The sequence below is a fragment of the Manihot esculenta genome, chromosome 11, assembly GCF_001659605.2.
Source record: "Manihot esculenta cultivar AM560-2 chromosome 11, M.esculenta_v8, whole genome shotgun sequence".
NCBI lineage: Eukaryota > Viridiplantae > Streptophyta > Magnoliopsida > Malpighiales > Euphorbiaceae > Manihot > Manihot esculenta.
Window position 1 is genome coordinate 1,819,537 of NC_035171.2, and position 72,089 is coordinate 1,891,625.

The 72,089-nt window shown below is 33.2% G+C and overlaps 4 protein-coding genes and 2 long non-coding RNA genes across 14 annotated transcripts; 4 read left to right on the top strand and 2 right to left on the bottom strand.

The window, feature by feature from the left end:
* The first annotated feature begins 6,341 nt into the window (after positions 1-6,341).
* Positions 6,342-12,287, top strand: LOC110625729. 4 transcript variants are annotated; one of them, XM_043961534.1, is made up of 4 exons: positions 6,342-6,719; positions 11,402-11,551; positions 11,753-11,939; positions 12,101-12,287. In XM_043961534.1, the coding sequence occupies exons 1-4, from the start codon at positions 6,399-6,401 to the stop codon at positions 12,115-12,117; spliced, it is 675 nt and encodes a 224-aa protein (XP_043817469.1). In that variant the 5' UTR covers positions 6,342-6,398; the 3' UTR covers positions 12,118-12,287. The 4 variants fall into 4 exon arrangements, with proteins under 4 accessions (XP_043817469.1, XP_043817468.1, XP_043817471.1 ...); XM_043961533.1 differs by lacking the exon at positions 11,402-11,551 and adding an exon at positions 6,798-6,947 and having other exon boundaries at positions 6,345-6,719; positions 12,101-12,284; XM_043961536.1 differs by lacking the exons at positions 11,402-11,551; positions 11,753-11,939 and adding exons at positions 6,798-6,947; positions 7,149-7,332 and having other exon boundaries at positions 6,347-6,719; positions 12,101-12,282.
* Positions 12,288-14,341: 2,054 nt separating this feature from the next.
* On the top strand, positions 14,342-15,556 carry LOC110625728. 2 transcript variants are annotated; one of them, XM_021771357.2, is made up of 4 exons: positions 14,342-14,721; positions 14,801-14,950; positions 15,152-15,335; positions 15,525-15,556. In XM_021771357.2, exons 1-4 carry the CDS (start codon positions 14,401-14,403, stop codon positions 15,539-15,541), a joined length of 672 nt encoding a protein of 223 aa, XP_021627049.1. In that variant the 5' UTR covers positions 14,342-14,400; the 3' UTR covers positions 15,542-15,556. The 2 variants fall into 2 exon arrangements, with proteins under 2 accessions (XP_021627049.1, XP_021627047.1); XM_021771355.2 differs by lacking the exon at positions 15,525-15,556 and having other exon boundaries at positions 15,152-15,512.
* A 4,744-nt stretch (positions 15,557-20,300) lies between these two features.
* On the top strand, positions 20,301-24,959 carry LOC110625730. 4 transcript variants are annotated; one of them, XR_006352419.1, is made up of 4 exons: positions 20,301-20,731; positions 20,808-20,956; positions 21,110-21,298; positions 21,445-22,203. It is a non-coding gene; the product is annotated as an uncharacterized LOC110625730 (long non-coding RNA). The 4 variants fall into 4 exon arrangements; XR_002489596.2 differs by lacking the exon at positions 21,445-22,203 and adding an exon at positions 23,161-24,959 and having other exon boundaries at positions 20,302-20,731; XR_006352418.1 differs by lacking the exon at positions 21,445-22,203 and adding an exon at positions 23,176-24,959 and having other exon boundaries at positions 20,302-20,731.
* A 15,854-nt stretch (positions 24,960-40,813) lies between these two features.
* LOC122725083 (G-patch and R3H domain-containing protein C30B4.02c-like) lies at positions 40,814-42,071 on the bottom strand. 2 transcript variants are annotated; one of them, XM_043961657.1, is made up of 3 exons: positions 42,001-42,071; positions 41,104-41,930; positions 40,814-40,997 (listed from the first exon to the last, which is right to left on the bottom strand). In XM_043961657.1, exons 1-2 carry the CDS (start codon positions 42,037-42,039, stop codon positions 41,115-41,117), a joined length of 855 nt encoding a protein of 284 aa, XP_043817592.1. In that variant the 5' UTR covers positions 42,040-42,071; the 3' UTR covers positions 40,814-40,997; positions 41,104-41,114. The 2 variants fall into 2 exon arrangements, with proteins under 2 accessions (XP_043817592.1, XP_043817591.1); XM_043961656.1 differs by having other exon boundaries at positions 40,823-40,997; positions 41,109-41,930.
* A 105-nt stretch (positions 42,072-42,176) lies between these two features.
* On the bottom strand, positions 42,177-46,342 carry LOC122725128. The gene is made up of 4 exons (XM_043961859.1): positions 46,339-46,342; positions 45,629-45,879; positions 42,516-44,821; positions 42,177-42,429 (listed from the first exon to the last, which is right to left on the bottom strand). Exons 1-4 carry the CDS (start codon positions 46,340-46,342, stop codon positions 42,177-42,179), a joined length of 2,814 nt encoding a protein of 937 aa, XP_043817794.1.
* Positions 46,343-59,901: 13,559 nt separating this feature from the next.
* LOC122725121 lies at positions 59,902-60,764 on the top strand. The gene is made up of 3 exons (XR_006352556.1): positions 59,902-60,080; positions 60,166-60,315; positions 60,517-60,764. It is a non-coding gene; the product is annotated as an uncharacterized LOC122725121 (long non-coding RNA).
* Positions 60,765-72,089: the final 11,325 nt, after the last annotated feature.

Here is a 72,089-nt window from a genome sequence, read left to right on the forward strand (position 1 = left end):
TACCAATTATGATGACCGATTTAAAGCATGCAAAATTGTTTAGGCTGATTAATTCAGTATTTTGGAATCTGATTCAAACATGTGGGGCAAGTCAGGTCATCCACAAGTCTAAATTTAGCGGAAAGAAATTTAGTCCTAATGATGTGACGTAAAAAAAAATAGTAGGTCCAGTTATTCTGGAGCCCTATTCATAGGAAATTAAATAACTCAATTCATGGAGAATTAAATAGCCCCTAATGTGAAATCTAATATAATTATTTATATGGGTCTGAGTGACAGGGACATATAGGACTATAAAGGTAAAAAGAAAGAATATGGTTTTTTCCATCTAAACTCATATCCATACCGTAAAACGGAATATCAAATTGAATTTTCTTTTTTTTTTTCTTAATTATTAATCTACCAAACATGGGTTTATCAATCAGTCTCTTTGGGTGCAAATATACCTAATGTTTTGTTTTATTCGCGATTTGCATTTGTCGATAATCATGCTTAATATTAATATAATAGGTCACATGATTTTTTATTGTCTGCTTCTAAGAGTAATTAATCGTTTAGAATGAGTTAATTAAGACCAACTAATTGCAATTATTAATGCCAACTGGGATGAATAATTAATACTTAAATTAGATGTTGAAACTATTTTATTTTAGGCTATATATAATAATCCTATGTCTTATCATGCAATGGCTTGTAGATAATGATTTGGCAACTCACTATACTCTCAATTATATTATATATTTTTAGGGAAGTTTATTCACACAATTACTAATGTAAAATATTTCATGAAATATAAGTATCAATAAATTTTAATCTAATGAATATTTATTTTTCGAAATTTTAAAAAATTTATCATATAAAAAACTCATTAATGTTAATACACTTTAAATCATTAATATTTAAGTTCGTTCTTAAAATTAAAAAATTTAAAATTTAAACAAAAACTGTTAAGTGTGTGAACATATTAAAGAGGTTTCTATCTGTGACTTAATTTTTTATTTTTTTTACATAAATAAAAGAATGCATATTGTATCTAAAATAAAAAGTATATAAACAAAAAAGAATAAATTAAACTAAAACAGTCTAACATTCTATTTTGTCTCTAACCCTTAATTTGTTTAACAGTTTTTAAATTTTGTAATACATGGAGGGGAGATGAAAAGTGAAATTACTCAAATTTATGACTTTGCCGATCCATTTAGCCCCATTTTATTAATTTATTTGATATAAAATTAAACAAAAACTTATTAGACTAGGAAATTGTCTTTAATTCTTTAATTCTCTACTCTCCAATTGTTGCTTATAGTTAGATGCTTGTGGTAGATACATGTCAATTATCTTTCCTGCTTCTACTTCAGAATCAATTTTATTTTCAGTTTGAATATTCTCATTCCGAATACTATTCCTGTCAACTAACTGTTATTTAGATTACTAAGGAAATTTTGTAAATGGCAAAACATATGATGCTTGAGCAATGTTTCGAGCTGTTAGATCCTCCCAAACAGTCTGTGTTATCGCATTGCCAGAAACAATTACAGGATCTCCTAACCTGCTGCTTGACTCTTTGGTATTCTATCTATACAAACTTTTTTCCTATGGATTCTACTACTAGATGTTACAATATCTTCTTTTAGGCATCTGTCTCAATCTTTTTCTCCGCAAGCCACACAGACCCAAATTGAGCTGCAATTGATTCTCAAAAGAGTTGAGAAACAAAATCTAATTTCTCGAGCCAACAACAGTTGAGTATGGGAGTTGCATCATTACAAAGCCTGTGCAATTTGGGAGTAGGGTCTAGAAAAAGTTGTTGGTTCCTAGGCTTTCAATGTCCAGGATTCCACTTTCTACATTGATAAAACAATCAATTTCCAAGGAAGATATTTGATAAATGACACAAACCATCAAATCACCATAAGCCCAGGAATCATCTGAGATTAATGGGATAGACTTTACTATATTCTCCAAATGGAATATTAGTCTTTTGCAAAAAAATACACTTCCAATAATCTCGAACCTGTAAGAATTTTCGACGTTGGCAAATTTAAAAATCTTTACACATATATCAGCTTCATTGACTTCTACCGACCAAGCATATACATCTCCATATAAATGCTTGCTTCATGTAACGTAATTACTCATGGACTTCACACTTATAAGTTATTTATTCAAGATAATCTGCATCAGGCTAACATTTTGTGGAAAAGGAAAAAAATTGAGCGAAATTGATACATAGTTAAGAAATATCACAATTAGATGCAACCAATTAAAAGCATACTACAAAGATCAGTGAAATTCATGGAAGTTCTCAATTCATGAACAAATGCTCTTGGTGCATCACAATTGATTAGAGAAGCATGAAAATGAGAAAAAGGTCCTGATCCCACAACATAATCAGCTGCAGGACAAAAATATTCTAAGAACACAACAAAATCTGTAATACTCATTATATATAAGATTAAGACAAATGGGGCAATTCCAGGATTTTGCATCAACTGCAAATATATATATATATATATATATATATAGAGAGAGAGAGAGAGAGAGAGAGAACATACATACCTCCCAGTCTGTGCAATGGAAGCATGTGTTCAAGATCATTGCACTGCATATACAGCAACTTCATCCACCATTTTGTTCTGCAATTTTCTTCGAGACGAGGAGACGAGCACAAAATGGTCAACTCTGAGAAATTAATTGAACTATTTGTGTAAAAATGAAAGATAACACCACAAACTTGCAACATATTATTCTATTAAGGTAAAGAATTCATGAATCTCTACTGGGGTAAAAGTTCTGGTGAAAAAAGAACAAAAAATCACTATGTTCACAAAAAGAAAAGGTGCATTTAGGAAATTCTCAGTGAAGAAATTTGGATAAATTAAAAATTCCGCGTGGAATAAATGTAGTAATGAAAAAAGAATCTTATGCGTTGGGAAAAGAAATTGGTGTAGAACATGCTAGATCTGAGCGTAAGATGCAGGAAAGCGTTCTGAGTTCTGATCTCCTCCATTGAACCTAACCTCTGCTGCACAATGGGAAGCCCATTTCCAAAGACGCCATTGGTGACCAATGCCACTCTCCAACTCAATGGCTTGCAGGGTTCTATTCTTCCCATTCTTCACCAGCGCTTCGATTCAACAGAAGGAGCTAGGCCCAACCCCCCAAAAGGACATAAAGATGCAGCTCTCCAAGGCTGCCAACAAGCATATGTGTTAGGGTCCCGAACCTGATATCGAGTTAGGGATCTTTTGTAGAGGGAAGTGGAAGGTGTTCCTGAGGGTGAGGACGTGGTGTTTCGTTTTGCGACCTATTTTGAAGAATTAGAAGACTGAGGGAATCAGGGAATCTCAAATCTCTGAGTTAAAGTACTTAAAATTGTAATGATTTTCAAGCTGATCTCTTCATTGATAATTATTAAATATTTATACAAGATATAAAATATCTTTTGCTACATCAATGGAATCATGACTTCATCATGGAGTTACAACCTCTTAAGATAATAGAAATAACTATTTCTTAAGATAATGCAAATAATTTAAAGTGGAGATACTCTCGTATATTGCGGAAACACTAACAAATGCTTAAAGAAAAAGTCAACAACTAAAAATAAAAACTAAACTGGTCAATTAAACAAACTAAACTGGTCAACTTTCAATCCTTACTGCTTCCCCAATTTCAGTAGGCTATACACAGCGGGTGTAAAATGTATACACTTGTAATGGCTTTGTATCAATATGCATACAAAGAATGGCTAAGATAAAACATACAGTGAAATATTTCATAACCTTAAACCTTTAATTTTGAATACATGTCCAGCAGACCAGCAAAGGTCGCATGCCTCGTCCAGTCTTCCTGCCCTTAAAAGAGTCCAGACATCTTGGAGAAGAGAATTCATCTTGTTTCTGCACAGGTAAAATGCAAAAAATAATTTTATGATTTAGGTATGTCAGAGCATACATTACACCCAAAATGGAGCAGCAAAATCCAAATAAATGTTACCAGTTATTTTTTTTTCTTTTTGAAGGCATGTTACCAGTTCTTATTTTAAATTTGACATAAAATGATAAAAAATAGCATCTATACAGAAACTCAAGTAAAAGATATTGTACTAGGAGTTAAAAATACATAATTACAACAGAATAATATATATAATAATTAAATAAGCAAGCATACGAGTTGGAGCATCAAAATCCAAGTGCTGAACAGTATTTGTACCGGAGGAACCTTTCTTCAAAAGACGTTGATTATGGTGCCAAATTCCAGAGTTGGGAAGATAGTTACCAGCATGAGACCCCCTCCCAAGTACATGTCAAAAATAACTCAACAATTGTGAGATATGGTGATACTTTAATACAAATCCCAGATTGCTCAGCAAAGGGGATCTATTGCTTCAAGACCTAATTCCACCAATAACGTCCACAAAAACATGAATGTTCAATAGAAGGAAAAAGGGAATCCAGGCTATCTTTCCATATCTTAGTCCTTTCAAAGGAGTTCAAAATTGCAGTTACTAAATATCTAAATATGTAAGTTCAAACACAAATCTACAGAGCTTTTTCAAACACCAATTTACGGAGCTTTTATAATGTCGTAAAAGCTAAGCTTGCTGGGGCACACAGAACTAGGATGATCTGCAAGCAGAATTTTATCTCTCTTTTTCTTTGGTGGGTGTTGATAGGGATGTTGTGAAGAATGCTGGATTATGGCAAAGCAATCGAATGTAATAGAAAGTGATGAATTTCCAGGAGTATACACATGCATTATCACATATCCTGCATACATTTACATGAAATCAAGCACATCTATCATATAGCAAGGCTAAGAATGTTTATTTGCAAAAGGTTGCACATGCTGATGTTGATGATTCTACATCCACAGTTCATGGCAAAGAAAATTTAGGTAGAGCACTCTATTTTTTTTTTAAAAAAAAAAACATATATTTTCGCTACAAAAAATCCAAGAGAGACAATCATGAAAGTGATGTAATAAGTAATGTAAGCCCTTCCTTACAATTGCGGGAGCACTCTTACTTTTGGCATAACCTACAGAACCAATTTTCCAGCCTTGAAAACCCTAATATCTCAGATAGAAATTTTAATGTGAAAAATTGTAATTGATAAATTATAAAAAATAATATAGTTTAAATAAAAAATAAAATAAAAATTCGATCAACTGTTATCAAATACTTAGTTTAACTGTTTGCATGTCTAACCCCTATATCCTGACAAAACGCCAAGGATTCTCACCTTGTGAATGGTTGCCCCACTACTCCTTTCTTTCCATCCAGAGGGTTGAGACAGGGTGAATCTTTGTCACCATACTTGTTCCTCTACATAACTCAAGTTCTGTCTTGCATCCTGGCAAAGGAGACTGCTGCAGGACATCTTTCTGGCTTTAAGATTACAAGGGGGTGCACCAAATATAACAAACATGTCCTTTGCTGATGACGCTCTCCTGTTTGGGAAAGCATCAAGGGAAGAAGCAGTAGCCATCAATGAAGTCCTCCACAAATACACTGAAGCAACTGGTCAGAGAATAAACATCCACAATTCAAACATCCATTTTAGCAGTAAAATTCCTTTTAGTTTGAGGAAGGATTTGTTAACTATCCTCACAATGAAGAATTGGATATCTCTGATAAATATTTAGGTCTCCCTGCTGTATAGGGAGATTTGATTAATCAGAAACCAGTTAACTGCCCTCCAAAAGTCAATCTAGTAGCAGATTTGATTAGTCACAACACTTTGTAGTGGAAATACGATCTGGTTAGTGCATTGTTCAATAGACCAGTTGCCATGAAAATTTTTTCTATTCCTATCGGTCCAGTGGGTTGTGAAGAGGAACTAATATGACATTATGAGAATTTGGGCTCTTATACAGTAAAATCAAGATACACTCTATCTAAAGGTTTTCGACAGGAGAAGACTCAGTCACCATCATCTTCAAACTCCATATCTGCAAAAATTTGGAAGACTATATGTGAGATATCGATAGTCAACCAAAGGTGAAGGTGTTCTTATGGAGAGTTATGTTGAATGCAATTATTGTTCAAAGAATTTGGCCGAAAGAAAAATGCGGATAGATCCTATGTGTCCTATATGCAATGCATTGGCTCATCATCTAGCGAAACTGGTTTGTGCTAATTCTCTGCCTTTTAATTGGATTTCTTGTATGCTTAGGAAGCTGAACGATATTTGTTCTTTGGAAACTGCTTAATGCAATATCATCTCTAAAAGAAAAAAATAGAGGGATCAAATAAAAAATTGATAATATTTGAGGGATTAAATACAAATTTGGTTATTATATTTGGATTCCTATGCTATAAATCCCAGTGGGAATAAGCAATTCCCAATATTTCCTTCCTAGGGTTTACGAAGGTTGTCTTCTGGATCCTAACGATGCACGTCTCCAAAAAGAAAAAAGGATTGACGGATCTAGATGGTCTACCCAAGCAATGCGAAGAAGGAGTTGCCGATAAAACCACCGGTGAAGAGGATGAAGATGCCGATAGCACCATCGGTGAAGAGGCTGAAGATAGCTCCGACGGTGAGGAAAGTGAGGAGGGCTCCCCGTTCGATCCTTACAAACTCGGTTCCGAAGTAATAGTTTTCGACCCATCCGAGGGTAACAGAGATGGTTATGGATCCGATGACACCGATTACGAGGGCGAGCAGAGGGATGTATATCTTAAATACAGACGTCAGTACAGGGAAAGCGAGGTAATTATATATCACTATTGTCTTTGTATTTTTTTTTTATAATTACCTTTTTTTAATGGATTTGAGTTCCTACTTTAGGGATTTGATTTTGATGATTATCCCAAGCCAATTAAGGGAGAAATGTTCTTTGGTGTTGCTCGTCATGTCAATTTGGAAGATGAAGATGGCTTTTATACCAAAGGCTGCAGAGAGGCACTTGCATATGCTGTCCAGGAACAGAATAAGAAGGTGGACACCTCTGTTATAGATGCTAAATATTGTAAATTTTATCCAAATTTACATGCATATTTTGAATAATTTGATTGTATTGAAAGAATTCCTCACGGATGAGACACAAATATCGATAGTTTCGTATATTCTTAATTGCTTTTGCATTATTTCTATACACCTCCAGATTATTAATTTCACACACATTTCATGTTTGTGTAGGGTGCAAATCTGAGACATCTTGAGATTATCAAGGCAAATGTTGAATCAATCGGATTGTATCACATAACTTTCAAAGCTGAAGATACGAAACTAGGGGAAACCAAAGTTTATCAAACTAAGGTCTTCTATAGTTTGGTTCCTGATCGTCACCAGGATCAAGTCTTTATTTTCAGGTTAAAGGAAGGTAATTTAAAAAATTAAAAAAAAAAAAGAATTTATATCTGTGCACTACTCATGTTTAAATTAATTTGTTTTATTTTATATGATTTTTTATTTATTTTTATGATTTTTTTTTTCCAATGATCTATGTTAATTGATGCTTATTGTCTATTTATTGTAGATGACAAAGCTAATTGAAATATGAGGAGAATACTGGAAGATACTTTCTATAAAAACCAAGACATGTCTAGGGAGTGATTTTAGAGCTTTTTTTAATTGAGAATTTGTAGTTCATGCTATGTTACAGTGATGATCGTTTATTAGACTTGCCCGTACTTTATGAACAGGTTATGATTTTTCTTTTTTTAATCTTGAAATAAAGTTATTTAGCCTACAGAAAAGAGCATATATTTTAATTATAACTGCTTTGAGATATTCATTTCAAAGAAAAATACTAAAAGTAACATCACTAGGGCTTCCAAGTATGTTAGCATTTTGTTTTAAATAAATAAGAAAGATGCTACCAAGGGAAAAATACATATAATTGAAAGAATCGAATGGCATTGCAGGTGGAAGCAACTTTCTCCACTGTGCAGGAAGACATGTACACTTTAATTTGGCAAATCAATTCCTTTATTATTATTATTATTTTATATATACTATCACTAGAAACTTACTCCTGCGATGCCGTAGAAAAAATATTTACAGCACATATGCATAAATGCTCAATGCAAAACATATCAAATATTGCAATCACTCTAATTTTCTCTTCTTAAATTTTTCGGCCGATATAGCAAGCAGTAGATATATGTAAGAGCAAACATAAACAAATACTAATAATAATAAAAAAAAGAAATATATGAACTCTAATCATGCTTTCTTAATAGGATATTTCATGATATTAGTTAAAATTAAAATATGAGAGTGACGAAGATAGAAAAAAAATCAATTAGTTAAATCAAATTTGAAATTTAAAGTTCTCCATTAAAGAGTATGAGGTGTTAAAGAGCTCTCCCTATCAAAAGGTCTTTTCTATTAATCTTCTGATAAAACATACCAAGAATGGCTAAGATAAAACAAAAACCTTTAATTTTGAATACATGTCCAGCAGACCAACAAAGGTCGCATGCCTCGTCCCGTCTTCCTGCCCTTAATAGAGTCCAGACATCTTGGAGAAGAGAATTCATCTTGTTTCTGCACAGGTAAAATGCAAAAAAGAATATTATGATTTAGGTATGTCAGAGCATACATTACACCCAAAATGGAGCAGCAAAATCCAAATAAATGTTAACAGTTATTTTTTTTTTTCTTTTTGAAGGCAGGTTACCAGTTATTTAATTCTTTGACATTTCATTTTAAATTTGACATAAAATGACAAAAAAATACCATCTATACAGAAACTCAAGTAAAAGATATTGTGCTAGCAGTTAAAAAATACATAACTAAAACAGAATAATATATATATTAGTTAAATAAGCAAGCATACTTTCTCATCCGATAGCTGATGAGCATGTTCACGAGTTGGAGCATCAAAATCCAAGTGCTGAACAGTATTTGTACCGGAGGAACCTTTCTTCAAAAGACGTTGATTATGGTGCCAAATTCCAGAGTTGGGAAGATAGTTACCAGCATGAGACCCCCTCCCAAGTACATGTCAAAAATAACTGAAGAATTGTCAGATATGGTGATGCTTTAATACAAATCCCAGATTGCTCAGCAAGGGGATCTATTGCTTCAAGACCTAGTTCCACCAATAACGTCCACAAAAACATGAATGTTCAGTAGAAGGAAAAAGGGAATCCAGGCTATCTTTCCATATCTTAGTCCTTTCAAAGGAGTTCAAAATTGCAGTTACTAAATATATAAATATGTAAGTTCAAATACAAATCTACAGAGCTTTTTCAAACACAAATTTACAGAGCTTTTATAATGTTGTAAAAGCTAAGCTTGCTGGGGCACACAGAACTAGGATGATCTGCAAGCAGAGTTTTATCTCTCTCTTTTTCTTTGGTGGGTGTTGATAGGGATGTTGCGAAGAATGCTGGATTATGGCAAAGCAATCCAATGTAATAGAAAGTGATGAATTTCCAAGAGTATACACATGCATTATCACATATCCTACATACATTTACATGAAATCAAGCACATCTATCATATAGCAAGGCTAAGAATGTTTATTTGCAGAAGGTTGCACATGCTGATGTTGATGATTCTACATCCACAGTTCATGGCAAAGAAAAGATAGGTAGAGCACTCTTTTTTTTTTTTTAAAAAAAATAACATATATTTTCGCTACAAGCAATCCAAAAGAGACAATCATGAAAGTGATGTAATGAGTAATGCAAGTCCTTCCTTACAATCGCGGTAGCACTCTTACATTTGGCATAACCTACAGAACCAATTTTCCAGGCTTGAAAACCCTAATATCTCATATAGAAATTTTAATGTGAAAAATTGTAATTAATAAATTATAAAAAATAATATAGTTTAAATAAAAAATGAAATGAAAATTTTATCAACCGTTATCAAATACTTAGTTTAACTGTTTGTACCCTGACAAAACGCCGAGGATTCTCAACTTATGAATGGTTGCGCCACTACTCCTTTCTTCCCATCCAGAGGGTTGAGACAGGGTGACTCTTTGTCACCATACTTGATCCTCTACACAACTCAAGCTCTGTCTTGCATTCTGACAAAGGAGACTGTTGCAGGACATCTTTCTGGCTTTAAGATTACAAGGGGTGCACCAACTATAACAAACATGTCCTTTGCTGATGGCACTCTCCTGTTTGGGAAAGCATCAAAGGAAGAAGCAGTAGCAATAAATGAAGTCCTCCACAAATACACTGAAGCAACTGGTCAGAGAATAAACTTCCACAAGTCAAACATCAATTTTAGCAGTAAAATTCCTTTTAGTTTGAGGAAGGATTTGTTAACTATCCTCACAATGAAGAAATGGATATCTCTGACAAATATTTAGGTCTCCCTGCTATATAGGGAGATTTGATTAATCAGAAACCTATTCAGAAAGCAGTTAACTGCCCTCCAAAAATCAATCTATTAGCAGATTTGATTAGTCACAACACTTTGGAGTGGAAGTATGATCTGGTTAGTGTTTTGTTCAATAGACCCGTTGCCATGAAATTTTTTTCTATTCCTATCGGCCCAGTGGGATGTGAAGAGGAACTAATATGGCATTACGAGAATTCAGGCTCTTATTCAGTAAAATTAGGGTACACTCTTCTATCTAAAGGTTTTCGACAGGAGAAGATTCGGTCACCATCATCTTCAAACTCCATATCTGCAGAAATTTGGAACACTATATGTGAGATATAGATATTCAACCAAAGGTGAGATGTTCTTATGGAGCGCTATGTTGAATGCAATTGTTGTTAAAAAGAATTTGGCTGAAAGAAAAATGCCGGTAGATCCTACGTGTCCTATATGCGATGCATTGGCGCATCGTCTGGCGAGACTGGTTTGTGCTAATTCTCTGCCTTTTAATTGGATTTCTTGTATGTCTAGGAAGCTGAACGATATTTGTTCTTTGGAAACTGCTTAATGTAATATCTATTTTCGCTCGCTAAAAAATAAAAAATAGAGGGACCAAATATATGCTATAAATCCCAGTGGGAATAAGCAATTCCAAATATTTCCTTCCTAGGGTTTACGGAGGTTGTCTTCTGGATCCTAACGATGCACGTCTCCAAAAAGAAAAAAGGATTGACGGATCTAGATGGTCTACCCAAGCAATGCGAAGGAGTTGTCGATAAAACAACCGGTGAAGAGGATGAAGATGCCGATAGCACCATCGGTGAAGAGGCTGAAGATAGCTCCGACGGTGAGTAAAGTGAGGAGGGCTCCCCGTTCGATCTTTCCAAACTGGGTTCCGAAGTAATAGTGTACCGTGGTTCCGGTGTCGGTAACAGAGATGGTTATGGATCGGATGACACCGATTACGAGGGCGAGCAGAGGGATGTATATCTTAAATAGAGACGTCAGTACAGGGAAAGCGAGGTAATTATATATCACTATTGTCTTTGTATTTTTTTTTATAATTACCTTTTTTTAATGGATTTGAGTTCCTACTTCAGGGATTTGATTTTGATGATTATCCCAAGCAAACTGAGGGAGAACTTTTCCTTGGTGTTGCTCGTCATGTCGATTTCGAAGATGAAGATGGCTTTTATACCAAAGGCTGCAGAGAGGCACTTGCGTATGCTGTCCAGGAACAGAATAAGAAGGTGGACATCTCTGTTATAGATGCTAAATATTGTAAATTTTATCCAAATTTACATGCATATTTTGAATAATTTGATTGTATCGAATGAATTCCTCACGGATGAGACACAAATATGGATAATTTCGTATATTCTTAATTGCTCTTGCCTTATTTCTGTACACCTCCAGATTATTAACTTCACACATATTTCATGTTTGTGTAGGGTGGAAATCTGAGACCTCTTGAGATTATCAAGGCAAATGGTGAATCAATCGGATTGTATCACATAACTTTCAGAGCTGAAGATACGAAACGACTAGGGGAAATCAAAGTTTATCAAACTAGGGTCTTCTATAGTTTGGTTCCTGATTGTGACCACAATGAAGTCTTTATTTTCAGGTTAAAGGAAGGTAATTTTAAAAATTAAAAAAAAAAAGAATTTATATCTGTGCTCTGCTCATTTTTAAATTAATTTGTGTTGCTTATTTTATTTTATATGATTTTTTTATTTATTTTTATGATTTTTTTTTCCAATGATCTAAGTTACTTGATGCTTATTAATATATTGTAGATGACAAAGCTAATTGAAATATGAGGAGAATACTGGAAGATACTTTCTATAAAAACCAAGACATGTCTATGGAGTGATTTTAGAGCTTTTTTCAATTGAGAATTTGTAGTTCATGGTATGTTACGGTGATGATCGTGTATTAGACTTATTAGACTTGCCCGTACTTTATGAACAGATAATGATTTTTTTTTTTTAATCTTGAAATTAAGTTCTTTTAGACTACAGAAAAGAGCATATATTTTAACCGCCAGCCTTACATGGTATTTGGCGTTATTTCTTAAACTGATTAATTTGCTCTCCTTCTCTTTCGCTATTATTTATTTCCGCTTATTAATGATACACGCATAGGATGAACATGTTGCTCCATCATTTTCCAAGTTTTATGGATAGGGAAGTTGTTCCTTAGCTTCTTCTTTCAAACGAATATCACCATTTGCAGCTTTTACACTTATAGTGTGGGATATTAGGCTCAACATTTGCATCAGCATGATGATTTTTTATCTTTCCCCAAAATTGTGTGAAGCCAGTAGTCAGACAAACATTTCGTGTAACAGAACTTGGAGGTTCCAAAAAGATCCGTGTTTGAACTTGCAATTGAAGTTAAACCTTTTCATTTGGAATTTCTATATCCTAAAATGTTCCTCGAACCATTTACTTGCATCCAACGTCCACCAGATGGTACTTGCATCCAACGTCCACCAGAGAATGATCAAACTCAAAACAATACCCAAAGCCACCGGTGCATAGTTCAATGTGTCCGAAGAAATTGGGTAATAAGTTGGCAAAAGAAAAACAGAATCAGTTGTAACAAATCCACAGGAAGGGCAATAAAGCATAAAATGGCCCAGCGTTGAAATTCTTCTCAGCCATTGCCATTCTAGTGAAAATTGGAACAGTATTGTCACCAATCCATCCAATTGTGTTTATGGAAGTTATGGCAGTGAAGACGACAATGACTTTTTAAGTGGGTAGTCCTAGCAAAATGCAAATGGCTGCATAGAGCCAACCATACTCTATTTGACGAAACTAGAGTAAGCGGAAATAATATAGAGAGGTTCACCGTACTCCATTTGATGTAACTAGAATAAGCGGAAAGAGGTGCTTGAGGAAGGAGAGTAAGGAGTGAAGGGTAATTATGAAATTAAAATTAATTGGTTGACAGCTAAATTTGACTGTTTCTTTTTGGTTAACACAAATAAATTATAAAGATATTTTAATTTAATTTATAAAATATGGGAATAATTTAATATGTGAAATTAATTATTTTTATTTTTACACCACAAATTACATAATTTTAGTAATCGAATTAAATTAATTTAAAAATTAATTAAATTAAATTGATTTATTTTTATTTAATTCAATTATAAATTATTCAAATTTCATACCTTACAATTAATTTCCATTTTTAACCAAAATATAATACAATTACGTAATGGAAAAATATAACACAATTATGCAATGGAAAACATAATACATCTTTCTAACCTTTAAAAAATATAAAATCATTTCAACAATCAAATTTAAAGCCACAAAATATGAAATTATGTACTTCAACAAAAAACTTGCAATTCTTGTAATTAGTTTTTTATAAGAAATCTAGTTATTAGGAATTTGAAGAAGACTAGATACTGAGATGGATGAAAACCCAATAAGATCATTTTTAATGAATGGTGTGAATCATAAAATTTGAGATTGAAATTGATGAAAACTGAAAACCATGAATGTTAATGAGATTTTAGACGGTCTATGAAATGTGAATATGAAAGAAGACTGTAGGATGAAATCCAATTCTTTTGTGCATGTGCAAAAATAAATATAAATCTTTGAAGATGATTCAGATGATATTATTGGAAGACAAATTAGAGGAAACAAGAACAATGACATGGCTTTCCTTGAAATGACAATGGAAGAGAAACTAGATATTATTTAGTTTCTAGCTTGCGGGTGAGATAACGAGAACCGGAAAAAATAATAAAATATGAAAGTGAAGATTTTACACAACGATGCAAATGAGTTTCGTATGTAAAACTTAAAACTGTAGTGTATTATTTACTATTGATAGTTGCATGCCTAGGAAGCCGAACGATATTTGTTCTTTGAAAGCTCTTAATGCAATATCTTTTTCGCTCGATAAAAAATAAAAAATAGAGGGACCAAATAAAAAATTGATAATATTTGAGGGATTAAATACAAATTTGGTTATTATATTTGGATTCCTATGCTATAAATCCCAGTGGGAATAAGCAATTCCGAATATTTCCTTCCTAGGGTTTACGGAAGGTTTCTTCTGGATCCTAACGATGCACGTCTCCAAAAAGAGAAAAGGATTGACGGATCTAGATGGTCTACCCAAGCAATGCGAAGAAGGAGTTGTCGATAAAACCACCGGTGAAGAGGATGAAGATGCCGATAGCACCATCGGTGAAGAGGCTGAAGATAGCTCCGACGGTGAGGAAAGTGAGGAGGGCTCCCCGATCGATCCTTACAAACTCGGTTCCGAAGTAATAGTTTTCGATGGTTCCGAGGGTAACAGAGATGGTTATGGATCTGATGACACCGATTACGAGGACGAGCAGAGGGATGTATATCTTAAATACAGACGTCAGTACAGGGAAAGCGAGGTAATTATATATCACTATTGTCTTTGTATTTTTTTTTTTATAATTACCTTTTTTTAATGGATTTGAGTTCCTACTTTAGGGATTTGATTTTGATGATTATCCCAAGCCAATTAAGGGAGAAATGTTCTTTGGTGTTGCTCGTCATGTCAATTTGGAAGATGAAGATGGCTTTTATACCAAAGGCTGCAGAGAGGCACTTGCATATGCTGTCCAGGAACAGAATAAGAAGGTGGACATCTCTGTTATAGATGCTAAATATTGTAAATTTTATCCAAATTTACATGCATATTTTGAATAATTTGATTGTATTGAAAGAATTCCTCACGGATGAGACACAAATATTGATGGTTTCGTATATTCTTAATTGCTTTTGCCTTATTTCTATACACCTCCAGATTATTAATTTCACACACATTTCATGTTTGTGTAGGGTGCAAATCTGAGACCTCTTGAGATTATCAAGGCAAATGCTGAATCAATCGGATTGTATCACATAACTTTCAAAGCTGAAGATATGAAACTAGGGGAAATCAAAGTTTATCAAACTAGGGTCTTCTATAGTTTGGTTCCTGATTGTGACCAGAATCAAGTCTTTATTTTCAGGTTAAAGGAAGGTAATTTAAAAAATTTTTTTTAAAAAAAAGAATTTATATCTGTGCACTACTCATGTTTAAATTAATTTGTGTTGCTTATTTTATTTTATTTTATTTATTGTAGATGATCAAACTAATTGAATTATGATTGTTTTTTTTTATTTATTTCAATGAACAAGTGAATTGATGTTTATTGTCTGTTTACTGTAGATAACAAAGCTAATTGAAATATGAGGAGAATACTGGAAGATGCTTTCTGCAAAAACCAAGACATATCTATGTAGTGATTTTAGAACTTTATAGCTTTATGGATGGGGAAGTTTTCTTGACAAAAAAATAAAAAAGTTGGCAAAAGAAAAACAGAACAATTATAACAAATCCACAGCTTTGAAATTCTTCTCAGCCATTGACGTTGTAGTGAAAATTGGAACTGCATTGCCACCTATCCATCCGATTGTCCTTGTGGAAGTTATGGCAGTGAAGACGACAATGACTTTCAAGGTGGATAGTCCTAGCAAAAATGGTGATGGCTGCATAAAGTCAACCATACTGTGTTTGACGAAACTAGAATAAGCGGACATAATAATAATATATAGAGGTGATCAAGGAAGGAAAGTGAAGGAAGGAGAGGTAATTATGGAATAAAAAAATTTTAATTGACTAACGGCTAACTTGCATAGTCTTTTTGAATAATAAAAGTAAATTATAAAAATATTTTAATGTAATTTATAAAATCTCAATTTGCATAATTTCAGCAACCGAACTGATTTACAAGATTGAACATTTATCTCAATTTGATTTGATTATGAGATATTCTAATTTCATATCGGACAACTTAACTTCCATTTTCAACTAAAATATAACACATTTAAGCAATGGAAAAGATGTAAGCTGATAGTGATATAATACTTATAAATAATGTCTTTTTCTTCCAAAATGGTAATTAAAATAGTTTCTAAATAATCTTATCATCAAAAGATTAAACAAGAAAATATAAATAGACAAATTCCACCAATTGAATTTCTTAATTATTAATCTACCAAACATGGCTTTATCAATCAGCCTCTTGGGGTGCAAATCATGCTTGCCAACTGGGATGAATAATTATTGCGTGAAACCTACCGATTAAAACTATTTTATCGATCTGATTGATCAGCTTGATTTGATTAATTGATTTGATTTAAACAAACAATTTAATCTGATCGATCAGTATGAATTGAGAGAATAATTCAATTTAATTTAAGTAAATATTCTGATTTGATTGATCATTTAGATTTGATATGATATATAATCAATGTTTAATATAATCAATCGATCCGATCAATTAATTTGATTCAATTGAGATGATATGATATAAATTAATATCCATAGTTTTTTCCAATTTAATCTAATGTAAAAAAAATTAATTGTATAAAAAAAAAGAAATTGATAATAATTTTTTTTAAAACTTATAATATCTAATATATAAGAGAGAATTTCAATTATACATATTGATTTAGTATAAATTTAACTTGTGAAATTATACATATATCTCAATTAATCCACGTTAATATAAATCCACTTCATCCCTCAAGTTTTTCCATATACTAATCCTATGTCTTGTCATGCAATTGCCGGTAGAGAATGATTTGGCAACACATTATATAATAATTTCTCGATTATATTAAATGTTTTTAGGGAAGTTTATTTACCCAATTAGTAATATAAAATCATAATTTTGTAGTTTCCTGAAATAAATATCATTACTTATTAATAAATTTTAATCTAATGGGTAAGTGTATTTGAATAAATGTGAGAGATCTCATATTTTATTTTTTTAATTTTCAAATTTTATTTAAAAAAAACTATTAATGCAGTTTAAATCATTAGTATTTAAGTCATTCTTAAAATTAAAAGAAATTTCAGATTTAAATTCATAATCAAAATCAATTGTATAAAAAAAATTTGATTAGCCACGTTTATTAGCCACTGTTTAAGTGTGTGAACATGTTAGAGAGGTTTTTATTGGCTAAATACATCATACTTGTACTATTGACTTTTTGCCTAATACACCCTTTACTAAAATCTTAATCTATTGAGCATCTAAACTCTTGAAAAATATAATAATTAAGCACAAAATTACACAGTCAGCATAAAGCGTGTTATCACGCGAGAAGTAGCCAGTGGATGACTTTTCTATTACTTATGTGGCACTCTCTATTATTTTAATTATTAAATTTAATCAAAATTAAAAAGAATTGTATTAAAAGTGGAAAGGAATGTGACCTGAAAGCATTTCTTGGTCTGAAAGTGGTAGGGCTCTAAACGAGTCCGACTATTTCTCTGGCTAGCTTTACACGAAAAGCTGCTCATAAAAGTTGAATGAGCTCAACTTCACCTCAATGCAGCAGATTAAGTTGGAAGGTGCTATTGTCGTGTCTACATGGAGTGCTTTTAATTCCCCAATGGTTAAGACCCAAGACTGGCTTGGTAATAATCTGCGTAGTAATAATGTGAACCATCATGGAGAAAGGAATAATCTCAGGACAGGTCAAAAGAAGCACATGCAGCAGCTTATACCTATCGGTGCAACAGACCAAGGAGTATGTTTCTCAAGTTGTTTATGTCAATTGTCTTTCAAAATTGAGATAAGGTAGCTACCAAAGTTGAATGAAAAAAATGAGTAGAAGGGCACTGTGAAAATCAATATGGATGGCTTGCCTTATTAATCCATATCAGAATATCTCTTTCAAGCATGTGTACAAAAAGACCAACAGATGCACCAATGGGCTAGCTAAGATGACATCTAACTTTTCTAATGGTGTGCATGTTCTTGATTTGCCCACGTTAGACCTTGTTCAAAGGTTGGTTCATGATGATGATGATTATAGTTTATGATTTTATGCCTTATAGAAGTTTTAATAAGTTCCTTTATCAATTACTCAATTACATACTCAATGGGCATTGCTTATCTTAGGTTTAATTTTACATACATTGATGTTAAATATAGTTTGTGCAATAATCTCCACATGTTGTAGATAATTATATTAAGGACGCTATAAATCTCATTGCAACAAAAAAACATAGTGATATTGTTTCTGCCTTGAACCTTCTAGATGTGGCCTGGCTCTCTCTCCTCACTTTGAAGTTGCTCTGGAATTGAAAGCTAAATCTTTACTCCATTTTAGGCAATTCAAGGACGTGACTGATATGCTTCAAGACTACATTTCCAGTCTTAAAATAGAAAAAAAGAATCTTAGAAAATGGTTGCAATAGCTTTTGAAAGAACAAGTCAAGCTTTTGCCTTCTACTAACCGATCCTTAGGGATAGCAAAAAGAAATTTAAGTTTCAATTGTTTCCCTATCTTAGACTTGAAGAAAAATGATGGCAGAATTTTGTGAAGACTGCGAGAAAGGGATATAAGAAGTGGTTTACATATTAAAAAAGAAGAAATCACGAGAGATAATGAAGTGAATCCCTTTTTTAATTTTAATATATGCCCACTTCATATTATATTTAATATAAATATAAATTATTATAAATATTGAATTTTTTTTTTCAAATACTCCCTATTTAATTTTGAGTAAAGGTAAGTATCAAGTATTGAATTTAGTTGAACTCTCTCTTAAAGTTGAACACATATTCTATGCTCTGACAAGGAGAGGGAAGGTGCTGTGGTTGAGGCAAAGCAATATCATATTAAATGAATGATCAATGTCATGAAGAAGATATGCAACCATACATTTTCTTACATGATCCATATATTATATGACATTATTCTAACATCCTATTCTGTCTCTAGTACTTAATTTGTTTGACATTTTATTTTTAATTATTTTTTTAATAGATAAAGGGCAAAATAAAAGTGGAATCCAGTTCGGCTACTCACACTATATGGCTTTACGGTTCATATTAGCTCGGTACAGAGACTGTCTGAGCCAGCAGCAGTTGAGTGCATCTTCCTGGCTCCTGACATCCCAGATATGCCTGTCTGAGGATCCCCTAGCACACCTTCTCTGCTCTGTACCATCCTTGATTTGAGCAGAGATTGCCTGAGTCATTTGTCCAGCTACTTATTGCACTGGAAAATTAGAAGTTTGACCCAGATTCAATGGATTTTGGCCCACATTATCCATAACGGTTACAGGTGCCATTGGTCCTGAGATTCCAGGTCCTATTCCCATTGCACATCCCCCAACCCTAACTGACCAAAAAATTGGAATTTACAAACTTAAGAAAATAAACTGAGTAAACATTTACTATAGGGCAGGCAAGTTTTATGCATTCTTATGGTGTTATAAATCTGAAACATTTACTATAGTACTTGTTATGCTGATCATTGATGGGTGAATTGATTTGTCCTCGTTTTAATAAAAGCTAGAATTTGAACCAGAATATAATATAAGAAACTTGATAACAGTGCAATCGTTTATGATTTAACATGCGGTAATTACTTTTGAAATGGGAAAGTGACTTCGATTTTCAACTACCTGCCCAATTAAATCATTATGTATTTAACATGAAAACGGCGTGAAGGGTTGGAGAATCCTCTGCAGTTAAAGTGAGAATCCTCTGCGTTTTGTCAGAGTGAAGGGTTGAATTGAATGCAGCTCATAACATGCACATGCAAACAGAAGTTTGTTAAGCTTTTCAATTTCCGCTGATATTGCATGTCAAACCTGCTTTAAAATTAAATTATTTTAATATTTTATAATTTATTAAAATTAAAATTCTTCAAATTATTCAAAATTTGTAATATATAATATACAAATTAAAAATAACATAAATAATAATTGATTTAACTATATTATTCTATTATTATATAATAAAAATTATATATATATATATATATATATATAATAATTATATTTTAAAATTTTACATATCAACAATATCAATAGTTAGAGTGATCAAATAAAAAATTGATAATATTTGAGGGGTTAAATACAAATTTGTTTATTATATTTGGATTCCTATTCTATAAATAAGACGAGCAATTCCCCATTTTTCCTGCCTAGCGTTTGCAGAGGTTGTCTTCCTATCCTATAAATAATAGACCGATCTACTCAAGCTATGCGAACGAGTTGCGGATAAAGCCACCGGTGAAGAGGATAAAGTTGCGGACAAAGCCACCGGTGAAGAGGATAAAGTTGCGGACAAAGCCACCGGTGAAGAGGATAAAGTTGCGGATAAAGCCACCGGTGAAGAGCATAAATTCACCGATAACACCATCGGTGAAGAGGCTGAAGATAGCTCCGATGGTGAAGAGGAAGAGGAGAGCTCCCCGTTCGATCCTTCCAAACTCGGTTCCGTAAGAATAGTGTTCAATGCTTCCAATGTCGGTGACGGAGATGATTATGACTCCGATGACACTGATTTGGAGGGCAAGAAGCGGGATGTCTATCTTGAATACAGACGTCAGTACAAGGAAAGAGAGGTAATTATATACGACTATTTTCTTTGTATTTTTTTTAATAATTAACTTCTTGAATGGATTTGAGTTCCTACTTCAGGGATTCGATTTTGATGATTATCCCAAGCCAGCTAAGGGAGAATTTTTCTTTGGTGTTGCTCTTCATGTCAATCTCGAAGATGAAGATAGCCTTTTACCAAAGCCTGCAGAGAGGCACTTGAGTATGCTGTGCAGGAACAGAATAAAAAGGTGGGCATCTCTGTTATAGATGCTAAATATTGTAAATTTTATCCAAATCACATGCAAATTTTTGAAGAAATTGATTCTATTGAATGATTCTATTTGCTTATTTCTATATACCTTTCAGATTATTAATTATAAATAGATTTTATGTTTGCATAGGTTGCAAATCTGAATCCTCTTGAAATTATCAGAGCAAAGGTTGAATCAATTGGGTTGTATCACATAACTTTCAATGCTGAAGATATGACTCTGGGAGGCACCAAACTTTATCAAACTAGGGTCTTCCATAGTTTAATTCGTGGTAGCAAGCAGAAGTCTGAAGGTTTTCAGATTAAAGGAACCAAAAAGGTGAGTTAATTTAAAAATTTTTAAAAAGTATCAATTATATCTGTTTGACTTTCATTGTTTATTTTTGGTTTTCTATTATAGTGTTATTTTTCAAATGAACAAGTTAATTGTTGCTTATTTTATTTATTTATTTATTTATATTTCAGATGACCATGCTAATTGAAATATGAGAATGCTGCTATTGCTATATGCAAAAACTCCCAAACAATTATCATTTTGTGGTATTTTTTGAATGTATATGCAGTTCCTTGACAAGTTTTTTTGGTGAAAGAATTTATGGTGGTATGTTATGTGGTATTGACATGGATAATTGTTTGCTGAGGTTTATTTTTTTATTTTTGTTTTATGGTTGAGTAATTAGCAATTAGGTATGAAACTTTTGTCTTGGTATACAAGTTGTTTTAGCCTATACTGCAATGCAAGTCTTCAAGGAAAAATTTATTTGCAAGTATGTGATAAGCCATTATTTTTCAAGCTAACTAATTTGCCCATATGAAAACGAATTTGTGTGTCTTGAATTGCTTTTAAGTCTACAAGAACCGACAAGGAAATGTTTTTCTTTAAAAGATCAATGATGTCCGTACGATTTCCATCTTTTATTTGTGATTGAGAATTAGACTTACCAATATTTGATGAATAGACAATGACATTTTGATCTTGGTATACAAGTGTTTTTTAGCCTTTAGTATAAATTCTAAAGATGTACATATATTTTATCCACTAGTCTTACATGTGAATAGGCATTGTTTCTTAATTTGATTAATTTGCTGTAAGAAGATTATAGTTTTAACCTCAAATTGCATAATTTCAGCAACTGAACCAATTTGATTTAAGGGATTAATGGATTGAATCGAATAGAATTGATTTATTTTCTCTATATATAATCGAATAGAATTGATTTATTTTCTCTATATATATAGAATTTATTTATTTTTCACTCTATTTTAATTTTAAAATTTTGATTTCAAACAAAAAAATAATTATAGAAAAGGAAATAATAAAATTGAATTCTTACTTTTTTTTTTTTATTCCAAACTCGGAAGTATAAGATTAAGAGTCAATTTTAAAACTAAGTTCTTCATCCATTATTATTGTTATTATTTATTAATATCTCATTATATATTTATCTGATCAAGCACTTTTTATTGTACTTCTATAAAATCTCTCTCCCTTTATCAAGTTTAACACTAAATTTGTTTTTGTTAGTTCTTATCTACGTGTGAAAGTTGTAAAACTTTTAATCTTAAATTTCCAATATATATGTTAGGCTTGACGCCCCTTTTTAATGGTTAATGTCTTCCCTAATATCTGGGCTCCTCCATGAGGCGTGAGAAGGTGGAGAGTGACTCCTTGTGAATGTTGTAATCAGCTAGATTGTTGTGACTCCTTGTGAATGTTGTAATCAGCTAGATTCTGGCGAACACTTCCCTATGAAGATCAACCTCTGTTGGTCTAATGGATACCTTTTCGGCATGATTTTTTTTTTCCCTTAATATTATTATTATCAATGGTGTTGCTACCCTCCCACCTTGAGAGTAATAGTTTTCTAGACCTATGGCTTGTTTAGCACAGAAACATTGAAGTGGAATTTGAAACCCACTCCAATAACTTGAACATCCAGAATCATCTTATGTGGGTTTCATCTTAAGATGATCAAAAAAATTGAATGAAATTTCTGACTTTTGGACTCCATATTTTGACGAAAATAGATTTTTTCAATTGTCTAATTATTTTACCATATCCTCTATCGCACCAGTTTTCTCCGTATGAATTTCTAATTTTCCAGAATTTAGTTTCATCATTGTGGACACTAAATCCAGTAATGACTACTGCATGCAATTCTTTTGTTTTTAATAGTCCAGGTCCTCTGTATGCAGGGGCGGAGGGAGGGTACGGCAAGGGGGGCACGTGCCGTACCGGCGGCCGGAAAATGCTTTAAAGGGGATGAAGGTGCTGCAGTGGCGCAGCTGGTGGTGCCGCAGCAGTGCAGTTGCAGTGCCCTACCAAAAGGAAGCTCCTGGCTCCACCACTGTCCGTATGTATATGTAAGTGATTATTTTTTCTTAAATAAAATTAAAAGTAGTAAAAATATTTAACATTAAAAATTACAGTTACCTCCTTTTCAAGTTTTTAAAATTACTTGAAGCCCAAATGACACCCACAACAGGCCCTTCTGTAACTAGCTTCATCAATTTAACTTCATCTATTTTATCTTCAATCAGTTTTGCTCCGGAAATAGTAGCTACCGAGTCCTTCCGTATCTGATAAATGCAACACATTTTGATTGATATTATATAATTTAATTTGAATTAAAGAAATACTACACTTAATTACCTCCATGATATATTGAGGCTTCTGTCCTATAAAAGGACATAGGTCTTCCAAACATAACTCCTGATTAACTAAAATTTCTTCAACATACTTAAAGTGGGATATTGCATAATGGCCTACGATGTTTATCAGCATCTAGACATGAAAACCCACGAGTCCCTATTGTTTTTAGTAAGAATTAACTGATTTTTATCACGGTGCTACGACCCAACATATATCTTTATTTAAAAAGAAAAAAAAAGAAAATCAATAATGAATATACAATGGTACACATATATCAATAATGAATATACATTACTACACATTAACTGATTTATGATCAATAATGAATATGCATAGATGCAACTGATTTCATTTTAATTTATAAGCTTACTCTATAGAAAAAGAAAATCATTTTTATGTGTAGTAATGTATATTCATTATTGATTTTCTTCTTTTTTTCTTTTTAAATAAAGATATATGTTGGGCCGTAGCAATAGTTGTCGTGATTGAAGCTCGATGGAATATAATTCTTACTAAGAACAATAGGGATTCGTGGGTTTCCATGTCCAGATGCTGATAAACATCGTAGGCCATTATGCAATATCCCACTTTAAGTATGTTGAAGAAATATTAGTTAATCAGGAGTTATGTTCGAAAGACCTATGTCCTTTTATAGGACGGAAGCCTCAATATATCAGGGAGGTAATTAAGTGTAGTGTTTCTTTAATTCAAATTAAATTATATAATATCAATCAAAATGTGTTGCATTTATCAGATACGGAAGGACTCGGTAGCTACTATTTCCGGAGCAAAACTAATTGAAGATAAAATAGATGAAGTTAAATTGATGAAGCTGATTGCAGAAGGGCCTGTTGTGGGTGTCATTTGGGCTTCAAGTAATTTTAAAAACTTGAAAAGGAGGTAACTGTAATTTTTAATGTTAAATATTTTTATTGCCTTTAATTTTATTTAAGAAAAAATAATCACTTATATATACATACGGAGGACCTGGACCATTAAAAATAAAAGAATTGCATGCAGTAATCATTACTGAATTTTGCATGCAATAATCATTATTGAATTTAGTGTCCATAATGATGAAACTAAATACTGAAAAATTAAAAATTCATATGGAGAAAACTGGTGCGATAGAGGATATGGTAAAATAATTAGACAATCGAAAAAATCTATTTTCGTCAAAATATGGTGCCCTAACGTCAGAAGTTTCATTCAATTTTTTTGATAACTTCAATCATTTTATACCATTACTATATTTATTATTTAATTTTATGTTTAGTGATTTTGATTAGTTATATTTTTAATATATTGAAGGATGTGAAGTTGGTGACCTAGATGGAATATTAAACAAACACCTTGAAAGTTGAAGCTTCTCCTTACTTTGGCCACATCCATTAATGTATGACATTATTGGAGAATATAATTGCATCTACTTTGTTTTTCTTTTAACTGCATACGGAAGTTTTACCCATCCAAGCACCATTTTGCTATTAATAATTATTTATTGACAATTTATACATGACCACCAAATGCATATATATATGTATAATTTTTTTTTAAATTGCTATATTTCATATTTTAATATTTAACGTTGTTTCTACATGCATCATGATGAAACAATTAAATAAAGTTTAGACTTGCATTTATGTTTCATTAGTTCTCTCCAACCTAGTAACAAATAAGACAAACCATTTGAAAGCCTATTATAACCACTACAAGAAATTTCATAATTACCAACGGACAATTCCGTTGGTAATTACTGAAATTCCGTTGGTGAAACCGATCACCAACGGATCTGTGATGGACTAAGTCCGTCGGGAAAATCCTCGTTGGTAATTTTAATTACCAACGGAAATTTATACCCGTGAGTGACAGTGACGGATCACCAACGGAATTTTCCGTTGGTGACAGTGACGGATCACCAACGGAAATTCCGTTGGTGACAGTGACGGATCACCAACGGAATTTCCGTTGGTGACAGTGACGGATCACCAACGGAAATTCTGTTGGTGACAGTGACGGATCACCAACGGATAATTCCGTTGGTGACAGTGACGGATCACCAACGGAATTTTTCATTGGTGACAGTGACGGATGTTTGGTTACTAATCCGTTAGTGAATAAAAATACAGAATTACACATCCCTACCCCTACCCCTACCCTGTAACTGTACATATACATCCATCTGCACCCTGTATATTCATATACATCCACATCCACAATCATATACATCCACATCCATCTATATCCTGTACACTCATATACATGCATCTGTACCTGTACCCTGTACATTCATATACATCCATTTGTATATTCATATAATAAAAATACTATAAACAGACAAAACTAAATTACTCATTAAAATATATAAAAAACGTAATGATTTTGTACTACAATTATATGTTGCAAAAAAATTATAAACTGGTCATAACAAAATGTACATACTAAACTAAACTAGCTAGCTCATCATCTGTATCATCATCACTATCTGTATGATGATCACCAATGACAGGAGCATCATCACGCCGCTGCTGTGGAGACGGAGCTGGAGGTGCCGTAGGACCAGATGTCTGAGTGGATGTCCCAATACCCTGTTGTGCCATCATCCTATGCATAAACGTCTGCAACTCGTCCAGCCTTGTGGTGATTCGACTATTCTCTGTCTCTAGCCGATCAATTTTATTCTGCATCCTGTTCATTGTTTCAATTGTAGGAGGATCCACTGGGGGTGCAGACGTGTATGATGCAGAACAATGAGCTGGCTCATGAAAATATGTTGAGGCCTGGGACCCTAACCCATAAACTCGACTCTTTTTCTGTCCACCAACCGCTTCGTAGTACAGTTGGGCCTCATTTATGGGCGTTGGTTCATTGCTTCCCTCCTGTTGATGTGTAGCAGCCTCCTTCAGCTCTACGTATTTATCCTGCATTATAATTTTAAAGTAACATATAAGTAAAACAATTTACGTCAATCAAAATTGTTAATAACTACATTTAAGATGAACTTACATAAATAGCTTTTGATCTGCCATCAACAAACTCCTCCGTCCCCTTTCTCTTATGTGTGGCCTCAAAAAACTCATGCGGATGTGGTTCTCTGCCTAGTCTTTCCCTCTGTTACCAATTATAAGAATTGTAGCATTTGTCATCGAACCAAAATATTTATAAGAAGATAATTATAAAATAAAAGTTATAAGAAATACCATCCTCCGCTGGTGGGTGTACTGTGAAACAGAACCTCATGCGTGCCTGGAAATGCCAGATCCTGAACCTCCAGCCTCACTGCGCCTATTGGCAGAAAACTTCTCACACTTCTCTTTGTATTCAGAAGTGTTCCAAGTTTCCTGCCACTTCCTCAAAACATAATCAGGGGTTGCAAGATTCTTCGCCTTTCCTTTCCGGATTTCCCACATAAAGCCCCTGTATCGCTCAGCGGCTTTTTTCTGCCAGGCAATTTTAACCAAGCTCTCAATTGCTTGGTCCCATAGAAAGTATTTCTGCAAAAAGATTACATTTTATGATTAGATAGTAATTAAACAGTTCAAAAATAGATGATAAACTGATAAAATAAATATGCTTCACCTTGAATTCCTGCCAATAAAACTCCTTGGTTTCATTGGGCACAGTCTTCCAACAGTGGCCTTCCTCGACCAATCTTTCTTTCACTATCAGAGTTATCTTGCGGCTACACATCTCCGACGGATGCAAACTACATGAACAAGATAATTTTAGAGTAAGTAAATGGTAACATTTAAAATATTGTAAATTAATAAACAATTAATTATTACTTGTTGTTAATGAGTGAAATAGTCTGTCTGAAAGACTGTGTTCCGCCTACAGCAGTGGTCGATGCAGCTGATGCTGGAGCAGATGCAGGAGCAGATGATGGAGTAGATGCTGATGCAGATCCTGTCCCTCTAGCGGATGCAGTACCAGAAGGGGATGCAGAATGAGGTGAATGTGTATGTGATACCGGTGGTCGTGGAGCTGCAGGAGGGTGGTGAGGATGTAAACTGTGACGGTGAGGTGGTGGAAGGGGACGGGGAAGCTGTGCATCGGCAGATGGTGCAACTGGTGTATATGATCGATCTATATGAGATGGCTGTACACTGGATGCAAGTGGAACCCATATCTGAAGTTCCGTATCCCCAAGTCCCGTCGGTGCCCGTGGTATATGCGCCTCATGCTCATGTCCGTCATCTGTATTCGCGTCCTCTTGACTTGCACTTGCAGGAAGTTGAACCCGTCCTCTGGCCTTGCTAACCCTTCCACGTCCCCTCATCTGTGAATAAACAAAAAATGTCATAGTCAAAAATAATATAAAGTTCATAAACATTATATTAAATATATACAAATGTATTAAGGTACTCACTGAGTAATAAAAGAAATATACAACTCCAAACTTCTTTAGTATATAGATGAATTTACTCTGATTCATATGAATTGTACTCATTATCACCGTCTGCATCTGCATCAGAATCAGGGTCACTAAGGAATTCGTCTTCATCTGTCGAAACGTCATCATGAATCTCAGTCATTCCTCCGCTAGGATCATTGAGGCAGTGTTGTTGATTAATATCATCGATATTTACTTCAGCATATTCTATGTCATCTTCTTGAAAAGGTTCATATGTCTTTGAAGACGTTTGAGATAGTTCAACAACGGGTCTACCTTTAACTTTCATCACAGCCCACCAATCATTTTTGTCACGACGCTTGCTCGGGTATGAAGCATAAACGACTTGTGTTGCCTGAGAGGCCAATACAAATGGCTCGTACTTACTGTATCTACGCTTATTGTTAATATCAACAATTCTATACTGTCGGTGCACCTTGGTGCCCGTATTTGGTGTTGGATCAAACCAGTCACATTTGAAAAGTACAGTCCGCTTAATTGGTAGCCCTGGATACTCCAATCGCAACACCTCGACCAACTGTCCATAGTAGTCACTTTCTTCAGAACTGTAATTACTCCCTTTTATACATACACCAAAATTCATTGAGTTACTACTTGAATTTCCATTGATTGTGTTGAATTTACATCCATTAACACAATACCCATTAAAAGTGGTGACACTTCTGAGTGGTCCCTTCGCCACATCTTGCATAAGCTGATTTTGTACATTGTTTGGCGATTCATGGGCATACTTGTAAAACCATTTGACAAAGTCCGTCTCTAGTTTTTCATCAACAGCTGCATCTGTGATATTTGGTTGTGTCGACTTTACTCGCTCCACATAAATACTATACATACAGAGAAACAAGTAATGTTTAACAATAATGTACAATATAAGAGGTATTTGACTATTAGTATAACTACCAATACTTACTCAATATATGTTTTCACCTCTGGACAATTTAATAGAATATATGTTTGAGCGGTTTGGATTTCATCTTCAGTCATATATCTGGATTTTCCTTTTCCGATAGTTCTACCTGTGCATTTGAATATGCTTAATTTACCTGGTATGTCATCATCAGATACAAATTCATGCAAGTTGCGTGGAACCTTTCGATGTCTGGTCATTACATGTGCTTCAAAGTAGTGAGCAGAAAATGCACTTGCTTCTTCTACCAAGTAAGCATTGCATATTGAACCTTCAACCCTTGCTTTATTTTTAACATTGTTCTTTAACTTTCTCAAGTACCTAGTGTGTGGAAACAAAAATTATATATGTTTACTAAGTAATTCATCATGGTAAGGAGTGCGAGTAAATATGAAGTACGTGTACCTCTCAAATGGGTACATCCACCGATATTGTACTGGTCCTGCAATTAATGCCTCATATGCAAGGTGTACTGGTAAATGTTCCATTGAATCAAACAGACTTGGAGGAAAAACTCGTTCAAGCTTACAAAGGATCACAGGAATTTGTTCATGTAACCGTTGCATGTCCCCATTAGTAAGTGTAGTTGAGGTGAGTTCTCTAAAGAAATTGCTAAGCTCTGTTATTGGTTGCCAAACATTATTTGGTAAGAACTCTCTGAGAGCTATAGGAAGAATTCGTTGCATGAAAACATGACAGTCGTGGCTTTTCATACCAAAAAGTCTAAGCTTCCGACTATCAACACATCTCCCTAGATTGGAAACAAATCCGTCAGGGAATTTGAGTGTTTTAAGCCAATCACAAAGTATCACCTTCGATTGGTTATCCAAACAATAACATGCTTTTGGATATTTCCCGCTAATTGGATCTTTCTTCAATTCTGGTCTCCTGCATATTTCATTTAAATCTTCCCTTGATTTGATATTGTCTTTTGTCTTCCCCTCCACATTCATAACTGTATTAAAAATATTTTCAAATACATTCTTTTCAATGTGCATGACATCAAGATTGTGGCGAATCAAATTTGAAGACCAATATGGCAAATCCCATAATATGCTCCGCTTACGCCAACCAGTTATCTTTGAAAGCCGACAATTTATTTCATGACTGTCAATGTCTATAACCCGCCTCAACCCAATTTGCTCAATTTCTTTTAGCAACTATTCCCCAGTTCTAATTGGCGGTGGTGACTTCGATACACATTTGTTTTTAATAAAAGATGTCTTGTTTCGACGGAAAGGGTGGTCGTCAGGCAAGAACTTCCGATGACTGTCAAACCATGTTTGTTTACCCCCCTTTCGTAATGTAAATGCATCTGTGTTTTCCATACAGTAGGGACATGCAGTGCGTCCTGCAGTGCTCCACCCTGAGAGCATTGAATAAGCAGGGAAGTCACTTATAGTCCAAATTAATGCAGCACGCATAGTAAAATTGTTCTGTTGGAAAACATCGTAAGTATTAACACCAGTTGCCCAAAGTTCTTTCAATTCTTGCACTAATGGCTGCATGTACACATCAAGCTTCTCTTTCGGATTCTTGGGACCAGGTATTATAATTGTCAGGAACATGTACTCATCTTTCATACACATACCTGGTGGCAAATTGTATGGAGTTAGTATTACTGGCCATGAAGAATATTGTTGCCCAGATTGACCGAATGGTTGAAATCCATCAGTGCAAAGGCCAAGTCTGACATTTCGGGCCTCCAGTGCAAAGGTTGGATGAGTTTGGTTGAAATGCTTCCAAGCAAGAGCATCTGAACAGTGGCGCATCACCCCATTCTCAGTTGCATGGTCATTGTGCCAAGTCATATACTTAGCTGTAACACATGACGCATAAAGTCTTTGCAAACGTGGTGTAATGGGGAAGTAATACATCTTTTTGTATGGTATTTGACTCTTCCCTTTCCCCAAGTTGTGCTTCAGGCGTTTGAACCTTTCATGGTCACAAAATTTGCATCGTGTAAGTTCTTTATCATTTTCCCAAAAAATCATACAACCATTCGCACAACAGTGTATCTTTTGTACAGGAAGCCCCAATCCTCGGACTAGTCTCTTTGTTGAGTAAAAGCTGTCCGTCATGACATTGTCACTCGGTAACATCTCCTTCATGAGTTCACAAATCTGATCAAAACACTGTTCCGAGAAATGATGTTCAGCCTTCAGATTTAATAAACGTGAAACAGCTGATAACTGGGAGTGAGTTTCACAGCCAGGCCATAGTTGTTGCTTAGATGCATTTAACATATCATACAGTTTCTGTGCAGCCGAGTTTGGCATCTCATATGTATCATTATGCATTACATGACAGCTTGTTGCATCCATGACCATGTCCTCAAAACGATTGAAATTTGGGTGATTAACACTGTCAGAACCATAAGACATGTCTAAATCTGTATCACCATATCCGTCATGCACTTCAGTTTCACCGTGCAAATACCAAACAAGGTAATTTTGAACAAAACCATGCTTCATTAAATGATATTTAACTGTATTTTCATCTTGAAAGCTACGGTTCTGGCACTTAAATCGATTACAAGGACAGCGGATCTGATCGCCATTTAAATACTCTGTGCAGGTCTTAGCTTTCTCTAGAAATTCATTCATACCCTCTAAATATCTGGGATTCAGTAAACCGTCTATGAGACGAGCATACATCCAACTTCGTTCAGCAGTCATATTAACTACAATTAATATGCTGATATGAAAACAAATAACTTATAAACCCTATCTTCGAACAGAGCCTGAAAACCAACAATTAAATTGTGCATTATATCAAAATGATAATCTGATAACTACATTCATTTTGGAACTAAATATTAACATAAATTTGAACTTGCCTGATATCAATGGCAGTATCTTCTACTGGAGGGGAAGGTGGCGGGGCAGTATAACCAGGTTCGTTAGGCTGTTAATGAGAAATTACAGCAATCAGTATACGTATTCAGCCATCATCCATATTAAAAATGCATCATGTTTGGAATATCTACCTATCCACGCACACTTAGTGTAAATTCAAACACATGCAACAAAAAAATTTCACAATGCAATTAGATTTCAATTTCACTGCCAATGTGCACCTGCTGCTGTATTTACTTGTGCATTTGCTCTGGCACTTTGAAGTGCACCTGCTGGTGCACTTGCCTTGTGCACCTGCTGGTGCACTTGCCTTGTGCACCTGCTGGTGCACTTGCCTTGTGCACCTGCTGGTGCACTTGCCAAGTGCACCAGCAGGTGCACATTTGAAGTGCACCAGCAGGTGCACTTGGACAAGTGCACTTGCTGGTATTTCAAGTGCACCAGCAGGTGCACAAGTGCACCAGCTGGTGCACTTGAAATGTGCACCTGCTCGTGCACTTGGCAAGTGCACCAGCAGGTGCACAAGGCAAGTGCTGGTGCACTTGTCCAAGTGCACCAGCATGTGCACTTGTCCAAGTGCACCAGCATGTGCACTTGTCCAAGTGCACCTGCTGGTGCACTTCAAATGTGCACCTGCTGGTGCACTTGCCAAGTGCACCAGCAGGTGCACAAGGCAAGTGCACCAACAGGTGCACAAGGCAAGTGCACCAGCAGGTGCACAAGTGCACCAGCAGGTATGGACCAATGACCTGATTATGCAACCATCAGTATAAGAGGAAAAATATATGCAAAATACAATAGAACAACTGCTCTTCATGGTTATGTATATTATAAATATAATTTCTACATTTTTTTAACAAAAAAAGTTTACATGTTAAATGCTAGACATGCTATATGGACAACTAATACAAAACTGTTACGCAAAAAGCATCAAGAAATTGGTCAAGTTTCACTGCCTCATACAAAATTTTTATAAGACATGAGAATTCCTAAAATTTGATGAAACTTAGAATTGTCTCAAGCATAGATTTCTTATCATCATAAATTCACTGTCAACAAGAGTTCTGAATCCCAAATCATGAGGAATAGCATGGGATCCCACAAAGCAGCAACTGATTAGGCAGAAAAAATATAGAAAACATCAACCCTCTCACTACAACTGATCTCCACAAGTTTATTTTTCTTCTTTCTCATGGTTGGTGAAAGATTCCATAACTATCCTTTCTAGATCCAGATTCAATTTTCAACTTATGACTCCATATTAACATTACACTCATGGACAACAATTTCATTTTGATAATAAACAAAAATGTTAAAATTTATCAAATAGTCGCTCAGAAGGGAACACAAGCTCCAAAAAACAACAAGATCACTTTCCTTCTAAGTACAGCAAATAAATTCGTCATATATTTTTCTCATGGTAGTATAATGAGCTCAAACTTCATGTATCTTTTAACTAAATTAGGTGAAAATAAGTTGCAATTCTTAGAAACTTAAGAAGATGTATCTCATGCATACAGCAACTGCAGCAATCGGGGTTGTTATTCGTCTGATGGCTTCCAAGCCACTGCTAGCAAGCTGAAGCTTTGTATGACCAGGGTCAGGTTCAATAATCGGAAACCTGCATATGCAGAAAAGAGACACGTATTAAATGAGATAAAATTGTGTTGTTAGCTTCTTGAGAACATCTAAAATATATGATGAAGAAACAATTATGATGCCCAGAATCAATGCAACAAAACACAATGAAAAGTGTTCAAGGAATGATTTGGGAGAAGTGAACATTTAGATGTCCAAAAATAAGCAAGATTGAAATTGACATGCCAGGATAACGAAAACCCAAAACCAACAAGAATAACGAGGTGAAGCATTTGGGAATATACTGGCAGTTGCACTTTCCATACAAAATGCATACCTGATAAAAAAAAAATTTAATACTATCTATCCAACATAAAAATGAGCTTCCATATTTCATAAAAGCACAGGCCTACAAGCAATACCATTTTTTTTATAAAAAAAATTGCCCCCAAATAATCAATTTTATACTTACTTCCAACTTTATAGACTTTGAATCCTCAAGTTTGTTTTGCACAGTTGCACTATCTTTGAACTTCAAACGTGTTTCCCATAATACAAGACTAAAAAACTGCCAATTTTGCTGGTTAGCATGTCTAGTCAACTGCACTCCGTATAAACAAAAGATGGGATTAATCTAGGTTTGGCTCTTCTTCATTCCTAAATACATGACCGTAGCTAGCTTGAAAATATAACATAATCCATTTGATTGAACCCCAAAAGAATACTCTAAACTTGTACATCAAGCTCAATTGGCACTGGAAATAACCAATGCCATGTGATATCTTACCAAAGATCTTAAAAGCATACACTTTAAAAAAGTATACCTTTAAAAAAGTATACCTTTGCACAAGTGCACCAGCAGGTGCACAAGGCAAGTGCTGGTGCACTTGTCCAAGTGCACCAGCAGGTGCACAAGTGCACCAGCTGGTGCACTTGGCAAGTGCACCAGCAGGTGCACAAGTGCACCAGCAGGTCCACAAGTGCACCAGCAGGTCCACAAGTGCACCAGCAGGTGCACAAGTGCACCAGCTGGTGCACAAGTGTAAAAATCAACATCATCTAGCCCTATAATTTCGACTTTAGTGAATTCCACGACTAACAAATTGAGGTTCAGAACAAGTACTGCGCTCATATAGAATCCATGAGCTCCAAGAATTAAAAACGCACTAGTAAGAGCTGATCTAAGTTCTAAATACGTTGAAAAACCCAAAATTGAAATTCAAACTAAATTCTTCACTTAATTCATAAATACGTATTAAAAAACTTCTGGCCCGGTAGAGATGGTTACATGGAAGAACATGGCTTTAAAAAAGAACATTTCAAAATAGAAAAAGAAAGGAACTCTGCAGAAGGGGAATAACCGTAGAAAAAAAAGAAAAATAACAAAAGGGGGAGAAAGCCAGAAAGAGAGACAGTACCGTGGGAAAGGTGTTGCTAGTATAGGAAATAAGCATGCAAGTCTTGCCAACAGCGCCGTCGCCGACAGTGACGCACTTAATGAACCTGGAGCCTGTGGATTTTGATGCTGAGAATAAGCTCCTTTGTCGACGGTCGATGGCGGCGAACTGTTGATGAAGGCGAACCGTTGATGGCGACGAACCGTTGATGGTGGCTGTCGATGGATGCACTTGGCAGTGAACGACGGAAAGGTTGGAGGCAACTTCAGATTTCAGTGATTTTGATTTTAAGGAATTAGGGATTTCATTTAAGACTGGGATTTTGGCTCCAAAATTTTCACTAACGGATTACTGACGGATGGCTTCATCCGTTAGTATTCCGTTAGAGTGATTCCGTTCGTATTACTAACGGAATCACAAACCGTTGGTGAATCCGTTAGAATCACTAACGGATTTCAAACCGTTGGTGAATCCGTTAGTATCATTAACGGATTTTAAACCGTTGGTGAATCCGTTAGTGATACTAACGGATTTACCATCCGTTAGTGAAATCCGTTAGTGAAATTGTGAATTCTTGTAGTGAACAAGCAGTCTTAACGGCTCAGGTTTCTCCAATTCACCAATTTCATAATTTGCTTAGGACAATAAAATCACTGAATTCGCCGTCCTGGAGATACTAACCATTCCAAGCTTGATCAACACTCTTCTCATCTTAAGATGAAACCCACATAAGATGATTCTGGATGTTCAAGTTATTGGAGTAGGTTTCAAATTCCACTTCAATGTTTCTGTGCTAAGCAAGCCATAGGTCTAGAAAACTATTACTCTCAAGGTGGGAGGGTAGCAACACCATTGATAATAATAATATTAAGGGAAAAAAAAAATCAGGCCGAAAAGGTATCCATTAGACCAACAGAGGTTGATCTTCATAGGGAGTCCACTCTCCACCTTCTCACGCCTCATGGAGGAGCCCAGCTATTAGGGAAGACATTAACCATTAAAAAGGGGCAATTAAGAATTTTCAGTCAAGCTATATATATTGAAAATTTAAGATTAAAAGTTTTACAACTTTCAAATAAATTTTAAATATTACTAACTCTGACTTTTAGACTATTCGTAATCTCTCATCCTATATTAGGCTTTTCATCAATCTTACGTGGGTTTGAAATTTTATAAAGGATAAAATTTTCGGCCAAGTCTATTTCATCCGCACATCCCATTGAAGATGACCTTTTCATCAATTCCAGGTTCTTTCTATATTTCAAACTCAAGTTTAGGTAATGCTAATTCTGAACCACAGGGAAAAAAGTGCAACAATTATCCCATCAATACTAGGTAATATCAACCATAAAAAGGTTGTCAAAGCAAATAACACAGAAGATATAAAAAAACAAAGCTATATAAAAGACAACAGAAAATAAAAAAAATAAGCTAACTATTAACATAAATCAATTACCTTTGTTTGTTGGTTCTTTTAGCCTGAAAATATGTGCTACAGTCTCCTTGTGACCAGGAACTAAACTATGGAAGACTCTAGTTTGATAAACTTTCACTTCTCCAAGAGAAACATCTTCAGCTCTGAAAGTTATGTGATACAAGGCAACTGATTCGGCATTTGCCTTATAATATCAAGGAGTCTCAGATTTGCACCATACGCAAACATTTTGTTAAATAAAATGTAAGATGGATATGTAATTAATAATCAGAAACATAGAAAAAAAAAACCCAAGGTAAATACAATTAAAAAATATATGCGAAATAACTATTTATGTATAATCGGTTACAATAGTTAGCATCTAAGATTAGCAACACACCTTTTTATTCTGTTCCTCGATTGCATAGGCAAGGGCCTCTTTGCAGCCTACAGTAAATTCCTCATCATCATCTTCAAGATCCACATGAAAAGCAACACCCAGAAAAAATTCTCCGTCACCTGACTTTGGATAGTCATCAAAATCAAAACCCTGGAGAAGAAGGTTGTCCAATCAGTTAAGAATGCAATTATAAAAGAAAAACTACAAAGGTACTGTCGTCTGAAATTAATATAGACATCCCTCTGGTTGCCCTCATAGTCAGGGTCATCGTAGCCTTAAGGTTCATCTTTGTTCCTGACAAGGATACGTTTCGTAGTATTCTCACTGTCAGAGCTATCCTCTTCACCGTCGGAGCTCTCCTCAAAGTCTTCACCGTCGGAGCCCTCCTCAACGTCTCCACCGTCGGAGCCGTCCTCAACGTCTCCACCGTCGGAGCCGTCCTCAACGTCTCCACCGTCGGAGCCGTCCTTAAAGTCTCCACCGTCGCAGCCCACCTCAACGTCTCCACCGATGGACTTATCGGCAACTTTAACCCCCTCACTATCGGCAAATGTTACCTCTTCAACGGTGGTGTCATCGGACAACTCCTCCTTCGCAAAGCATGGGTAGACCCTCTAGATCCATCATTCCTAACCTCCGTAAACACTAGGAAGGAAATATTTATATCAAGGAATCCAATACGTGTTTTTCTCTTTTCCTTAACGAACAAATTTGTATTTAATCCCTCAAATATTATTAATTGTTTATTTGGTCCCTAGACTTTTTTTTTTGCCAAAAAACTGTAAAGGACACTGCCACAGCTCTGATACTGACAAAGAATAATTAAAAAAAAATATATAAATAACCTTTTTTTTTTTTGCCAAAAAACTGGAAAGGACACTGCCACACCTCTGATACTGACAAAGACATTAGCCAAAAGCCTTATCAACCAATTGAATAACCAAAGAGTAAACGCATTAGCCAATGCAAACAGCGCCATAATCCTTCCAGAGAGAATGAAGGGATGCATTTGTTCTCTCCTTCCCCCTCTCTCTATCTGAGCCTATAAATACTAGTAACAAAGTCAAATTAGTCCATAAATTTTTAATCAATGTTCAAAGACAATGAAATGACAACCCCAAGCCCATGTTGCCACAAACTGAATATCTAATTCTCTCTCAAAAACTACATTAATCAATGGGGTTGGCCTAGACAATAAATTTCTACTAAAAAAACCCATGGTGATATGAAGAAAGATATATGTGCTCTCAATCAAGGAAACATATCCTTAATTATTTACTTTACCAAGATGAAGAAGAAATGGGATGAATTGTTATATTTGCCACCTTTTCCTGAATTTACCTATGGAGCAGCTAGATTGATGGCAAATCTAGATAATGAGGACCGACTCGTGCAATCTTGATACGACTTAATGAAAACTATGACGGACTCGATTTCTAAATGAGTCAAGTTCGGCCTTAATTTTTAGACTCATTTAATAAATGAGTCAAATTTAAACTCTATAATATTCTGATAATTAAGCCTTGTGAACTAGTCTTGTTTTCGAGTTCATGAGTAGGCTCGTGAACGGTCTCCTTAAGCAGACTGAGATTAACATCATAAGAGAAATAAATTAAGCGTGTATATATTTTCATGAACCAAATCTAAATTTTCTAAAATTTAACTCTATATAGTTTAATTACACTATTAAAACTTACATATATTTAGATCGTTAAGATTTAAAAGCTCATCTCTATACGTTAACAAGCTAATTTATATATATTTTTTTTATTTAGCTAAAATTATTTAATTTTAAACTTACTAATTTTAAATTAAAATTCATTATACATATAAATAAATTGAACTATTCGATACTAAACTCGATAAAAGTTCGACTCATTTAAGTTTATCTGCTAAACGAGCCGATTTTGAATTTATTAATACTCCGTTCGAATTCAAAATGAGTAGAACTCGAGTTCGGCTCGAACTCGAAAAAATTTTAACGAACTAAGCTTGAACTCTTTAAAACTCCACTCGGCTTGATTCATTTACACCTCTATAAATCAGTCATATAGTCGAATGGACAAGCTATATTATCGATCGAACACGTGCCTTTAGAGTTATAATAGTTTTATCGAATATATGGATGAACGGATCATATGTGGTTTTACTGACTAGATGAACGATTAAATCATGATATATTTATTGAATGACGAACGAATAGATCATGATGTATCTACTAAACCAATGAATGAACGAACCATTTCAGAGTGTTATATTAGTCTCTCAGAGCTTCAATTGTTAGGGCTTGTAAGAAGAAAATGAAACAATGATTGGGGAGCAACTCCTTAATTTAAATTTTTAGTTTTTTTCTTTTCATTTACATAAATTTGAGAAGTAGGAAGAAGCTTGGTTTTAATTTGGGAAATCTGAAACGGGAAACAAGTAGACGATGAGTTTGCTTTTATTGTTATTTTCCTTTTTGAATAATAAATATTTAATTTTATACTTAAAATTAAAAATTAATATTAATTTATTTAAAATATAAATAATCAATATTTTACTTATTTTTATAAAAATGGGTCCTTTTTCTTTTTCTTTTTTTTTTCCAGAAAATGGGTCTATTTGACCTAAGAAAAAAAGTTTTAAATTTATTTGGACTAAAAATTTAAAATTCTCTTTGAACTAATTTGACTTTTATCCTAGTATTTTAGGCTAATATAACCCTTACCAAAGTTTTTTAATTAACTAATCATTGTTAATATTTTTTAGCATTATTATTTTATAAAATAATATCTTTCTAATATGAATTCATTCCGCTATTAAGAGAAACAAAACATTTTCTCTTTTAGATTTTAAACTTGAAACCATTGACCAATGAAAAATATATTATAATATCTTATTTTATCTTTTAAAATTTAAAATAATATAAAAATAATAATTTTTCATAAAATAAATTGTTTAATTTTATTAATATACCTTGTTTTATATATTAATAAAATATGCAACTTGCCTACAAACAATAACGGATGGCAACAACAGCGTGGTGGTGGAGAAAAATAATCATTTAAAAGAATCATTCAAATCAAAGTATCACAACATTTTGATGATTCCTTGTTCAATTTCTATCTATTAGCATTGCGGAATCATGTGATGCTAGATGCTAAGAGAATAATAAAAAAGAAAAAAATTTCAAAGCACGAGCTATTTTTAAAATGGAGGAGAAAGAGGTGTATGAAGAAATGTACGGAATTGAGATTGTGAGAGTAAGTTTTATATAAAATGAATATATTAAGATTATATTTTTGTGAATTTTTTTTTAAATTAAAAAGAAAACTCATTTTAATTTTAAGTGTAAAATTAGGACTTATATTAATATGAACTGAACTAAAGTTTTAAACATAATTAGAATAATGATATTACAAAAATTTAATAAAAGAGAAAAATAAGTATATATGATTTATACTTTTTAATTTATAAGTTTATAATTTTCACATTTGATATTATAATAGTTGGATAAATATTGTTTAGTCACATATATTATTTTTCATAAGACTAACAATTAAAATATTATGTTAAAGTTCTCTATAGAAATTCATAGGGATATATTATAAGCTTATACTAATAATACTAAAATTAAACAATCACTACAAAAAAACAGGGTATCAGTGACGGATTTTTCCGTCGCTGAAAGTAAAAAATCCGTCGCTGAAACTTTCAGCGACGGATTTGCGACGGACTCAAGTCCGTCGCTTAAAGTCATGTCGCTAATTTTTTCCGACGGATTGGAATTCCGTCGGAAATATTAGCGACGGATTTCCGACGGATTTTCAGACGGAAAATTCAGTCGGAAAAATTTAGCGACGAAAAACTTTTGTCGCTAAATCCGTCGGAAATTCCAATTCATCCGATGAACATTCCGTCGCTAATCCGTCGGAAATAATTAGCGACGGAAATTTTCCGTCGGAAATATTAACACAATTTAAAAAAAATTCTCACAAATCCGTCGCTAATCCGTCGCTAATATGCTAAAATTCAATCACAAAAAATAGTTCCCTGTTTTTATTTAGATATTCCCTGTATAATCAAATAATTTATAATTAAGAATCATATTGAATATAAATCAAATATCATTCATAATAATTATAAGTAATGTTCATAATACTTAACAATATTCAGAATATATAAAATAAATCCATAATATTTAACAATGTTCATAATAATACTTAACAATCGTCATAAAATTTAAAATAAATGAATAATACTTAACAATGTTCATAAAACTAAAAACTAATCTATGAATTTGTTGAATCATCTGATAGAGAAGTACAATCTGCAGTTGGATTATTTGTTTCATTCATAGAGAGCTGCTGGCTATGTCCTCTACCTCTAGATGATACTGCTCTTCGAGGCATCTGAAAAAATAATTGTCCATTAGTTTTAATTAACAATAAAGACAAACAATAGAAAAAATAATAATCAAATATTAAGTCTATGAATATATATAAAAATATGATATACTTTACAATGTATCATTCAGAATCATCTTCTAAGTTGACATCATCATCACTATCAATACCATCAACTTCTAAATCGTCATCTGACTCTTCAGTGTCTTCTTCCTCTTCTTCATCCTCTCCCTCTTCCTCTTCCTCTACATCCTCATCTTCATCTTCCACCACTTCAAGTGGTTGTTGCACTTGTTGCAATTCATTAACATCCACCTCAACCATACTACTTGAATCAAGTAACATTGTGGGATCATCAAGTTCGGTTGTTGGTACAATTTCTTGAGGTCTTGAGACATCATCCTCTTGATAAGCAACATCATTGGAGTTTTGCTCATTTGAATTGTTGTTAACCATGGAAGGTCCAATATTGTAAGTGCTCCTAGCTTTGGTTTTGAAAACCGCACACCAGTCAACTCTGACTTTATTGATTTTAGGATATTTAATATAGCAAACTTGATGAGCTTGTTGAGCTAAAATAAATGGATCAGATGATGCTAGCCTTAATTTGACATTGATTTCCACAAGACCATGTTGAGGATGGACCCTTACCCCTCTATTAGTGTCAAACCATTCACACTTGAAAAGGATTATCTTGTTTTTCTCTCCAAAGTACTCTAATTCTAATACATCATTCAGCAAGCCATAGTAATCACTTTCATATTCATTATAACAACTTCCTTTGACCCATACACCACTATTTAATGTTTTTCGCTCTCTGCCATAATCATGTCGATGAAATTTAAATCCATTCACAAAATATCCTTTATATGATTGTACTTTTCGGCTGGGCCCTTGAGCTATTTGATAAATGCAGTTATCAACTTCGTTCCTTCCCACCTAATGTTGAAATATTAAGTTAGAAGTCAACAATAATGCTAAAGCTCAAATCATCACTTGCAATACTTACATAGTCTTTTAACCAATTAGCCAGTTCTCGCTCTCGCATTTGCTCAATTTGTTGATTGCTGATATTTGGTATTGTTTCTCGAAAATGAGAATCAAAAATCCTACACAAAAAAATTAATTTTTTTGTAACATATTTTATTTTATATGATTAAAATGTTAATACTTAATTTAAATCACTTACTCAATAAACGGATCAATTTCAGGACAATTCAATAACACATATAAATGTGCTGCACAGTACTCTTCATTTGACAACATTCTGCCATGTTCCAACTGCCCAAAAGGTCGACCTGCATGAGTGAAAATCGAAAGGCGTCCCATAGGTTCTACATGTCCACCATCATCATTTCTTGGGACTCTATTTAGTCTTGTCGAGATAGATGGCTCAAAGTAATGTGAGCAAAAAGATGAAATTTCCTCAATAAGATATCTAGTAAAAGAAAAATTAGACTGTTAGTTGGTTATTTGACATTTATTTACAATACACCATATGTAAATATTTAGTATTGCATTTACCGTTCAAAGGGATACATCCAACGATATTGCACAGGTCCACCTACTTTTGCCTCGTATGCCAAGTGAATAGGTAAATGCTCCATTGAGTCAAAGAAACCGGGTGGGAATATCTTCTCCATCTTGCAAATGCTCTCAACAATATTTTTTTCTAAGATATTCAAATTTTCTTCTGTGAGTGTGGTTGCAGTTATGTCTCTAAAAAAATGACTCAACTCAGTCAAAGCATCCCAAACTGCTTTAGGCAATATGTCACGAAATGCAATTGGTATCAGTCTTTGCATCAATATGTGGCAATCATGGCTTTTTAATCCATAAAATTTACAATCATTCACACTAACAGACTGAGCAATGTTCGAAGCATAACCGTCAGGCAACCTCAAATCCTTAAGCCATTGACAAATTGACCGTTTCTGTTCTTTATTTAAAGAATAAGTGGCTTTAGGTTTGTACACTTTACCATTATTATACAACAATTCTAACTCGGGACGATTGCAATAGACTTTCAAATCTTGTCTTGCCTTGATATTGTCCTTTGATTTGCCATTCACATCCATAACTGTGTAGAATATGTTATCAAATACATTCTTCTCTATATGCATAACATCCAAATTATGTCGAAGTAAATTTGATTGCCAATATGGAAGCTCCCAAAATATACTCTTTTTCACCCAGTTATGCTGTACTCCAAACCCCGGTATTGTTTGCTTGCCAGCAGTTGTTCCAAACACAACATCACTCAACAAATTAACCCGATGTTGTATAACATCACCTGCCATACGAGAAGGTGGAGGAGTTTTTTCTATGAAACCTTTTCTAAATTTATCTTTCTGTCTTCGATATGGATGGTTAATAGGAAGGAATTGACGATGACAATCAAAAAAAGATGGCTTCCCACCATGCTGAAGTATAAAGGCCTTACTATTTTCCATACAATATGGACATGACATTCTACCATGTGTGCTCCATCCAGATAACATACCATATGCAGGAAAATCACTTATTGTCCATAACAATGCTGCTTTCATTTGAAAGTTTTGGTTAGAATTAGCATCATGAGTCCAAACTCCTTCATGCCACAACAATTTCAGCTCATCAATCAAAGGCCTCAAAAAAACATCCAAGCTTTTTCCAGGGCTTTTAGGACCTGGAATTACCATATTCAGAAACATGTAAGGTTTTTTCATTGCCATCCATGGAGGTAAATTGTAAACTACAACAATTACGGGCCAACAAGAATACGGTTTAGACCATTGCCCAAAAGGATTGAATCCATCAGTACATAATCCAAGCCGAACATTTCTTGGATCAGATGCAAACCAAGAGTGGGTGCGATCAAAATGTTTCCATGCCTCACTATCAACAGGATGCACCATACTACCATCTACATGTTGGTTAGAAGCATGCCAAACCATATGCAGAGCAGTTTTGGATGACATAAAAAGTCTTTGGAGTCTAGGAATCAAAGGTAGATATCGCAACACTTTAAATGGTCTCTTTTTTCGTCGCCCCATAAATGATTGTATTGGTTTATATCGAGGGTGACCACATATTGTACATGATGTTCTGTCGATATTTTCTTGAAAGTACAACATACAATTGTTTACACAAACATCGATTTTTGTATAACCAAGGCCTAGAGTGGACATCATCTTCTTCGTATTATAAAAATTATCTGGTAAGAGGTTTCCTTCTGGTAGCATAATTTTTACCATTCCCATAAACTTATTAAAACAACTATGACTAATGTGAAATTCTGACATTAAGTTCAGCAATTGAGATACAGCAGATAACTTGGTATGATTATTGCAGCCTTCCCATAATGGCACATTCGCACCATGTAATAATTCATAGAATTTTGAAACTTCTAAGTTCGGCTCCATGGTTCGATTGCCCATTTCAGAACTACCAACTCCAACTGTACCATAATTTATATCCATTGCTTCCATGACCATGCTTCTATAATCATTGACATTGTTGGTTGTAGCAAGATAATCAGTAGATTGTTCCTCAAGTTGTTCAGAATTTATTTCATGAGTGATAGATTCACCATGCGCAATCCACTTAGTATATCCTCCAACAAATCCACTTTTGCAAAGGTGATAAGTAACATCTTGCCTATTCTGAAATTTCCTATTCTGACACTTAGAACATGGACAACGAATTTTATCTTGGCATATAAACTGTACTTGTGCATAGGCAAAGTTTAGAAATGTCTCCACCCCAATCTCAAATTCAGAATTAAGAAAGCCATTTTCATCTAGTCGCTCATACATCCATCTACGATCTACCGACATGATAAATATATTCTGAAATATAAACAAATTCAACTTTAATTATATACTAATTTAACAAATCAAACACACTAATCAATTTAACAATACATATCAAAGAAAAGTTGAATAAAGGCACATAAAGTAATCAATTTAACAATACATATATATATTAATAAAATTATATATTATTATTATTATTATTTTGAAATTTATAAAATGACTTATTCTCTTAAAATTAAAAATATATATATATTTTTTAAAAGATCATTTTTTAAAAGGCAGCAAGCTGCTGTGCAGCAGCAGCTGCTGCAGCACAGCAGCAACCTGCTGTGCTGCACAGCAGCTGCTGCAGCACAACAGCAACCTGCTGTGCTGCACAGCAGCTGCTGCAGCACAGCAAGCTGCTGTGCAGCAAGCTGCTGCGCAGCAGCTTGCCTTGCTTGTGCAGCAGCAAGCTGCTGCCTTGCTTGTGCAGCAGCTAGCTTGCTGCTGCACAAGCAAGGCAGCAGCAAGCTTGCTGCTGCACAAGCTATATTTCATAATTCCACATTATTTTTTTTTATAACTAATGAATTTATTTTCACATTATTTTTAACATATTATAATATATATTTCATAATTTATAAAAATTAGTAACATAATAATCATGTAATCTCAAAACCCCAAATAAATAAATAAAAAATATAAAAACAAACAATTAAGCAATAAACCCATCAAACTCAATGGCTAAGTAATCACCTAATATTTTTCAAAATTATTATTTTAATAATTAATATAAAATTAAAAATTAGTATAACAAGCATACATTAGGATCAACCAATCATTCCTTCAATAACTTACATGGAGTGGCGACGATCGGCAGTTGCAACGGCGGTGAGTGGCAACGGTGGTGGTGGCAGCGGTGGCAGCTCCAGCAATGGCAGTACAGCCGCGACAACAGCAACAGCTACAGAGAGACGCAGCAACGCGCGATAGCCCGGGAACGACAGTGGCAGCGGCGACGGAGGCGGCGACGGCGACGGCGACGGCGGCAAGAAGAAGGATGGAGCGATAAGGAGAAGAGAGGAGAAGAGAGGAGAGGAAAATGGTGGCTGAAATCAAAAAGAGTCCCGAAAGAGATGGATTAGGTTTTTAAATATTTTTTTGCATTTTCTGCTAATATTTTAAAAATCCGTCGCTAATCCGTCGCAAATCCGTCAGAAATATAAAGCTTTAGTGTTCGTCGCTGATTCGTCGCTAATTCCGTCGCTAAATTTTTTTTTCCGACGGAAGTAATTTCCGTCGCTAAATCCGTCACTGATAGCCTGTTTTTTTGTGGTGAATTCTAATTATTAAATTATTTTAAAATTAATTAATTTTATTTTTAATATATTTTAAATATGGGTATATTAATAAATTAATAAATAAACTATATGTTAGAAAAATGAGTTATAATAAGAAATAAATATATAATTATAAAATAAAAATAATATCAAAATTTGCTCCTTAAATTGAAATTCTAGCTTCACCACTGGCCAACTAAAGGACTAATGTGTGCAGGAGAGCCAAACCCATTGATTAATGTAGTTTTTGAGAGAGAATTAGATATTCAGTTTGTGGCAACATGGGCTTGGGGTTGTCATTTCATTGTCTTTGAACATTGATTAAAAATTTATGGACTAATTTGACTTTGTTACTAGTATTTATAGGCTCAGATAGAGAGAGGGGGAAGGAGAGAACTAATGCATCCCTTCATTCTCTCTGGAAGGATTATGGCGCTGTTTGCATTGGCTAATGCGTTTACTCTTTGGTTATTCAATTGGTTGATAAGGCTTTTGGCTAATGTCTTTGTCAGTATCAGAGCTGTGGCAGTGTCCTTTACAGTTTTTTGGCAAAAAAAAAAAAGTTGAGGGACCAAATAAACAATTAATAATATTTGAGGGATTAAATACAAATTTGTTCGTTAAGGAAAAGAGAAAAACACGTATTGGATTCCTTGATCTAAATATCCCGTGGGCGAAAGCAATTCTCAATATTTCCTTCCTAGGGTTTACTGAGGTTAGGAACGATGGATCTAGAGGGTCTACCCATGCTTTGCGAAGGAGGAGTTGCCGATAACACCACCGTTGAAGAGGTAAAATTTGCCGATAGTGAGGGGGTTAAAGTTGCCGATAAGCCCATCGGTGGAGACGTTGAGGAGGGCTGCGACGGTGAAGACTTTGAGGAGGGCTCCGACGGCGGAGACGTTGAGGAGGGCTCCGACGGTGAAGAGGGCTTCGACGGTGAAGAGGATAGCTCTGACAGTGAGAATACTACGAAACGTATCCTTCTCAGGAACAAAGATGAACCTTACGGCTATGATGACCCTGACTATGAGGGCAACCAGAGGGATGTCTATATTAATTACAGACGACAGTATAAGGAAAGCGATGTAATTATATATAACTATTTTCCCTTTGTAGTTTTTCTTCTTGTACAATTGCATTCTTAACGGATTGGACAACCTTCTTCTCCAGGGTTTTGATTTTGATGACTATCCAAAGTCAGGTGACGGAGAATTTTTTCTGGGTGTTGCTTTTCATGTGGATCTTGAAGATGACGATGATGAATTTACTATAGGCTGCAAAGAGGCCCTTGCCTATGCTATCGAGGAACAGAATAAAAAGGTGTGTTGCCTATGCTATGGATAGATCATGAAATTTTTATCTTGGAAAATAATTTGATTTTGTTTGGAGTCACTTATATTACCTTATTTTGCTTTAGGTGCCATTTCAAACTATGCTAAAATATAACAAAATGATTCTATTCAATAATAGAAATATAAGTAATTTATATATATATAAAGACTACGTACTAAACAATTAACAGAGGGAGGGACTTAAAATAACTGAGGGGTTCTATATATTATGCAACTCCAAACTATAAAATTAATCCATTACCAGGCTAACAAAAAAACCTAGAAAACTCACTAAAAAAGCATGAGGAAAAAAATCATTTAAAAAACCTACAATACAGCAGCTTTCCAAACTATTAATTATGCCATACATATCAAATCATTTCCATTTGTGAATATTGGCTACTTGAAGGCATTTTGAAGGAAAATTGACAATATTATTATCTTTTCTAGTCTAGTGTTTTATAGTCAAAAGTACATCTCAAAATAATTTTAATAAATTTTTATATAGCACACTACTCAAAAATATTAGTTAATATATAGATAATTAAAATAATAATTAAAAAAAATTTACAGAAATAAAAAAAAATGGAGTACACCGACACTAAGCTGACGAGACAATAAGGGAAATATGGTTATATTGATTTTTGTCTTTTTCTATAATAGAATTATGGGTATATTGATTTTTGTCTTTTTCTATAATAGTTGGTTTTGCTGACAACGTTAAAAAGGTGTCTATTAATTTAACAATATTATACATTTAACTATTTTTTAAATATTAAGTAATTTATATAATTACTACATAATTACCTTAAAAAAATTACTACATATTATACAAATACAACATAGCATATGATACAAGTATATCAATATATTTAAAAAAAAAGTATTTTGATATAAATATAATAATTCAATTACATATATATTGAATTATCAATTTTATGGCATTGATTTATATTTAAATTATAAAAATATTTTATTTCATAAAAATATAAAAGTAATAATTAAAAACACACATGTAATATTAAAGTCTGATTTTTAATCTCCACCTTTTCAATTAGGTTTTAATTTTTAGTTCAAACCTTTTGATTTAATATTTTCTAAATTTCTCTCCACCTTTATTTTTAATTTTAATTAGATTTATCATCAATTTTTCAATTCTATTTTTTATTAAAAAAAAAGCTTTTGTTTCTGTTAAAAGGCAAAATTTGTACTCTTTAATCCTAGCCTTTAATTTTTTTTTCATATATATTTTATTTGCAATCCTTGGATTGTTATAGTAATAATGGCTATCATTTTCTTTCTAAGGATAAATCTAGACTATCAAACATAAAAGATAAATTTGTACTAAATTGATCTCTATCTTTAATTTTTTATACTAAATCAGCACACCATCTATTTTAGGGCTTCTGAATATGTTAACATTTTATTTTAAATAAATAAAAAAGGTGCTATTAAGGAGAAAATATATATAATTGGAAGAATCTAATGGCATTACAGGCAGAACCAACTTTCTTTACGGGTCAACCAAAACGCAAAGAGTTCGACAATTCAATATATGACTTTGCCGATCCATTTAAATGGTGTCAGTCTATTTTAATAATTTATTTAATGTAGAATATTGGAAGAAATTAAATTAATTTTATATTTCTTAAATAACCTGACTACATAATGACACAAATAAATACACCTAAAATTTTAAATTTGTGAAAATTATCAAGGCAATTATAGAACATTGTGCATTTGTATTTCACAAGCATATCAAAAACTAAGGTCTTAACCTTGAAAGGGAGCTGGCAGTGCCATCCCCAAGTCCCAATCCTGTAACGCTAGATTGATCTTTTGAAATACTTTGTTCTTTCAAAGTTACAGAAATATATGCTTCACTTACTATTTCTTTCTTTTTTAAAAAAAATAATAAATATATATTATATTTGCTCATAACCATCATTGGTAGAGATTCGAAATTCTTAATCACATTAGCTAAAACTTTTGTTAAGATTTTAAACTTTTTGTAATAGAATTAATTTCATATAAATATTTAATTTTTACTCTGATGACCGCCGGGCTTTCTCTACCCTGGGCGAGGTCGGGTCTAAGAGGAGAATAATGGCTCAAAACCCATCAAACCCTCCTTAAGCTGACCAACTCAGCATCTTAGACCTCGACCCAGACACGCCGGACCGGATGGGTTACCTGCAAGTTCAGACCCAGCAGGAAGAAGCCCAGCTCCTTGATGTGATGTGAGGGAGAGGAGCTGGTCCAGTCACTTCGCAGCCCTGCCCGTACGCGCTCCGAGGGAATTAAATGGACGTCTGGCGTAGAGAGGAGTTCTGACACGTCCGTACGTACGGGCCTGAGTGACATAGACAGGTAGCACAATAGTAGGAACAAGAGGGGCAGGTAAAAAGGGAGGGGTCTTCTCTTTCCTTCTTCTTCCTTTTCTGCTTCTTCCTCAGCTCCATTTTTTTATTTTATTTTTCTCTATAACTCTTGTCTATCCATACTACCCTAGTTCATGAATCTGACTTAAACGTCGGAGGGCCTCCACCGGGGGCATCCCCGATAGACCCCTGACCATCTATCCTTATTTTGTAGGTCCTTTCATAAAATCGAATATTGAGAGACCCATATGATGGAGCAAGAAGAAAACCAGATCTATCATGGAGTAAGAGGAAAATCAGATTTATCAATTGGCACCGTCTGTGGGGACGAAAGAGATTTTTACTATCTCTAAAGTTCCTAAATTCACCTATTGAGATCCACGTGAAGGGTATGAAAGTTTATACAAAAGCTGGAGGTTTACAATAACCCAGCTGAAAAGAAAAATTCATTATGTTTAGGATTATTTTGATAGTCTGTCATATAGTTTATTTTAATATTTATTGAATTTTATTACTACTTAACTTTTTCCTTGAAACCTGGTGAAGTGAAACTTCATATCAAAATATTTATCTATGAATATAAAATTTTAATATTTTCTATAAAAATAATTAAATAAAATAAAATAAGTGATATATATATATTTGCAGAAATTTTGAGGTCGGCCGTATATATATTGTAAAGATTAAATGGGCAGGTTGGCTATAGGGTCCCAAGTTATGAAATTAGAAAGAAAATTAATAAATCAAAAAAAAAAAAGAAAAGAAGGATCCGCGAGGAAAAGTAAAGCAAGTAAGGTAAATTGGACAGCTCTCTGACCAGACAACAAATAGGCAAGATTGGACTAGCATTTCAAGTCAGATGGGGCACAATTCATTGCCAATTGACATTGAAGTAAGGTACACATAAAATTGCCACCTGTCTATCGCTTGTCATTAGCATAAATTATACTCCAGTTCTTATATTGTCTTAGAATTTCGAGACTGCCTTTAATTACCGTAATTGTTTTTTATTAATTATTGTTGAATACAAAGGATTTCATAGATTATTAAAAGATATGCTTTTGTATGTAAATGATAACGCTAAATTTAATTAAAGTATACTTATTTGAGTTTACATATCTTGACAATTGATTATATAACATTAAAATTCAAGTATTGTCATGAAAATTTTATTATTAATGTTAGTACAGACATTCCTAAAAAAAAAAAAAAAAAAGAAGATCATCTATTTTATAGATTGAAAAATCTTGGAGAAATTTACACATGCAAAATATTATTTATTAAATATCTAAATTGCATGAGCTAATATTGTTAGTTAGAGCTAATATTTACATTCATCTGAAATATGAAACTAAGTGCCATGACATATTATTTATTGATGAATATTATTGAATTAACAACGAGCATTTTCGTTATATACACTCTGTGCAAGCTCTTATTTTGCAGAAAAAATTCTGAATCTTGTTCAAGACCTCAGTGAGGTAGGTGACCGGCCTCGGAAAATAACCCTTGGCACCACAAAACCAGCTGAGATGACGAAGCGACAGTAAGGTCAATGAGCCTGAATCCCATGCAAGGCTAAAGAGTCTGGAAGCGACAGTAAGGCCTAAGAGCCTGAATCTTGCGCAAGACCTCAGTGAGGTAAGTGACCGGCCTCGAAAAATGACCCCCGGCACCACAAAACCGACTGAGATGACGAAACGACAGTAAGGCAAATGAGCCTGAATCCTATGCAAGGCTAAAGAGCCTGGAAGCGACAGTAAGGCCTAAGAGTCTGAATCTTGCGCAAGACCTTAGTGAGGTGGGTGACCGGCATCGGAAAATGACCTCCAGCACCACAAAACCAGCTGAGATGACGAAGCTACAGTAAGGCCAATGAGCCTGAATCCCATGCAAGGCTAAAGAGCCTGGAAGCGATAGTAAGGCCTAAGAGCCTGAATCTTGTTCAAGACCTCAGTGAGGTAGGTGACCGGCCTCGGAAAATGACTCTCGGCACCACAAAATTGGTTGAGATGACGAAGCGACAGTAAGGCCAAAGAGCCTGAATCTTGAGCAAGGCCAATGAGCCTGGAAGCGATAGTAAGGCCCAAAAAACCTGAATCTTGCGCAAGACCTTAGTGAGGTAGGTGACTGGCCTCGAAAAAAGACCACCAGCACTACAAAACCGAACTGAGAGGACGAAAGGAACTGTTCTTTCACCTTTTACTAAAAAATAATGTATGCTCACAGCAAACAGCGGCATACACTAACAACGCACAAAAACAACACATAAGAACACAGTTCTGACCTCACATAAAAGATTGGGGCACTGGACCATAAATGAAAAGTTAAATTCCGACCTCCCAAAGGAGCTCGGGTCATAAGGTAAAGAGACTTTGACCTCACACAACAACCAAAAGCGCCAAAGCGCCAGGCTGACCTCAAGAGGATGCTGGAACAGAAATAAAAAATCTAAATCTGACCTCTCGAAAGAGCTCGAATTACAGGCTAATAAGACTTCGATCTAGCAAAATAGCCAGTATATAACGAAATTAAACTAAGGCGCCCTAATGCCCGTATCATGTAGCAATGCGACCTACTAAAGGTCAATGCAAGGCTCACGGCGCCAAGGAGCCAAAGCGCCATGCCGATCTCAAGAAAATGAGCTCGGTACTGGTAAAGCCAATAGGCAGACCAAATTAAGGCGAGGCAAATCCTAAGCAAAATGCATACCAAGATAGAGAACCAAACAAAAGATCAGGGGCAATCATAAGAGGCATCGACCTCGAGAATTGACCGCTGGCACTAAAACCAGCTCAGCTAGCCTAGAGAGAGGTCTAAGCATAAAAGAGCCCGCAAAACACTCGAGGGTAGACAGCCTAGAAAACACTTGGGGGCAAAAAACTCAACTAACTGAGACATACCCGAGAATCAAATGCTCAGATAAAGAATCAAAGAGACAGGAGCAGCGTAAAAGACCGAATAAACCATTTTGAATGACCGGATGGGGCAGTAGAAAGCCCTGACTCATTAGGATATAAAAAAATCGAACCGCAGTATGGTCAAGTCCAAAACAGATCTATCATGGAGTAAGAGGAAAATCAGATTTATCATACTCATTTTCATATAAAATTAACTTTATATTATATATATATATATATATATATATATATATACACACGCCTTTATCTATCGGATTAAGTCAAGATAAACACTTTTATATTATATTTATTTTAATTTTTTGTATATGTAAATTTGTGAATCCGTTATTAAAATTATTAGATAAATTTGCTTTAAGATATTCATTTCAAAGAAAAATACTAAAATGTAACATCAAGTTAAATACCAATTGAATCACAAAGAAAAAATAGAGGAAAGTTGAAAAATTCAGGTTTGCGTTTAACTGCTTAGTACTTGAGGCACTGAATTTTTATAACAATTGCTCTTTGTAGAGTATGTGCAAACAAGCAGGTCTTTAGAAAGAAGCTCAACAAAAATCCAACAAAAACGATAGAAAAAATATATAAATAAAGGTTAAAATACCAAATACAAATCTTACAACTTTTTTTTTTTTAACAATGCAAATATATTGCAATTTTCAAAGCCAAACTCATGATCCTACAACTCCACCAGCCCGCAATGGTCTAAGGTCCAACAACCAAGTCCAGCCTGCCGCAGAAATTTTCACGCACCTACAACGACCGCCAAAATCGTCGAACAAGCACAACAACACCAACCAGAAGATGATAGAAACCACAACAAAACAAGCATGCATGCGTCGATCGTGAAACAGAGAAACTCTTAAGATGAACAGTAACAGAGTGTGGTCCATAATAAACCCAGAAGCACACAAGGAGGGCGACGCCGCAGAGTCTCGATCATTCGTGTGCGGTACCTCGCGTCACATCTATCAAATCCTCTCAGAAAATCAAAGAAGAACCACCAAGCCCTCTTCCAGATCCAGAACAGCATCCCTCACAAAGAAGCAATAAGAATCTGTAAAAAACAAACACAACAAAGAAAACTAGAAGAAAACTGAAACGGTTGCCATTCTACAGTAGTGAGGGAAAGCCACAAAGGACATGGACACTCCCTGCCCAAAGGTATTTTTTTGTCCTTATTGCTTTGTATTAAATGTATTATTATTCAAACATTCTATCATTTTTGCTCGTATCCGGTTCATGTGAACCGACAAATAGATAGATTTTTTCATACAAATTGGTAGGCTTCATATGTAATAGATCTCTTGATATGCTTTGGATCTGTGTAGACAGAACTAAGACAATAATTTTCTACTAAAAAAACCTATAGTGATATCAAGAAAGATATATGTACTCTCAATCAAGGAAACATATCCTTAATTATTTACTTTACCAAGATGTAGAAGAAATGGGATGAATTGTTATATTTGCCACCTTTTCCTGAATTTACCTATGGAGCAGCTAGATTGATGGCAAATCTAGATAACGAGGACCGACTCATGCAATCTTGATAGGACTTAATGAAGGCTATGACAGACTCGATTTCTAAACGAGTCAAGTTCGAATTTAATTTTTAGGCTCATTTGATAAACGAGCCAAGTTTAAATTTCATAATATTCGGATCATTAAGCCTCGTTTTCGAGTTCATGAGTAGGCTCGTGAACGGTCTTCTTAATATCATAAGAGAAATAAACTCAAGCGTTGTATATTTTTTCATGAACCAAATCTAAATTTTTTAAAATTCAACTCCATATAATTTAATTGCACTATTAAAACTTGCATATATTTAGATATTTAAGATTTAAAAGCTAATTTTTATACGTTAACCAGCTAATTTATATATGTATATATATTTATTCAGCTAAAATTATTTAATTTTAAACTTACTAATTTTAAATTAAAACTCATTATACATGTAAATAAATTCAACTATTCGAGACTAAACTCGATAAAAACTCGACTCATCTAATTTTGTTTGCTAAACGAGCCGATTTTAAACTTATTAATACTCTGTTTGAATTCAAAATGAGTAGAACTCGAGTTCGGCTGGAGCTCGAAAAATTTTAACGAACCAATGTTGAACTCTTTAAAACATTCATTTACACCTCTATGAATCAGTCATGTAGTCGAATGGACAAGCTATATTATCGATCCAACACGTGCCTTTAGAGCTATAATAGTTTTATCGAATATATGGATGAACGGATCATTGGTGGTTTTACTGAATAGATGAACGATTAAATCATGATATACTTATTGAATGACGAACGAATAGATCATGATGTACCTACTAAACCGATGGATGAATGAACCATTTCAGAGTGTTATATTAGTCTCTTAGAGCTTCAATTGTTAGGGCTTGTAAGAAGAAAATGAAACAATGATTGGGGAGCAACTCCTTAATTTTAATTTTTAGTTTTTTCTTTTCTTTTACATAAATTTGAGAAGTAGGAAGAAGCTTGGTTTTAATTTGGGAAATCTGAAACGGGAAACAAGTAGACGATGAGTCTGCTTTTATTGTTATTTTCCTTTTTGAATAATAAATATTTAATTTTATACTTAAAATTAAAAATTAATATTAATTTATTTAAAATATAAATAATCAATATTTTACTTATTTTTATAAAAATGGGTCTTTTTTCTTTTTTTTTTTTTCCAGAAAATAGGTCTATTTGACCTAAGAAAAAATGTTTTAAATTTATTTGGACTAAAAATTTAAAATTCCCTTTGAACTAATTTGACTTTTATCCTAGTATTTTAGGCTGATATAACCCTTACCAAAGTTTTTTAATTAACTAATCATTATTAATATTTTTTAGCGTTATTATTTTATAAAATAATATCTTTTTAATATGAATTCATTCTGCTTATTAAGTGAAACAAAACATTTCCTCTTTTAGATTTTAAACTTGAAACCATTGACCGATGAAAAATATATTACAATATCTTATTTTATTTTCTTCATAAAATAAATTATTTAATTTTATTAATATACTTTGTTTTATATATTAATAAAATATGCAATTTATCTACAAACAATAACGGATGGCAACAACAGTTGTAACGGTGGTAGTGGAAAAGAAGAATCATTTAAAAGAATCATTTAAATCAAAGCATCACAACATTTTGATGACTCATTGTACAATTTCTATCTATTAGCATTGTGCAATCACGCATGTGATGCTAGATGCTAAGAGAATAATAATTAAAAAAAGAAATTTCAAAGCACGAGCTATTTGAAAATGGAGGAGAAAGAGGTGTATGAAGAAATGTACGGAATTGAAATTGAGATTGTGAGAGTAAGTTTTATATAAAATGAACATATTAAGATTACATTTTTGTGAAATGTTTTTTTTTTTTAAATTAAAAAGAAAACCCATTTTAATTTTAAGTAAAAAATTAGGACTTATATTAATATGAACTGAACTAAAGTTTTAAACATAATTAGAATCAATGATATTACAAACATTTAATAAAAGAGCAAATAAGTATGACTTATACTTTTTAATTTATAAGTTTATAATTTTCACATTTGATATTATAATTATATCTATTAGAAAAAAAATTTCTAGCATAAAAAGGATGAATAATTGGTTAAATTATAGAATTGAATATTAATAGTTGGATAAATATTGTTTAGTCACATATATTATTTTTCATAAGACTAACAATTAAAATATTATGTTAAAGTTCTCTATAGAAATTCATAGGGATATATTATAAGCTTATACTAATAATACTAAAATTAAACAATTCTAATTATTAAATTATTTTAAAATTAATTAATTTTATTTTTAATATATTTTAAATATGGGTATATTAATAAATTAATAAATAAACTATATGTTAGAAAAATGAGTTATAATAAGAAATAAATATATAATTATAAAATAAAAATAATATCAAAATTTGCTCCTTAAATTGAAATTCTAGCTTCACCACTGGCCAACTAAAGGACTAATGTGTGCAGGAGAGCCAAACCCATTGATTAATGTAGTTTTTGAGAGAGAATTAGATATTCAGTTTGTGGCAACATGGGATTGGGGTTGTCATTTCATTGTCTTTGAACATTGATTAAAAATTTATGGACTAATTTGACTTTGTTACTAGTATTTATAGGCTCAGATAGAGTTTTTGAATTAATTAGAGAGAGAACTAATGCATCCCTTCATTCTCTCTGGACGGATTATGGCGCTGTTTGCATTGGCTAATGCGTTTACTCTTTGGTTATTCAATTGATTGATAAGGCTTTTCGCTGCCTAGGGATGTAATCGAGCCGAGCCGAGCCAAACTTTTTAAAACTCAAGCTCGTTTATTAAAAAAGTTTGGAAGCTCGAGTTCGAGCTCGAGCTCGACTCGAGCTCTAATATTTGATTCGAGCTCGGCTCGAGAATTAAATATTATAATCGAGCTCGATTCGAGCTCGACTCGTGAAAGGCTCGTTCGATTTAATAACGAGTCTAATTCGAGCTCGATTAAGAAGCTCGTTAATAAAACTCGAGCTCGAACTTGGAAAGCTCGATTAAGAAACTCGTTAAAAAAGGTCGAGACCGAGCTCAAAATTAAAAAGTTTGGTTTGAGCTCAAATTCAGGCTCGAGCTCGAATTAATAATTACACTTTAATCAGTTTTTAATCATCATTAATTTAAATAATATAAAAAACAAGAGAGTGTACATAAAAAAAATTACGTAACACAATTTATAACTAAAATAACACAAATAAATATAAATTCAACAACATAATAAAATTAAATTACACACAAAGTTTAATATCAAACGAATAAAATTGATTCCAACTTCCAACAGTTGAAACAAACTAATATAATTTAATTATCTTCATAATCATCTTCATGCTTGTTCAATTAGTTAACTTGAATTTCAACTTCAACATCCATATAACCTTAATTAATTATTATTAATATACTTTAATAATTATTATCATCTTTTATATTGTATGCTTAATTATATACAAAAATTTTTTTATAATTATACTTTAATTTTAAAATGTATATAATTTTTACAACTCAATTTATCATGTAGTACTATAATTTTAAAGAATACTTATTATAATAATTAATATTAATTATTTGTGATTATACATTAATTTTATGAAATCTTATTATAATAATTATATACAAAAGATTTTTATAATTTAATTTTAAAGAATATTAATTATAATAATTAATCTTAATTATTTGTAATTTTCAATACTATAATTTTCAAGTATTTATAATAGTTTAAATTTTATAACTTTATAGTTATTTTTATTTTTTTAATAATATATGAACTTGTTCATAAATTTATTTAACGAATTGATTCACCAATTTATTTAAACAATATTACTCACGAGCCTATTTAACGAGCCTGCTCGTGAGCCTTCTCAACGAGCCTGCTGGCGAGCCTTCTCAACGAGTCTGCTCGCGAGCCTTCTCAACGAGCCAGCTCGCGAGCCTAAAACCGAACCAGCTCGCGAGCCTTAACGAGCCGAATACTATGGAGCTCAAGCTCAGCTCGTTTAAGTGACGAGCCTCAAAATTGAGCTCGAGTTTGGCTCGTTTAAAAAACGAGCCGAACTCGATCGAACTTTTATCGAGTCGAGTCTCGAGTAGCTCACGAATAGCTTGACTCATTTACAGCCCTAGGCTGCCACCGGAAGAGTAAGGTCTTTGTCAGTATCAGAGCTGTGGCAGTGTCCTTTACAGTTTTTTGGCAAAAAAAAAAAGGTTATTTATATATATTTTTTAATTATTTTTCTTCTTTTAGTTTTTTTTAAAATTTATACATTATATATATATATATATATATATATATATATATATATATATATATATATATATATATATATATATTCATTCAAACATCTCTATTGTTTAATATTAATCCATTAAACAGTTAAACGAAAATTATAATCCATCTAATATCTAAACTATTTATTTTTTAATTTTGTTTCTTCATAACAATTCGGAGCAACATTTAGTAAAATTTATACTACAACAGATTAATTTCTTTCTATAAAACATGTCAATAATATAATAAATTTATATGTAATTATTATTATTTGGTAAATTTTAAAAGTTAAATAGGTTAATATTTTAATTTAAGCATTCAATCGATTAGTGATAAATAAAATAAAAATATAAATATATTTAGTCTTTTAGATTAATATGAGCATGATTAAATGGATCACTATCAATTATTTTTTCCATTCAATTTAACGATAAATTAATCAAACTGATTTTCCATATCATGTAATTTTCCAGTTATTTAGCTCGACTATTTGCTTGTATAAAATAGATAGGTTGATTTGTGCCTTTTTTTTTATAAATTTTATGTCAATTTATTTTTATAAAATATATGTACGACTCATTTAATTTTTAATTATTAAATTTTAAAATTTTTAAAAACTTGAATTATAATTGTATTGATCCTAGATTAACATAGTTGAACATCAAGAAAAGTGATGAATCCCAAATCAACAGCCATCCAAATGTAACTAAAATCAACAACCAACGGAGGTTTTAGCTACAAGTTAAATGTTCACAGGCTACTGCATTCTGCCCAATAAGCAAAATCTGTTGCAAATTTCCAATTTGTTTTGCAATCCAGAAATCTCAGACAAGTTGGAGAAGAATTGGTATGTTGAAATATGATATATGTTGGATAAATAAGGCCCAACAGAGAAATTACAGCTCACCTGGGACTCTTCCCTTTTCAAAATTCTGAGCGAGGAAGGAGGGGAGTACTAGTTAGAACCGTAAAAGTCGAGGGACCAAATAAACAATTAATAATATTTGAGGGATTAAATACAAATTTGTTCGTTAAGGAAAAGAGAAAAACACGTATTGGATTCCTTGATATAAATATTTCCTTCCTAGGGTTTACGGAGGTTAGGAATGATGGATCTAGAGGGTCTACCCATGCTTTGCGAAGGAGGAGTTGCCGATAACACCACCGTTGAAGAGGTAAAATTTGCCGATAGTGAGGGGGTTAAAGTTGCCGATAAGTCCATCGGTGGAGACGTTGAGGAGGGCTGCGAAGGGGGAGACGTTGAGGAGGGCTCCGACGGCGGAGACGTTGAGGAGGGCTCCAACGATGGAGACGTTGAAGAGGGCTCCGACAGTGAAGACGTTGAGGAGGGCTCCGACGGTGAAGAGGATAGCTCTGACAGTGAGAATACTACGAAACGTATCCTTGTCAGGAACAAAGATGAACCTTACAGCTATGATGACCCTGACTATGAGGGCAACCAGAGGGATGTCTATATTAATTACAGACGACAGTATGAGGAAAGCGATGTAATTATATATAACTATTCTCCCTTTGTAGTTTTTCTTCTTGTGCAATTGCATTCTTAACGGATTGGACAACCTTCTTTTCCAGGGTTTTGATTTTGATGACTATCCAAAGTCAGGTGACGGAGAATTTTTTCTGGGTGTTGCTTTTCATGTGGATCTTGAAGATGATGATGACGAATTTACTATAGGCTGCAAAGAGGCCCTTGCCTATGCTATCGAGGAACAGAATAAAAAGGTGTGTTGCTAATCTTAGATGCTAAATATTGTAAATATTAATTATCCTTTACTGAATAAATTTCTCACCGATTATACATAAATAGTTATTTCGTATATATTTTTTTTAATTGTATTTGCCTTGGCTTTTTTTTTTCTTCTATATTTCGGATTATTAATTACATATCCATTTTACATTTTATTTAACAAAATATTTGTGTAGGGTGCAAATCTGAGACTCCTTGATATTATCAAGGCAAATGCCCAATCAGTTGCTTTGTATCACATAACTTTCAGAGCTGAAGATGTTTCTCTTGGAGAAGTGAAAGTTTATCAAACTAAAGTCTTCCATAGTTTAGTTCCTGGTCACAAGGAGACTGTAGTACGTATTTTCAGGCTAAAAGAACCAACAAACAAAGGTAATTGATTTATGTTAATAGTTAGCTTAGTTTTTTTTATTTTCTGTTGTCTTTTATATAGTTTTGTCTTTTTTATATCTTCTGTGTTATTTGCTTTGACAACCTTTTTATGGTTGATATTACCTGGTATTGATGGGATAATTGTTGCACTTTTTTCCCTGTGTTTCAGAATTAGCATTACCTAAACTTGAGTTTGAAATTAATTATAATTTATCTATGTTGTCTATAACATTCACCCCATCATTCCGCTAATTTGCCTGTGCTGTTACTTTCTTGCCTTTCTTTTAATTATACTTGAAGGTGCTTTATGCAAAAACTGACAGCATGTCTATGGGGTTGATTTTACAACTTTTTCTGGTTAGAGAATCTGTAGATGATGGGGACAATAGTTTGATATGGTTGAGAATTAATCTTTCCTTTTTAAAATTTCAAACCCACATAAGATTGATGAAAAGCCTAATATAGGATGGGAGATTATGAACAGTCTAAAAGTCAGAGTTAGTGATATTTAAAATTTATTTGAAAGTTCTAAAACTTTTAATCTTAAATTTCCAATATATATGTTAGGCTTGACTGAAAATTCTTAATTGCCCCTTTTTAATGGTTAATGTCTTCCCTAATATCTGCACCCCTCATGAGGCGTGAGAAGGTGCAGAGTGGATTCCTTGTGAATGTTGTAATCAGCTAGATTTTGGCGATCTTCTAGACACTTCCCTATGTAGATCAACCTCTGTTGGGGATTTTTTTTTATCCTTTAATATTATTATTATCAATGGTGTTGCTACCCTCCCACCTTGAGAGTAATAGTTTTCTAGTTGAGTCACAAAAGACTTGAGTATAGCATCTAGAGAAACGTTGATGTAACCTATGGCTTGCTTAGCACAGAAACATTGAAGTGGAATTTGAAACCCACTCCAATAACTTGAACATCCAGAATCATCTTATGTGGGTTTCATCAAGATGAGGAGTGTTGATCTAGCTTGGAATGGTTAGTATCTTCAGGATGGTGAATTCAGTGACTTTATTGTCCTAAGCAAATTATGAAATTGGTGAATTGGAGAAACCTGAGCTTATGAGCCGTTAAGACTGCCCGTTATAATAGGCTTTAAAATGGTTTGTCTTATTTGTTACTAGGTTGGAGAGAATTAATGAAACATAAATGCAAGTCTAAACTTTATTAAAATATGAAATATAGCAATTAGAAAAAAAAATTATACATATATATATATATATATGCATTTGGTGGTCACATATAAATTGTCAATAAATAATTATTAATAGCAAAATGGTGCTTGGATGGGTTAAACTTCCGTATGCAGTTAAAAGAAAGACAAGATAGATGCAATTATATTATTCTCCAATAATGTCAGACATTCATGGATGTGGCCAAAGTAAGGAGAAGCTTCAACTTTCAAGGTGTTTGTTTAATGCTCCATCTAGGTCACCAAGTTCACATCCTTCAATATATTAAAAATATAACTAATCAAAATCACTAAACATAAAATTAAATATTAAATATAGTAATGGTATAAAATGATTGAAGTTATCAAAAAAATTGAATGAAATTTCTAACCTTGGGGCACCATATCTTGACGAAGATAGATTTCTCCGATTGTCTAATTATTTTACCATATCATCTATCGCACCAATTTTCTCCGTATGAATTTCTAATTTTCCAGTATTTAGTTTCATCATAATGGGCACCCAATCCAGTAATGACTACCGAATGCAATTCTTTTATTTTTAATGGTCCAGGTCCTATCTATGTAAATGATTATTTTTTCTTAAATAAAATTAAAGGCAATAAAAACAAAAATATTTAACATTAAAAATTACAGTTACCTCCTTTTTCAAGTTTTTAAAATTACTTGAAGCCCAAATGACACCCACAGGCCCTTTTGCAACCAGCTTCATCAATTTAACTTCATCTATTTTATCTTCAATTAGTTTTGCTCTGGAAATAGTAGCTACCGAGTCCTTCCGTATCTGATAAATGCAACACATTTTGATTGATATTATATAATTTAATTTGAATTAAAGAAACTACACTTAATTACCTCCCTGATATATTTGAGGCTTTCATCCTATAAACCTATAAAAGGACATAGGTCTTCCGAACATAACCCCTAATTAACTAATATTTCTTCAACATACATGTTTATCAGCATCTGGAAACCCACGAGTCCCTATTGTTCTTAGTAAGAATTATATCCCATCGAGTTTCAATCACGGCAGCTATCGCTATGGCCCAACATATATCTTTATTTAAAAAGAAAAAAAAGAAAATCAATAATGAATATACATTACTACACATAAAAATAATTTTCTTTTCCTATTCAGTTTAGAGTAAACTTATAAATTACAATGAAATCAGTTGCATCTATGCATATGCATGCAAACCTATATATTACAAATTTAGAATTGGTACTATTTTGCTGATACCGAATCGGAGATATTATGTATTCCCTCCAATCAACGGTTTTATCCTTATCCTGATAAGCAAATAACTAAATTTCATATACTAACTCTTCAAAAAGTCAAAATCAATTTATATAAACAAACACTCCCTTACATTTTTATTATGTTTATGGCCGCTAAATTTGTTGTTTTGGCCTAATTTTGCTTTAGGTGCCATTTCAACTATGCTAAAACATAACAAAATCATTGTGTTCAATAATAGAGAATTTTACTTTAGGTGTCATTTCAACTATGCTAAAACATAACAAAATAATTGTGTTCAATAATAGAGAAAATATAAGCAATTTATATATATATATATAAAGACTACATACTAAACAGTAAACGGAGGGAGAGACTTAAAATAACTGAGGGGGTTGGGTTCTATATATTATGTAACTCCAAACTATAAAATCAATACATTACCAACTAACCCATTACCAGGCTAACAAAAAAACCAAGAAAACCCACTAGAAAAGCAGAAGGAAAAAAATCATTTAAAAGACATAACAAAATTATTGTGTTCAATAATAAAGAAAATATAAGCAATTTGTATATATATATAAAAAAACTACATACTAAACAGTAAACGGAGGGAGAGACTTAAAATAACTGAGGGGTTGGGTTTTATATATTATGCAACTTCAAACTACAAAATCAATACATTACCAACTAACCCATTACCAGGCTAACAAAAAAACCTAAAAAACCCATTGGAAAAGCAGAAAGGAAAAAATCCTTTAAAAGACATAACAAAATGATTGTGTTCAATAATAGAGAAAATATAAGTAATTTATATATATATATATATATATATATATAAACTACCTACTAAACCGTAAACGGATGGAGGGACTTAAAATACCTGAGAGGGTTGGGTTCTATATATTATGAACTCCAAACTACAAAATCAATACATTACCAACCAACCCATTACCAGACTAACAAAAAAACCTAGAAAATCCACTGGAGAAGTAGAAGGAAAAAAATCGTTTAAAAGACAACAAAATGATTGTGTTCAATAATAGAGAAAATATAAACAATTTATATATATATATATAAAGACTACATACTAAACAATAAACGGAGGGAGGGACTTAAAATAACTGAGGGGGTTGGGTTCTATATATTATGAAACTCCAAACTAAAAAATAAAAACATTACCAACTAACCCATTACCGGGCTAATAAAAAAACCCAGAAAACCCACTGAAAAAGAAGAAGGAAAAAAATCATTTAAAAGACATAACAAAATAATTGTGTTCAATAATAGAGAAAATATAAGCAATTTATATATATATATATATATATATATATATATATATATATACAGACTACATACTAAACAGTAAACGGAGGGAGGGACTTAAAATAACTGAGGGGTTGGATTCTATATATTATGCAACTCCAAACTATAAAATCAATACATTACCAACTAATCCATTACCAGGCTAACAAAAAAACCTAGAAAATCCATTGGAAAAGTAGAAGGAAAAAAAATCCTTTAAAATACATAACAAAATGATTGTGTTCAATAATAGAGAAAATATAAATAATTTATATATATATATATATATATATAAACTACATACTAAATAGTAAACGGAGGGAGAGACTTAAAATAACTGAGGGGGTTGGGTTTTATATATTATGAAACTCCAAACTACAAAATCAATACATTACCAACCAACCCATTACCAGGCTAACAAAAAAATCTAGAAAACCCACTGGAAAAGTAGAAGGAAAAAAAATCATTTAAAAGACATAACAAAATGATTCTATTCAATAATAGAGAAAATATAAGCAATTTATATATATATATAAATACTACATACTAAACAGTAAATGAAGGGAGGGACTTAAAATAACTGAGGGGTTGGGTTCTATATATTATGTAGCTCCAAACTACAAAATCAATAAATCACCAACTAACCCATTACCAGGCTAACAAAAAACCTATAAAACCCACTGAAAAATCAGAAGAAAAAAAAATAATTTAAAAGATATAACAAAATGATTGTGTTCAATAATAGAGAAAATATAAGTAATTTATATATATATATATATATATATATATATATATATATATATATATAAAGACTACATACTAAACAGTAAACGGATGGACTTAAAATAACTGAGGGGGTTGGGTTCTATATATTATAACTCCAAACTACAAAATCAATACATTACCAACTAACCCATTACTAGGCTAACAAAAAATTCTGGAAAAGCAGAAGGAAAAAAATCATTTAAAAGACATAACAAAATGATTGTGTTCAATAATAAAGAAAACATAAGCAATTTATATATATATATATATATATATATATATATATATATAAAGACTACATACTAAACAATAAAAGGAATGAGGGACTTAAAATAACTGAGGGGGTTGGGTTTTATATATTATGCAACTCCAAACTACAAAATCAATACATTACCAACCAAATCATTACCAGGCTAACAAAAAACCTAGAAAACCCACTGGAAAAGCAGAAGGAAAAAAATCACTTAAAAGACATAACAAAATGATTGTGTTCAATAATAGAGAAAATATAAGCAATTTATATATATATATAAATACTACATACTAAACAATAAATGGAGGGAGAGATTTAAATTAACTGAGGGGTTAGGTTCTATATATTATGCATCTCCACACAAGCAGAAGAAAAAAAATCATTTAAAAGACATAACAAAATATAACTAATCAAAGTCACTAAACATAAAATCAAATATTAAATATAGTAATGGTATAAAATGATTGAAGTTATCAAAAAATTGAATGAAATTTCTGACATTTCTCCGATTCTCTAATTGTTTTACCATATCATCTATCACCCCAGTTTTCTCTATATGAATTTCTAATTTTCAAGTCTATCATTATGGACTCCAAATCCATTAGTGAGTACCGAATGCAATTCTTTTATTTTTAATGGTCCAGATTCTTTGTATATATCCTACATTATACATGTAAATGATTATTTTTTCTTAAATAAAATTAAAGGCAATAAAAACAAAAATATTTAACATTAAAAATTACAGTTACCGACTTTTTCAAGTTTTTAAAATTACTTGAAGCCCAGATGACACCCAACACAGGCCCTTTTGCAACCAGCTTCATCAATTTAACTTCATATATTTTATCTTCAATCAGTTTTGCTCCAGAAATAGTAGCTACCGAGTCCTTTCGTATCTGATAAATGCAACACATTTTGATTGATATTATATAATTTAATTTGAATTAAAGAAACACTACACTTAATTACCTCCCTGATATATTGAGGCTTTCGTCCTATAAACCTATAAAAGGACATAGGTCTTCCGAACATAACCTCTAATTAACTAGTATTTCTTCAACATACTTAAAGTGGGATATTGCATAATGGCCTACGATGTTTCTCAGCATCTGGCTGGACATGGAAACCCACGAGTCCCTATTGTTCTTAATAAGAATTATATTCCATCGAGTTTCAATCACGGCAGCTATCGCTACGGCCCAACATATATCTTTATTTAAAAAGAAAAAAAAAGAAAATCAATAATGAATATACATTACTACACATAAAAATGATTTTCTTTTCCTATTCAGTTTAGAGTAAACTTATAAATTAAAATGAAATCAGTTGCATCTATGCATATGCATGCAAACCTATATATTACAAATTTAGAATTGGTACTATTTTGCTGATACCGAATCGGAGATATTATGTATTCCCTCCAATCAACGGTTTTATCCTTATCCTTGTAAGCAAATAACTAAATTTCATATACTAACTATTCAAAAAGTCAAAATCAATTTATATAAATAAACACTCCCTTACATTTTTATTATGTTTATGGCCAAAGCTAAATTTGCTGCTTTGGCCTGATTTTGCTTTAGGTGCCATTTCAACTATGCTAAAACATAACAAAATGATTGTGTTCAATAATATAGAATTTTGCTTTAGGTGCCATTTCAACTATGCTAAAACATAATAAAATAATTGTGTTCAATAATAGAGAAAATATAAGCAATTTATATATATATATAAAGATTACATACTAAATAGTAAACGGAGGGAGGGACTTAAAATAACTGAGGGGGTTGAGTTCTATATATTATGCAACTCCAAACTACAAAATAAATACATTACCAACTAATCCATTACCAAGCTAACAAAAAAACCTAGAAAACCCACTAGAAGAAAAAAAATCATTTAAAAGACATAACAAAATGATTGTGTTCAATAATAGAGAAAATATAAGCAATTTGACTTAAAATAACTGAGGGGGTTGGGTTCTATATACTATGCAACTCCAAACTACAAAATCAATACATTACCAACCAATCCATTACCAGGCTAACAAAAAAACCTAGAAAACCCAGGAAAAAAATCATTTAAAAGACATAACAAAATGATTGTGTTCAATAATAGAGAAAATATAAGCAATTTATATATATATATATATAGACTACATACTAAACAGTAAACCGAGGGAGACACTTAAAATAAGTGACAGGTTGGGTTCTATAGATTATGCAGCTCCAAACTATAAAATCAATACATTACCAACTAAACCCATTACAAGGCTAACAAAAAAACCTAGAAAACCCAATTAAAAAACAAAAAGAAAAAAATCATTTAAAAGTCATAATAAAATGATTGTGTTTAGTAATAGAGAAAATATAATTAATTTATATATAGATATAAAGACTACATACTAAACATTAAACGGAGGGAGGAACTTAAAATAACTGAGAGGGTTGGGTTCTATATATTATGAACTCCAAACTACAAAATCAATACATTACCAATTAACCCATTACCAGGCTAACAAAAAAACCTAGAAAACCCAAAGCAGAAGGAAAAAAATCATTTAAAAGACATAATAAAATGATTGTGTTCAATAATAAAGAATATATATATATATATATATATATATATATATATATATATATATATATATATATATATATATATAAACTACATAAAAAACAGTAAATGGAGGGCGTGAAGGGGTTGGGTTTTATATATTATGCAACTCCAAACTATAAAATCAATACAATACCAACCAACCCATTACCAGGCTAATAAAAAAACCTAGAAAACCCACTGGAGAAGTAGAAGGAAAAAAATCATTTAAAAGACATGACAAAATGATTATGTTCAATAATAGAGAAAATTTAAGCAATTTATATATATATATAAATACTACATACTAAACAGTAAATGGAGGGAGGGACTTAAAATAACTGAGGGGTTGGATTCTATATATTATGCAGCTCCAAAATACAAAATCAATACATTATCAACTAACCCATTACTAGGTTAACAAAAAAAACCTAAAAAAACCCACTGGAAAAGCAGAAGGAAAAAAATTCATTTAAAAGACATAACAAAATGATTGTATTTAATAATAGAGAAAATATAAGTAATTTATATATATATATAAAGACTACATACTAAACAGTAAATGGAGGGAGGGACTTAAAATAACTGAGAGGGTTAAGTTCTATATATTATGCAACTCCAATCTACAAAATCAATATATTACCAACTAACCCATTACGAGACTAACAAAAAAAACTTTGAAAATCCACTAGAAAAGCAAAAGGAAAAAAATCATTTTAAAAGACATAACAAAATGATTGTGTTCAATAGTAGAGAAAATATAAGCAATTTATATATATATATATATATATATATATATAAAGACTACATACTAAAAACAGAGAGAAGGACTTAAAATAACTGAGGGGTTGGGTTCTATATATTATGCAACTCCAAACTACAAAATCAATACATTACCAACCAACCCATTACCAGGCTAACAAAAAAACCTAGAAAACCCAAGGAAAAAAATTATTTAAAAGACATAACAAAATGATTGTGTTCAATAATAGAGAAAATATAAGCAATTTGTATATATATATAAAGACACATACTAAACAATAAACGGAGGGAGGGACTTAAAATAACTGAAGGGGTTGAGTTCTATATCTTATGTTACTCCAAACTACAAAATCAATACATTACCAACTAACCCATTACGAGGCTAACAAAAAAACCTAGAAAACCCACTGGAAAAGCAGAAGGAAAAAAATCATTTAAAAGACATAACAAAATGATTGTGTTCAATAATAAAGAAAATATAAGTAATTTATATATATATATATATAAACTACATACTAAACAGTAAACGGAGGGAGAGATTTAAAATAACTGAGGGGGTTGGGTTTTATATATTATGCAACTCCAAACTACAAAATCAATACATTACCAACCAACCCATTACCAATTACCAGGTTAACAAAAAAACCTAGAAAACACTGAAAAAGTAGAAGGAAAAAAATAATTTAAAAGACATAACAAAATGATTGTGTTCAATAATAGAGAAAATATAAGCAATTTATATATATATATATAAAGACTACATACTAAACAATAAACGGAGGGATGGACTTAAAATAACTGAGGGGGTTGGGTAATATATTATGAAACTCCAAACTACAAAATAAAAATATTAACAACTAACCCATTACCAGGCTAATAAAAAAACCTAGAAAACTCACTGGAAAAATATAAGGAAAAAAATCATTTAAAAGACATAACAAAATGATTGTGTTCAATAATAGAGAAAATATAAGCCATACTAAACAATAAACGGAGGGAGGGACTTAAAATAACTGAGGGGTTGGGTTCTATATATTATGCAACTCCAAACTACAAAATCAATACATTACCAACTAACCCATTACCAGGGTAACAAAAAAAACTATAAAACCCATTGGAAAAGCAGAAGGAAAAAAAATCATTTAAAAGATATAACAAAATAATTGTGTTCAATAATAGAGAAAATATAAGTAATTTATCTATATATATATATAAACTACATACTAAACAGTAAACGGAGGGAGGGACTTAAAATAACTAAGGGGGTTGGGTTTTATATATTATGCAACTCCAAACTACAAAATCAATACATTACCCATCAACCCATTACCAGGGTAACAAAAAAACCTAGAAAACTCACTGGAAAAGTAGAAGGAAAAAAATCATTTAAAAGACAACAAAATGATTGTGTTCAATAATAGAGAAAATATAAGCAATTTATATATAAAAAAGTACTACATACTAAACAGTAAATGGAGGGAGGGACTTAAAATAACTGAGGGGTTGGATTCTATATATTATGCAGCTCCAAACTACAAAATCAATAAATTACCAACTAACCCATTACCAGGCTAACAAAAAAACCTAAAAAACCCACTGGAAAATCAGAAGAAAAAAATCATTTAAAAGATATAACAAAATAATTGTGTTCAATAATAGAGAAAATATAAGCAATTTATATATATATATAAAGACTACATACTAAACAGTAAACGGAGGGAGGGACTTAAAATAACTGAGGGAGTTGGGTTCTATATATTATGCAACTCCAAACTACAAAATCAATACATTACCAACTAACCCATTAACAGGTGATGATCGCTGGATTTCTTCACCCCGGTCTAAGGCCAAGCCCATGGATATAGCCCACCATCTGAAGGCTTCTAAGTCTTCCTCAAGGAGCCATGTCCAGCCCTCTAAGCTGAGGGACCGGACTTAACCTGGATTCTTCTATTCGGTCGGCCCAGCCTTTCGGCCCCATAACCAGGCCTTCACTAGGCTCAGCCTTAACCTCGTCTTCCAGCCCGGTCCGGAAGAAGGAAAGTGGCCAGCCTATCCGACTGGTGGACCCACCCGCATGCGTACCAGGGAGGAATTAAATGGCCGTTACGTATGTAACAGGAAATCTGATATCCTCGTACGTCCATATCTGTATGACAGAGACACGTGGCCCAATGACAGGAATTTCGTTATACGTCACTAGCAGACAAAAAGAAAGGGATAAAAGGAGAAGCACTCTCCTCACAGGGGGAGGTTTTTTCTAAGTTCAAAAAACCCTTGTAAAACCCTACTTTTTGGATCTCAGATCATCAATTGGCCCCGTTTGTGGGAACGAAGGAGATCTTTTCATTACCGGAGTTCCATTCTTACAATACCCACTGAGATCCACAATGGCCAACCACAACGAAAACAACCTTGTCAACACACCTAACGACCTGAGCTCTGCTCAGGAGGGACAACTGTTCTCTTTGTCCAGCCCCACAACCCCTAAAAACCAAACACCAATCCCCTTTAGCCCCTCGCCAAGCTTGGCAGGGAATGTGTCTGGAGCTGCTCTATCCAACCAGGACCTCCAAACCATGGCCCTCCAACTACAAAATACCACTCACTGGTTGGGGCAGATGATGCAACAAAGGGGCCTTAACACCTCGGTGAATGTGTTGCCGGTGGTAGAAGAACCCATAACCAATGAACCTCGCCAACCTACCCTCAATCCTCCTCAAACAACCAGCTGAGAAACAGGAGAGAGAAGCAGGAGAACTGGTGGAGAGGTAGAGCCAGAAGCCAGAGTTCATGGAAGGAGGGTGAGGGAGTTGATTGAGAACGACGAGGCTGACAGTTACTCTGCCGGAACGACCAAGAGAACAGAAAGTGAGGCATGGGATGAGGAGTGTTGCCTGGAGAAAAGGCCCAGACAAGAGGAGGAAAGTGTAGATCAAAAGCTGCAGAACCTGAGGGAGCAGCTCCTAGCTGAGTTGGGGACGAAGGATCAGAATCAGGCTCTTCTGCCCACCTCTTCACCCTTCTCGAAGTGGGTGCAGCAGGAGACCATTCCCAAGAAGTTTATGATGCCTCCTATGGCAGCATATGACGGGGCTGGCAACCCGAGGGAGCACATCCTCAATTACAAGACCTTCATGGAGTTGCAGACTCTATCGGATGCCTTGATGTGCAAGGTATTCCCTACAACGCTGACAGGGCCAGCGCGGGCGTGGTTTAACAACCTGGAGGCGGGAAGCATCAAGAGTTTCGGGGATC

Bases quoted from the DNA above. Each gene is read 5' to 3' on its own strand.
- LOC122725128 (XM_043961859.1), bottom strand. The intron at 44,822-45,628 runs GTAAGTTATTGA...TTTATATTTCAG, and splicing joins GCCGATCGTCGCCACTCCAT to AATATATTTATCATGTCGGT. The intron at 42,430-42,515 runs GTAAATGCAATA...TTCTTTTACTAG, and splicing joins TGGATGTATCCCTTTGAACG to ATATCTTATTGAGGAAATTT.
- LOC110625729 (XM_043961534.1), top strand. From the start codon at position 6,399: ATGCACGTCTCCAAAAAGAAAAAAGGATTGACGGATCTAGATGGTCTA. The intron at 6,720-11,401 runs GTAATTATATAT...TTCCTACTTCAG, and splicing joins GTCAGTACAGGGAAAGCGAG to GGATTTGATTTTGATGATTA. The intron at 11,552-11,752 runs GTGGACATCTCT...ATGTTTGTGTAG, and splicing joins TCCAGGAACAGAATAAGAAG to GGTGGAAATCTGAGACCTCT.
- LOC122725083 (XM_043961657.1), bottom strand. From the start codon at position 42,039: ATGCGAGAGCGAGAACTGGCTAATTGGTTAAAAGACTAT. The intron at 41,931-42,000 runs GTAAGTATTGCA...TTTCAACATTAG, and splicing joins CTAATTGGTTAAAAGACTAT to GTGGGAAGGAACGAAGTTGA.
- LOC110625728 (XM_021771355.2), top strand. From the start codon at position 14,401: ATGCACGTCTCCAAAAAGAGAAAAGGATTGACGGATCTAGATGGTCTA. The intron at 14,722-14,800 runs GTAATTATATAT...TTCCTACTTTAG, and splicing joins GTCAGTACAGGGAAAGCGAG to GGATTTGATTTTGATGATTA. The intron at 14,951-15,151 runs GTGGACATCTCT...ATGTTTGTGTAG, and splicing joins TCCAGGAACAGAATAAGAAG to GGTGCAAATCTGAGACCTCT.